Source organism: Euleptes europaea, chromosome 12 (genome assembly GCF_029931775.1).
Source record: "Euleptes europaea isolate rEulEur1 chromosome 12, rEulEur1.hap1, whole genome shotgun sequence".
In the NCBI taxonomy this organism is placed as follows: Eukaryota; Metazoa; Chordata; class Lepidosauria; order Squamata; family Sphaerodactylidae; genus Euleptes; species Euleptes europaea.
The window spans coordinates 61,300,367-61,372,455 of record NC_079323.1 but is presented as its reverse complement, the minus strand read 5'-3'; the positions used below and the strand labels follow the sequence as shown (position 1 = coordinate 61,372,455).

The window sequence follows — 72,089 nt, the reverse complement described above, 5'->3', positions numbered from 1 at the left end:
TGGAAGTGTAAAATTGGGTGATTCCTAATTTTGTTGGCCTTGGTTGTAAACACCTACCGTATATACTCACGTATAAGCCGAGTTTTTCAGCCCAAAAAAAGGGCTGAAAAAGGCGGATTCGGCTTATACATGGGTCAATACGGTAGAGGGGGAGGAGGAAGGAGGGAGGGGGAGGGGAGGAAGGAGAAAGGGGAGGGGAGGGGAGGGAGGAGGGAGGGGGAACTTACCGTCGTCACCGCCGCCATCTCCGCCGGGCCCGTGCGGCTTCCTTTGGCCGGCAGCGGCCTGCAGGGGCCTTCTGCAGGGCCGGCAGCGGCCTGCAGGGGCCTTCTGCAGGGCCGGGAACGCCGCACCGCCGCCGGGCCCACGAGGCTTCCTCTGGCCGGCAGCGGCCTGCAGGGGCCTCCTGCAGGGCCGGGAAGGCCGCACCGCTGCCGATTCGCCTCCTCTCCTGGTGAGTAGGGGGTTCAGGGGCTCTTCCCTCCCCCCCTGGGATGGCACTGGGGTCGGGGTGGGTCGGGAGGACCCGGGAGGCTGGCGGGAGGGCGACCTGGGGCAGGGGTGAGATCATCCCTGCGCTCTAAAATGGCGGCTGCCATTTTAGAGCGCAGCATTACCGGTAAAGGGAATTTCTTATTGACCCTCGGCTTATACGTAGGTCAATAAGAAATTCCCTTTTCTGGCCTCAAATTTGGGGGGGGTCGGCTTATACTCGGGTCGGCTTACATCCGAGTATATATGGTATTCCATATGGTCAGTTTCTGTTTGATCTGTTTGATCTGGCATATTAGCCGCAAATAAAATTTATTATTATGCTGCTCCTTGGAACAAACTCATTGCACACAGACAACTAGCATGTCATGGTGAAGGCTAGACTAAAACCTACTTTCTACAAGCAGATTATTTTGACATTAGTTCATTGTAAAAAATCCCATAATTTATACATTGTCATGCTGCTTCAACCATGACTAAATATGTTTTACTTATGAGGTAGATCCCTACATGCAATAATTACGCACGCGTACACTTTGCTTCAATACACATTTGAAATGGCCTTTAAATATGACTTATTTTCCCCCAAGGAGACAGACAAACAGTATTCCAAATGTTCTCAACGGGAGGAAATCATACTTAAATAGTTTGACATGTTATCTTCTTGGTACAAAATCTGTTTTCTTCACAAAGAAAGCTACCAGTCCTGTTGTCTATATTTGTAGAAATGGGGATCATTACATTTGCCAGTTGAACAGATTCTTGATTTTTTTTAAAAGTCATCAGTTTTTTGACTGAGAGCTGTTTCAGAAGAGTTGACCAAAAGCAACATTATGCAGTAAGAAAAGAGAGCCGAGTGGGGTGGAGGAGACAACTGAAAGACTGGAATTTGACCTTTTTTGTCTGATCAGAACATGAACATACTGGGAGGCCAGTGCTTTATAAATAGGCCCAAGCTACATGGCAATGCACCATTGAGCAAATTACATACAGTCTTTCCATTTCCAGTATCAGCTGTTAGACAATATGCTATACGGTGTCGATCAAGTTTGCAGGTTCAGCCCTTTCAGCTGGAAAAAGGAGACATATTATCAGCATGTTCTCACAGTTTGACTCTGAAGGCAAAAGCCAAACGAAAAATGTTTAACCTCGCAATCTCAATAGGTATGCATTTGTGGTTCATACAAAAGTATTCCTACATTGTCCACAGTGTAAAAATAAATGCCACCCTTTAGCTTTACTCCATCACAGGCTCAGGGAAAGTTATTAGGAAAAGTGACCTTTATTGAACGAATGTCATTTGGAATCAATCTGGAATTGTTGTCTATTTCAGAGCATTATAATTTACAGTCTGTCATGTAAATTGTCCTTTGGTAGTGAAGTATTGATTGGCTAGATAAAGAGAGCAGATAGAAATGTGTTCACTTTCAACTGAAAAAAATCACTGCTTATGTACAGTAGCTTCTTTTCCAAACAACACAGTGGCTTTTGTTGTTCAGTTTATCTTCCTTATAATATCAGGAAGCTAATCTTCAGCAGAACTTATAAAATGCTCAAAACATTACATTGCTCCATAAATATACTTTTAGACAAAGAAAATATTTCATATGGTGGCATATATGGCAAGTTCTGAAGACCTGCTGTAAAGATTTGGTGGAAATGTGACTGTACCTTTAAGGGCTGAAGACAGGGGTCAGTCACAGGGTTGTGGGCATGTTCACAGTTAGCATAGAAACCAGATAGATATGGCAAATCATCTAGCATAGTGGTTCCCAAACTTTTGAGTCATGGAGCACTTTTCAGGAGAGAAATTCGTCACAGAGCACAAATTTTCATCTAGCACCTATATACTAAACCGAATGACAGTAGTATTTTTCTTTCCAATCTCTTCACGGAGCACTAGAAGATGTTTCGCGGAGTATGGAGCACAGTTTCGGAACCACTGATCTAGCATCTTACAAACATTACACATAAGACCACCTTCTGTGTTCTCCCAGTAGAGATTATAAAATTCATGGCCCACAAGTTATCATGAGAAGATGAACAATTTGGAATGCCCACCTCTCCCAGAATATCTAAATTCTCCAATGCTTGAACTTGCTGGTTTCTTCTCCCATCACCTGTTTTTTCCCCTTTAACAATCAGCTGCTTTCAATGTTTTGTCCTTTCTGCAACACCTTCTGTCTTCATTAGGCTGGATTTTTAGAGGCTTTGTTTCCTTTTCATTAATTTACAAAGTCACATTTTTCTGCATACCTGGGGAATTCACCCGTTATGTAGAGAGGTCTGCCTTGTCTGTGGGTGGCCCCATTGCACAACTTTCATTATCCACACAGGAGCCAGCCGGTTATTATTAAGTATAGTGATTATACTAGAAAGTGAACTCACTGCTTAGGAGGTTTGTACTATTGTTTAACACCATTTAAAACTAACAGCATGCTTTCTTCTGTGAGGAGTGATAGAGCCGTTGCTCAGAAGACAATGGGGGACAAGACTCGGTGAGGGGGCAATTAATATGAATGGAAATAAGATGTGCCAGATGGTAGTGGAGTAAAAAGAAAGATGTGATAGACTTACAGCACTCTCCTGAGGTTTCTGGTCGAAACCTCTTAGGAGGAGGCATGACCTCGCCACCAGCATAAGTGCATGTAATCTCGGATTTACACGCACTTACACTGGCAGCGAGGCCAGTCCTGCCGGCGGCCGAGCGCCGCAGAACCACACCTCACCCCTCCGCTGGCGCGGCCTCTCTGTGGCTTTTGAGCAGGCGCAGCCTCGCTGTTTTCAATGGGACAAAAGGCACCGTTAAAACAAACAAAAAACCACGACGCAGTTTTTTTTTGTTTTCCGGCGTATGCGAAATGGCTTAGGAAGAGGCACCGCTGCGCCTCTTCCCCGCCGTCTCCGTACGCTGTCAACTCAGGAATGGGCTGTCAGGAACATACTTCAGGCTGTCCTTGAAGATGGTAGGTAATGGATCCTAATGAATGACAGCCAATCCACTGGTTACCTTGGCAGCAAGTTCATATGGTACCTTCTGAAGAGGAGCTGTCTGCCACTAACAAATGATGTTTGCTAGTATCATCATCATTCCTTTAAAAACATAATACAAAAAGGGTACAAAAGGAACGGAGATCTTTAAAAGTGCCCTTTATGGAACAGTTAAAAGACAGTTACATCAAATAGCACTGTTTGTTGATACTGCCATCTAGTTAACCGTTTGGCGGGCTTTTAAAACAAACTTTAAAAACTGTGCCACCACCTCTAATATATGGGGCGAACAATTGTTCAATAAATAGGAAACGTTAAAAGAATCTGAGACTTTCTGTCTATTAACCAACAGGGGGCTTAAAAGTTCGTTACGAGATTCTGTGTAAAAACTACAATATAATAAGACATGAGCAACCATTACAATACAATTGTTGCCACAGGGGCAAAGCCTGTCAGACAGAGGAATTTTCCGAAATCTGCCTTCAAGTAGCGCAGATGGCGAAACATTAAATCTGGCCAGAGAAATGGCTCTCCATTGAGAAGTCCCTCTCCACCATCTATAATGTCTCCGACTGAAGCTTATCACGACAACGTTAAACTGAAACCGGATGTTCACTTTACCTACAACGATATGATAGAGTCTACAGGAGAAATTAAAAGTTTAATTAAACTTCAAGATAAATTTCAAAAATTAAACTGGTTGACTTATCTTCAATTGAGGTCCAATCTACAAAAAGACTGTTTATATCCTCGGCCATTTCGAGAACTGACAGAATTTGAATTGATAATATCTAAGAATGACTCTCATCTATTAGGAAAAATTTACAAACTCCTCTTGAAATATGACACAGAAGAAGAACAAGTGAAAACCAATATGATTAAGTGGATGCAAAATATCAGCGAAATGATTAATATGGAATCCTGGGGAAAACTTTGTACTTCTGAATTAAAATACACTGTTTGCCAAGAAGTGAAAGAAAATTGGTATAAAACATTTTATAGATGGTACCTGACCCCAAATATGATTTCCCAGATGACTTCTCCTGGGAAAAAAGGTGTTTGCTGGAAATGTCAAGATACTGATGGCTCTTATTTCCATGTTTGGTGGACATGTCCCAAACTACAAGTGTACTGTAAAAAGATCCATCGAGAACTCCAGGAGATAATAAAAATGAAGATAACATTAGACCCCAAATACTACTTACTTAGCATGGTGCCATCAAACCTCCCTTTGAAATTTCATGACGTTTTCAAGTATGCCACTACAGCTGCAAGAACGGTTCTGGCAAGAACTTGGAAACAAAGGCACATACCCGAAATAGAAGACTGGAAAGAAAAACTGTTGGACTATGCCAGTATGGCTAAAAAGACGTTTGTATTAAATCCAAAGTTTAACGAATGTATAGAGCAATTTGATGAAAAGTGGGAGTCATTTTATATTTATATGTCTTCCAGTTAAACAAATGAATGATGTACTGACCAGTTTAAAAATATACTATAGGCAATATTTCATTTAACATTTTTTAACCATCTGTTAAGAAAATTTCAGGCTTTTATATGCTATATTTTTAATGTGTAACAGTTAGATAAAAGATAGACAATTTGAATGACATTTACATTTCTATAATCATTTTTTAATTAGATATAGTGTACTACATTTGATTTATTTTTCTGGCTATATTCGACTGAGTTTATCTATCAATGGAAACTGCTATATTGTTTTTATATACTTAATGTTTTTTACCCTCCCTTTTTTTCCTTTTTGTACCCCTCCAATTATATAAATAAATAAATAAATAAAAAATCTTTGGTACGATGCTGATTGTCATTTGGCCAAGAGATCCATCCAAACTAAACTATGGTGATACAGGCGCCTGGGGAAGCGAGAAGACCTGATGGAATTCTTCCGCCGTAAAAAAGCCTACAAAGACCTAATTAAGAGGAAAAAGGAGATTGAGGTCAAGGTGTTATAAGAGTCTAGGGTAGTCAGCTGAAAGTCAGGACCATGGATATTTTGCCAGAGCAATCTATATATCAATGAACATCTAATGAAATTATCCTAAACTGAGTCAGGTAGGGTCTTTTCCAGTACCTACGGCCTGAAGTTCTTTAATTGGAACTACTAGGGATTGAGCCTAGGACCTTTACAAAGCCTGTGCTATGCCATGAAATTATATACCATATGCTACTGCCAGACTGCATGCAGACCAAATGGAAAGCTGGGAGCTTGGAGAGTTGCTCCAACAGAGGTCTGAAATTAATTAGTAGTCATGCAGGGAAGTATTGTCTCCGTTCCTTTCTTTGCTTTCCTTACCTACCTGAAGACAACTGTGAAGTATTAAGGAGGAGTTGTGTTTGATTCTAGAGGTATGCAATCTGTCAGGGCTAGGGATTCTCTGGCTACCTGAAGGCAATCAACAACAGGACTTTGGGAGTGATGGTACCCCGTCGATGAAATGCTCTCTCCCTAGAGGTTTCCCTGGTTTCTACTTTTCTGTCTATTAAGTAAGAGTCATTTTATTTGCCTGGGTTTGAGCTTTTTGTTCTCTGTGTGTAAAGTGCTGTCAAGCTGCAGCAGACAGTCAGAGATGGCTCCTTCCTTCTTATTCTAAGCTGTTTCTTCAAAGCAGTCCATAACCATGTTAGCCACTTAAATAAGCCTAGATTAAATTTCAAAATGAAATAAAAGCATTTGTAAATCAAGGCCTGTATTCAGCCCTACCTTTTCACTATGCATATTTAAAACAGTGAAATGACTGCTCAGTCAAGTCAGAATCCAGCAGCTCTCTAACTCCTGTTATTATTCTCAAGATTCTCTAGGCAGACAAGTGTCCCCTTCTGTTACAGCTCTTCAGCCTGCTTCCTGGCTCCTTCGCCAAGTTTGATTAATGACAGGTTTGATTGCCCAAAAGCGAGGCTAATTCTAGCAAGAATTTCCTTATACAATTTTGCTGATAGCAGAAGAGCAATACAGAGTTTCTGGGAAAGGGGGTTATGTGGTAATTAACACTTTCAACACTCTTTCTAGTAGTCACCATACCTTCTTTCCATTTTGGGAAGAGCTCTGACTTTTTGTCTGAATGCATAAGAAAAATGATACCAAACAGTTTCCAGATGAGAGAAATCCTCCATTTTTCAGCCAGCTCTTATTTAAGCATTGGTCAAGGATCAGGTGCCAGTTGCTAGAACGTTGCATGATACCTTTGTAAAATTATCACAGTATGTCAAAGAACAGCTTCATGTATGACACAGAAGGGCTTTTTAGTTGCCATGACCATTGTATCAGTCAAAGCCACATGAAGTAAATGTGAAGTAAAATGCAATGCAAATATCAATGTTTTAGCCCATTTTAGTGTAAATTGATTATAAAATGTGTTTTATCAGATTTTTCTCATAATCTCAAGGTAGTTTGCAAAATACGTATAAGCACACAACAGTCCAATATTTAAAAATATTATACAGCACCAGGAAACATAACCCCCCCAAAAAAAAATCCAAGTAGCATCACCCCAGAGTTTGATATGTATGAGACAGCAAATGTGATTATGTAATAAAAAGCTGGAATTGTAAAACAACATTCTTATGAAAGTTCCATGATTTATCAGCTGACAACAACAATCTTAAGTACTTTATTGTTACATATTTGTTACTTGGCCATTGTTGCCCCATAATTAAGTTATTGCCTTAGATCAAGTCAGTAGGAGTTGTTTTTGTTTTTGTAATCTGCACTATTCTTCCCATTGCTAGATATTCTTCTGTTAAACAGAGGAATGACACCTTGGTTCTGCCTAATATCCAGAATAGGATCCTCTTCATCAGAGCCTGTTTTATACAGCACCTTGTGATGCAGAAGACTTGATACTGACAGAGATAATTGCAGTTTCCTGAATTAGCTGAGAACCTAGGATTTCCCCAGGACTGAAAATTGTAACGATTGACAGGGATTCAAGGGATTCCTTCCTTTTACAGGGAAACCAGCAGCAGAAGGCTAACTTCTTGGGGTTAGTTTGTAACACTAGTGTTTGTGGTTGTTGGTTTTTAAGGAAGAATGTATATTTATCCATCATAACATTATGGCAGATTGAGGAGTGGGCTTAAAGTCTCTTCAAAAAGCAATTTTTCTAAATATCATCATTAGGGTTTCCAGGTCCCTCTTCGCCACCAGCGGGAGGTTTTTTGGGCAGAGCCTGAGGAGGGCAGGGTTTAGGGAGGGGAGGGACTTCAATGCCAGAGAGTCCAATTGCCAAAGCAGCCATTTTCTCCAGGTGAACTGATCTCTATCAGCTGGAGATCAGTTGTAATAGCAGGAGATCTCCAGCTAGTACCTGGAGGTTGGTAACCCTAATCATCATCATGACCATCGTACTAATAATACCAAAGTCAGTCAAATACAAAGATACTTCAGTCTGGTGACTGGAGCTATGAATGGGCAAGCTGCAGCAGACAGTCTTTCTACAAACCTGAACAAGTGCCTGTAGCTTTAACAGATGGATTTCCTCAGAGGCCATTACTTGGCAACCACAACATTCCAAGGCTTGATTTTTGTGAGTTAAATGAAGGGGGAGAGCACATTAACACATGAAGCTGCCTTATACTGAACCAGACTCCAAGTCAGTATTGTCTACTCAGACCGGCAGCGGCTCTCCAGGGTCTCAGGCAGAGGTCTTTCACATCACCTACTTGCCTAGTCCCTTTAACTGGAGATGCCGGGGATTGAACCTGGGACCTTCTGCATGCCAAGCAGATGCTCTACCACTGAGCCACGGCCCCTCCCCCAAGGGCAGCATCCTTTCCAGGGCTGTTTGGGCCTTTGAGGGAAGATTAGTTGGGACCAGGCCTGACAGCAATCACTGGGTGACTTGATGCCACCTGACTTGCATGACACCCAGGCCTGGCTGCTTGCTACTCTTCAACAGCAGCTACCCTATGAAAGTCGGTGTGGTCTAGCAGTTAGAGCTTCAGACTAGGGTCTGGGAGATCCATGTTTGAATCCCCATCTTGCTGTGGAAGCGCACTGGGTGATATGGGGCCAGTGACATACTTACTGCCTAATCTACCTCACAAGGTAGTTGTGAGGTCAAAAAAGGAGAGGAGAATAATGTAAGCTGCTTTGGTCCCCAATGTAGAGAAAGGTGGGGTATAAATGAAGTAAATAAATAATAAATATAGATGAAGATGGGAGGCAGATAAAAGGTAGATTGGTGAATGGTTGAGAAGGCTAGGATGAGGCAGGGAAAGGGGAGAGGATTTGACAGGAGGAGGGAAAGAGGAAATAGTGCAGAGAGGGGAATACAAGGGAAAGTGAGATGCCTCCCATAAGTCCTCGTGGGTTCCCTACTATGCAAGTAGACCTGGCCCAGTGGCTGGCACCACACAACTGGGCTATAGTTTTCCTAAGTAGAGATTTCTGGGGGGAGAAAGAAGGAAAGGTGAAGACATGAGGGCAGGTCAAGGTAGGTTGTCTTTTGGGTGAGTAGAGAAGGAAGCAGGCTTTCAGGAAATGGAAAGAAGAAATAGTGGGAATGGGGAAAATATATGCCTCCCACAAGTCCTTGTGAATTCTCACATGTTAATCTATATTTGCCATAAATATCATACAGTGGGTTCATTTTAGTATATACATATATACACCCAAACTGCATGGGTACATGATGACTACAGTGAACCGATTTAACCTTCAATAGTTTGAGGATATAAACTACTTCAAAAGACTGCTGTGCTTTAGCACCACCAGTGAAACGTTCAATTATTGCAATTTTTAATGTTCTCAAACTACAAAAATGTAGTAGAATAGGGGTGACTCTGTGTCCCCTTAGATATGCCCAAGATAAATTTGTATATCCAGAAGGTTATTTTCTATTTGTTAGAGGCTTAATTATTTGCACCAGATACAATTTATTAAACAAAAATCAGTAGGTGAGAAACGTCTTTAAAAAGATGTAATGGCATTCAACATATGCCACCTGAGTCACCATGCCTCCAGGTAAGGCTCTGGTCACAATGCTGCACATAGTTCTTTGATATCTCTGTGTCTTAGATGCATATAGAAACTCTCTGCCGATTATAATTTTAGATTAGGTTAGATTATTTGACCTAGAAACATTAATTGTTAAAGTAATACTTTACAATCTACCTCTCCTCCCCCTTGCAAACTTAATGCTGTTGATATGAAAAGCCATGAACTTTCAAAGCAATAGATGTTTTCAGGGTTTTATGGTCCTAACTCCTTTATGGTCCTTGTAAGCAGAAAATATATGCCTTTTTGAAAAATGTCCCCCATTTAGAATAGTCTCCTAAGAAAATGAGGTCAATTTTTCATGCCTTCCCATCTGTCAGCTCTCTCTCCTGAACAGACTATGTTCAGTGCACAACTTTTGAAGAGCATAGCCGAAATGCAAGAAATTATAGGTTGCTGCTGTTATTCTGTGCTGCCCTTCCATTTAGAAAGCACTGTGTTTTATGAGTTCATCTCTTTGCAGGCAAGATTGCCCTTGCACAAAACACCCAATGTTCATCAATTTCTGCTGCTGGCTACCACAACATTAACTGCATTGCGGGGAATATAAGCCACACATTATTGATTTGGAAGAGCTTGATTTTGAACCTAACCAGTAACCCATTCATTATTGTGGCAAATGATTTTGAATTCTGGACAATAGGTCTCAAGCAGTGGGCTTTTAATCTCACAGAAATAGGGTTGCCAGGTCCCTCTTCACCACCGGCAGGAGGTTTTTGGGGCAGAGCCTGAGGAGGGCGGGGTTTGGGGAGGGGAGGGACTTCAATGCCATAGGCTCCAATTGCCAAAGTGGCCATTTTCTCCAGGTGAACTGATCTCTATTGGCTGGAGATCAGTTGTAATAGCAGGAGATCTCCAATTAGTACCTGGAGGTTGGCAACCCTAACCACAAACTAATAAAGGAAGCATTTCAACAGGACATTAGTCAATCAACAGTTAGAGCGAAGAATGCAAGAACAAATAACAGATTATGTTACCTTTGTTTAACATAACCAGAATGTAAATAATTCCAATTTTAGTTTGTTACTGGTATAGTCTATTGCTACGAAATAAGTACAATTTAAAATACTTTTGCCCCCTTTTAAATTAAACTTTCCAAAACAGCTTGCATCATAATATAGAACCTAATTACAAAGTACAGGTAATGTTAATACCCAGCAGATGTTAGAACAATGAAAATGACTTATAACCAGGTCAACAAATAGGATTACCAGGTCCCCCTGGCCATCGGCAGAAGAGGGAGGGGGTGGGAGGATCTTACCAGGCTTAAAAGGAGGCCGAGGCCTCAATGTTGCCTGTATGATGATGTCATTTCCAGAAGTAACATCATCACATTGCTGATGATGAGGAAGATGCTCTGTTATTTGGGGAAAAAAATAGAAGCTTCTTTAACCATAGAGTTTTCCCCAAATACCAGAGCATTTCCCTTAAGGTTGCCAGCTCTCGGTTGGGAAATACCTCGAGCATAGCTGATGGAAAGGCATTAAATTGGGCTCTTGAAAACTAGAACATGTAATGGTTGTTAAATAAGGAGCACTAGACAAACCTTCCCAGCTCTTTAATGATTTATAATGTCTTGGGAGAAGAGTCAACTCATTTTGTAATTCGATATCTTTGAGTCATTGCTTAACCAGATTTTTTTGCTCTATTTAAGTCCATTTCTTGTAGGTTATCAGGAGCTAAGCCTATAGAGAGAAGTTTATTAATTATCCTTTCACTCCAACAGAGTTATGGGTGAGATGATAGTAAGTAGGGTATCAGTCCAATGGACTGAAGATGAATTTTTAGCCAGTAATTAAATATTATTATTAGGGTTGCCAGGTGCCCACTGGTGGTGGGCAAACTTCGGGCAATTTACCCCTCTGCCCACCGACCACCTGAGGGTTGGTGGACAAACGTGCACACGCGCGTGCATACTGTGCATGTCACTTCCGGTTTAGAACCGGAAGTTCTGCCTCGCGAGGGGCCTTATACCTCTTAGTTTGAGTGGTAAAGGGTCACTTTACCACTCAAACTAAGAGGTAACGGCGCTTTGCAAGGAGGCACTTCCGGTTCTAAACTGGAGGTGATGTGCGTGCGTTGGTGAGTGCGTGCACACACGCGCTATTGGAAAACAGCCTCCCGCCGGAGGAGAGGAGGGACCTGGCAACCCTAATTATTATCCAGGTCTTGATTTCAACTCTTAATAACCCAGCCTCCTGTCGGAGCACCACATGAGATGTACACTTTGGAGCCTTAAATAAGGCTCTAAGAAAACGGTATTGTACTCTCTCTAGGGGAGCATAATTAGTATAAAGGCCTAGTTGGGCACCATATATAAGTTGTGCCAAGGACTTGGCCAAGAATAGCTTAATTGCAGCTGGAATAAAACTACCTCCTTTAGTGCAATAAAATCTTAAAATGGCCTTTGTGCTTTTGGGCAGAATCAACTGCATGTTTTATGTGAGCAGTTTGCTTTCCATTATATTGTAGGACCACACCCAGGTATCTAAAACATTTTACCTGCTCTATACTATGCCCATCAATAACCCACGTATAATTTTAACCCTTTTATTAAAACACATAATTTTAGTTTTTGCATAATTAATATCCAAATGATCTTCCTGGCAATGCATAGTCAAGATTCCCAAGGCTTTTTAAAAACCCAATCCTAGTTTGCGATAGACTCACCGCATCATCAACATACAAGAGTACTGGAAGTCTGTTTTCTGCTAGTTTTGGAGCATGAATATCTGAGCTCAACAACCACTTAATGAGCACATCAATATAGATGTTAAATGAAAAATGTGCCAAAAAACAGCTTTGCCTTACACCTCTCTGTGTAGAAACAAGGTTAGATAAGTGGCCTTCTGGAGTAAATCTAACTCTAGCAGTGCATTCCTGACTTCTGAGGTCGAAAGTCCTCAGGAGGGCAAGAAGGAGCTGAGCCAGCGTTGGGGCCCTCCACACCAGCATCCAGGCTACTTATGCCACCGTAAGTGGCCCCAACGCCAGCGGGGAGGGCCAGACACCGGTCTTCGGGCATTGCCATAGCAGAGCTGCCCCACGATGCTGACGGGGCCTTCCTCCAGCATCCCACCGGCATAAAGGCCCATGCTGGCATTCTGGGGGGCATTCCAGTGTCCCCGTCAGTATTCCCGGGGCGTTCCGGGGGCAGGGCTCCCTGTAGGCATCCTCCTGTCCCCTTTTGCCCCGTAATGCTGGTGTCAAAAACGGCATCCCTTGCTGTTCTCTATGGGGTGAAAAAACCCATTTAAACTTTTAAAAGCCTGCAAAAGGCTTTTTTAAGGTTTTCAGTGGCTGGAAAACCGGTTTGGAGGCAGCACAGTAGCGCCTCCTCCACGCCATCCCTGGCAGCCAGAGGCTCAGGAATGCACTGTAAGACTTGTATTTTAATGCAACTTAATGATTAATAATAGAAGCCTTTTATAAATTGATTATTTAGTCCATAATATAATTTAGTCCATAATATATCTCTCGATATCGAGTCAAAGGCAGCTTTAAATCAACAAAGACTGCAAAAAGAGATCCTTTAGCTGACAGCGCATATTTCTTAATGAGATATTGCAGAGTTAAGCAGTGATCCATGGCAGATCTTCCCTGTCTAATAGCTTGCATGTTTTAAATTGCTAGCTTACTTTACGGCCCTTGTAAGGGAAGAAAGGCAAGATATAAAATTTGTAAATAAATAAATAAATGTTGCTATTGATACATTAGCTGTCCAAGCTACAAAGACTGGTGTTGTGGAAACTGTTTTTCCCTATTTAATGTATACCACAAGGTAGATGTCATGTTCTCCTGTTTTCAAATTAATCATCCTTAAGCAACAGTTCTTAAATTCAGAATGGATTTATTTCTTACATTATTTCTTTATTACTTAATTACACAGTTTGCAGAAATACAAATACCTTGGTGTTGTTGTTTTTTTGTATTCTTACAACAGAAGTAAAATTTGAAATACAGATTCACAACTCTCACCTCAATGATCTCTGTGTAAATAAATTTATAGGTTAGATCTAAGAGCATTACTGCAAGTACAAATTATGGAATCTTATAGAAAAATTTGAACTTTGTGACCGCCTCTCCCGCTATGTCCCCCTGAGAGCACTATGTTCTTCAACAAGCAATCTCCTGGAAATCCCTGGCCTGAAGTCCATCAGACTGTCCTCAACCAAGGCCTTTTCAACTGGCCCCTACCTGGAGGAGACCTGTGCTCTGTGTGGCCTTGTTCAGTTCCACGGGGCCTGTAAGACAGAGATGTTCTGCCAGGCTTATGGCTGAGGACAGCAATGGTTACTATCTGTACACTGGCCCTGAGTGCTGAAGCCTGCCCCTCTCCATGTTCATTTCTATTTTTATTCCACCTTTTCAGCCATCTCTAATATCTGGGGCTTTTATTCTATTTTATACTCCACTGCACTGTAGAAAAGAGGAGACTGTATACCAGCTGCACCATCTTTATGTATATTTCAGGGAATTTTGGAGTTTAAATTCCTAGACTTGAGTATGAATGTTAATTATTGTTGGATGCTGATGATTTTATTGTTATTAACATTCCTGATTGTGAGCTGCTCTGAGCCCCCTTTTGGTGGGGTGAATGGCGGGATAGAAATATAATTAAATGAATAAAATTTAAATACCAAGCTCTTACATAGGTATTTGGAATATGCAAATTATTCACATTATTTTATTGTGTTTGACCAGAAATTTCTAAAATTATGGAAATAGAAGTTAAATATCTGTATGTGTGTGTTAAGTGCCATCAAGTAGCAGCTGACTTATGTTGACCCAGTAGGGTTTTTAAGGCAGGGGTCTAACAGAGGTGGTCCGCCATTGCCTTCCTCTGCATAGCAATCCTGGTATTCCTTGAAGGTCTCCCATCCAAATACTAACCGGGGCTGACCCAGCTTAGCTTCTGAGATTTGACGACATCATGCTAGCTTGGGCCATCCAGGTCAGGGGAAAAGTTGCATATGCTTACATAATTTTAAATGGCATGCTTAACAGGAATGGTTCTGGTTCTAGTCACATCTGTTAAAAACCAAAGGGTTTCAATGCCAAAGATGTTGATACTTCAACAGCTTTGATATTCTGAGAAAATAAAAGTATACAACTTTCATCTAAAGAAATTAATTCAGAATCTAGAATGCATGGGCTGGATACAGTGACCCATCATTTTGCTCTTCCCTACAGCAGCTTCCTAAACCACATGACTATCACTCCATGTTGTTCTTGCAACTCCAGGAATAAACTCTGCTGGGGTTGTAAAGGACTGCTGTGGGGAAGGGGAAAGCCATTAAGATTCACAGTGCTTGCACACTCTTTGCACTAGTTCCAACCCATATGTATTTTTTTTAAATTTCATTCATCCTTTTGGCAATATTGTATAATATCTCATCTTCAAGCATATTACTGAAAAATATCTTTGATGCCTCTTCAGTTCTAGCAACAACTTGGTTTGACATGTGTGTTCAGCATTTTCACTTTATTAGTAATTAGATATCTCTCTCAAGAATTTAAGTTACATAAAGTTAATCTTAGGAGTCACATTAAGTATACAATTCTACATTTCAAGTTCAAAAATTATCTTGATGTATCCACATATTCTGAACTAATAAATAAATAACAAATTTCTCATAATAACTGAAAGCTGGTCAAGTGGCAGAAGAAAATTATCCAGACAGAAATTGAAAAATGAAATGAAAAAAAATAAATCCAGATCCAGCTGGCTGTAGTCACATTTGCATGCTATTACTTAATGAATGTGACATCAATTTATAACTTGTATATATGAAATAGCCATCTCAAACACCACAAACCAAGGTTTCATCTAATACGCAATACGTTAAAAAAAGCTTCAAGCCATTGAACAATCAACAGTGCAATCTTAAGCAAGTATACTTAGAAGTCCCAGTGTTGATTAGTGCTTACTCTCAGGCAAGTGTGCACAGGCTTACTCCCCAATACGCACATACATATGTATTCTGTGCCGTGTCATTGTGGACCATGTGCATGTATATACACATGTATATATAGTATATCATCTATTGAGAATGCACTATTTATATTAATAGAATTTTCACAAAAGCATATCCACTAAGGAAGCTCCTTGTAGATTGTGACAATATGACAAATTTTATGTGATTTTGCTTTAAAGTTAATCCCACAGATTTCAGTGGATCTTTCATGCATGCAAAAGTGACACAGGATATGTCTGCCTCGTTGTCTCACACTGCCTTTTGATTTTCTTTTAATTTACTCCTCATGTGTTTCTCTTTGTCTTTGTACTGCTCTTTCTGTAACATGCAAAAATCAGTCTAGGAGTAATTAAAGAGCAAGAGACATGAGGAAAAATAAGCAATGTGCCCTTCCATAAATTCTGTAATCCAGACACTGACTGAGCCCAGATCTGCTTCATTTCAATAAAACTGGTATCTGATATACCTTCCAACACTGGACTTAGAAAACCCTGAGTTGGACTACTTGTAAATGCCCCAGCCTGCTATTTCAAGTTGCAAACTTGTATGGGCGATATTTGTCCCACCATCACCAAGATTTTTGCTGCAAAGTTAGCATTTCTTTGGAGAAACAGTGAATTATCTGAAGCTAAACATGGATACGCTACTCAACATGTCACTCAGGCTAGGCCAGATGCAGAGTGTACCAACTTGTCATGAACCAGAAAGCTAGGTATACTAAATTAAGTAAATTAAATATGCCTGTAAATATGGCTAATCCATGCATTCCTTAATGGAACATTTTGACTTCTCTAATAAGAAGAAATACAGAGTTGCTCAGACAGGAGCATGCCATTCATAATCGTCCAAGACAGATACTTTTGCCTGTAAGGCCCTGCCATATGCATAACTTTCCATATACTCATGTTAAAGAGCAGCTAAATTATTTTAGGAGTCTCCTAGTGAGCTGCCTCAGTCTATCATTAACTGTTAGGCCTGGCTGCTTACATGCAAAGAAATATTTGTCACAGAATCTTAGTGTCTCTAGCCACTCTAGAGACACGAATGTAATATGGCATTCCTTGCCTAGTATTTATTACACCAGGACATTTATGTCAGACCTCATACAATAGGGAACAGAGTAGCTGAATAAATGCAGGTTATGTAGCAAACCAGAAAGCAGATCACAGTACACTAAGGATGGGATGTATAATTCCCAGAGGCAACCCATCTCAAACAAAGCATCATCCATTGTGACAGGATAGATTTTGCAATTAGGCACATTTGTTTTATACCCCCGTTTCCTTTTACCTGGGTCATTTGGACAACCTAATTACGGTGGAGTATTTGAACAGCTGGATTATTTTGTTGCATGAAGAGGAGAGAGAAGAGTGTTTTGACAAAGCCCAGTAATCCAGATATCAGAAAGTTAAACTCTTTCCCACCTAGGCTGGGTGAAAGCAGAGTTCCTTTTGGCAGTACAAATGCCTGAGAATATTCACAGTACTACATGGTTGTAGCAGACGTCCAAGCGTGCAGGAGTGTTTCTTTAATTAGGCAGGCGAATGAGCAGAGCCAGAGAGATGGAGTGGTTTTCTAAAATGGCTTGCCTGCTGGGTTTTGATATTTAGAATTGATTTCCCCCCTTGAATGAAAAGTTAAGCATTTTGTTGTGGGGAGGAGGGAGTCCAATGCCCCAGTTCCACAGCAGGCTTGCTGTGGGCAGATGGCTAATTCAGTCCATTAGAAGGAGCCCTTGTTTCCTTCAGAAATAGCCTGATTTTAATGCGTCCTACTATAAACACAGAGGTATGCTTTAATACCTAACAACATTTAGTAGCATCATTGAATTAATTGTGATATTGATAATGAATAGAGTGGGGTACCTGATGAAGCAAAATTATTTGAGAGCAAAGCTACGTGGAGAAAGGGCATATCCTGCTCCATTTTGTCATTCTCATTGAAAACTCGCTGCAGCATTGGAGCACTGTGGTTGTTACTTTAAGATATAATACAGCTATGTTTCCATATGTAAATTTAAATATTGGTAGCCAAAATAGCATGAGGAAAAAAATAATACCCCCAGTGCCTTTCCCTGACCTGCAACAGCACCTGGGGTGTGCTTTTGCCTCACTGAGGAAACCCACATGTACACTTACTGATTTTCCAAACAGGTCTAATAGCCCCCTCCCCCAGACAATTTCAGGCTAGGAAAATGATGCAAGGGAAAGGCCAAGGCCCTTCTCCACATGCGCTACAGCCATGATCTTGATTGGACATGGAAACGGAGGAGAACCTGCAACTCACACGTGACTATAACACAGGACACAGAGTGGAGACCATGGACATAATCCATGTACTTCATAATGTATTAAGTGATCATGACTATATTTTCTTCTAGATTAAAAGTCCACCGGCACCTTAAAGACTGCCATTTATCCCAGCGTGAACTTCTGTGTCAGAGCTCAATCTGAAGAAGTGAGCTTGGACTCACAAAGGTTCATGCTTGAATAAATGTTGTTCATTCTTAAGGTGCCACACTTAGTGACTGACAATTTTTTCATTAAACTTCTCTGCATAGCAACCATGGGGGGAGTTTGGATTGGGACCGCAGTGCTGGGCAAGGGGATAGGTTAACCCTTATTCTGACGTTAATCAACTTCCTGATAGCTAGGGTTGCCAACCGCTAGGTACTAGCTGGAGATCTCCTGCTATTACAACTGATCTCCAGCCAATAGAGATCAGTTCACCTGGAGAAAAATGGCCACTTTGGTAATTGGATTCTATGGCATTGAAGTCCCTCCCCTTCCCAAACCCTGCCTTCCTCAGGCTCTGCCCCAAAAATCTCCTGCCGGTAGAGAAGAGGGACCTGGCAACCCTACTAGTAGCACTATTTGCACTGGTAGGGAAAATATGGGAAAATATTTACATTGCGGAAAAGGTTAAAAACCTTCACCTAGAGCCACAGTACAATCCAAATGAAATAAATTTAATGGTAGGTATTGAAGATCTGGTTATAGACCCCTAAACTCTTGTCTGGTTTCAGCTAAGAAAGAAAAAGATTTGGAGGGGGGCAATCTGGAATGCAGAAGTGGCATGAGAAATGGAGTGCTTCGCTTTTTCCCCACCTGCTGCTTTTCTCTTACAACGTTACCCATCTCCTCCTGTTTGTTGCAAATATGATCTCCTGACAGGGCAAGGAGTGACTTGGGAAAATGGAGCTGAAGAGTTAAGAAGTTGGCAAGGGAAGATTTAGGCAACCACTCCTAGCCACCTCCTGTGGCTTCCCTGCTCCAGTTCCACTCCTTCCTGATGCTGATGCTCCTTTGAGGAAGGAGCAATTGAGGTTTTGCTATATTTCAGGTAGGGCTGTCAAAAAAAAAAAATTCGGTACAGTTTGGATTCGGACGAATTTGGCCTTTGTGGGTTCGGTAGGTGCCGAAGTCTGAACTCCCCCACTTCGGATCCGTTCAATTCGGCGGGAATTCAAAGTTCGGAAAAAAAATTCGGCCGAATAAAGCCATTAAAAACACAACCGCGCCTTTCCGTGGCTCTGGGGGGGCATTTTTGGGCTTAGAGGTCCCAAACTTTCAGCAGAGCTTCAAAGGACGTATATTGAAAGACTCCCCGAGTTTTGTAAAGATTGGGTCAGGGGGGGCTGAGATATGGGCCCTGAAAGGGGTCCCCCCACCCTTAATGTGTATCTCTCAGCAGAGCTTGCCGCCCAGGCACAAAGCTCCCAGCCCCGACAAACAGCTGATGAGAGCAAGGGTGGGGCAGGTGCTAAGAACTTTGCAAAGCAACACAACTGAAAAGCAACACCTTTGCAAACATGCAAAGGGCGGGGCAGGTGTGAAGAATTTTGCAAAACAATACAACTGCAAAGCAACACAAGCACGCAATGCAACACCTTTGCAACAGTGCAAAGCAACACCTGACACCTGGGAGTTTGCATACCATGGAAAGGGACAGAGGCAGCTAGCTATGCATAATGAGCAGGAGGGGGTGGAATTTCTCCTTTTGCATTGGACTTAGGACCAGGCAGATGCATTATTTAAGTCACCATTTGAAAACCAGTTTTGAGCAAGCATCAAAATAACCTAACTGATCTTATGAATGAGGAAAAACCTGAAGAATAAAAATGAAGCCCCCCCTCAAACCAGGGAGAGAGAGACTGGAGGGGGAACACACACCCCAGGCAGAACCGGCAAAAGCCCCCTTTGGCTTCCCCCCCCCACCCACAGAAACTGCTCCCTCCACACACACACACACAGACTCTGCTTTCCCCCACACACACACACAGAAAAGAAAAATTATAGATTAAAGCCCCCAAAGGGGTCTTACTGTGGCTGTCTTCTGTTCCAGCAGGAGGGGCTGGGAGGCTGGGTAATCCAATATGATTCCATTTGTATCCAATATAAGATCCATATGTATGCATCTCTCGAGGGTGATCCATTCATCCCAATAGGGAAAAGGGGAAAGCCCATATCTCGGGGGGCCCTGACCCAATGTTTACAAAACTTGGGTGGTCTCTTAAAAAGCCTTGACTGAAGCTCCGCTGAAAGTCTGGGGTCGGCACACCCAAAAATGCGCCCCCTGCAGCCACTGAAAGAGAAAAGGGGGGGAGCCGATATTTCAGCCCCCACTGAACCCATCTTTACAAAACTTGGGTGGTCTCTTAAGAGGGATTCTCTGAAGCGATGATAAAAGTTTGGGGGCTGAACCCCCCAAAAAGCGCCCCCTGCAGCCACGAAAATGGAAAAGGGGGGAGAGGAAAAAGGGGTGGAGCCCATATCTCGGAACCCCCTGACCCAATGTTTACAAAACTTGGGGGGTATCTTAAGAAGCCTTGTCTGATGCTCCACTGAAAGTTTGGGGTCGGCACACCCAAAAATGCGCCCTCTGCAGCCATGGAAAGAAAAAAGGGGGGAGCCCATATCTCGGGACCCCCTGACCCAATGTTTACAAAACTTGGTTGGTCTCTTAAGAAAACCTGTCTGAATATCCCCTGAAAGTTTGGGGTCGGTACCCCCAAAAATGCGCCCCCTGCAGCCACAGAAAGGAGCGAATGTGCACAAGCACCCCCTCACACACACATGAGGATTTCCCTCTCTCTCTCTCTTTCCCCGGCCGGCCGCACATCAGCTGATTCCTCCAGTACTCAATCCTGACTGATTGGCCAGAAGAAGACCCAGCTTGGCCACCGATTGGCCGGGGGAGGAGAATGCTGCTTACTGAAGGTTATGCTGCTTACTGACGGCCCCGAATTGGCCGAATTTATTCGCGAACTCCCGAACTCGCTGAATTCAGCCCCCCCGGTTGCCCGCCAGTTTTGAGTTCGGTTCCTCCCGAACTAAAAACCGCCGAATCAAGGGAAATTCGGCTGATTTTCAGTTCGGGCTGAACCGAATTGACAGCTCTAATTTCAGGTCTAATATTTGTACAGCACAATTACAATTTGCAGTGCAAAGTTAATCCTGAATGTGAAGCTGGGAAGAAAAATGAATCACTGTCCTTTTGTTGGACTCTTGGTTCTGTATTCTTGGAAACTGAACATATATATAATGTTAGCGGCCACCTAAATTAGGGTCCCAGTCTTTACCTCTACTTCTTTATGCGGACGACTCCGTCATTCTTTCTTTCACTAAAGTAGGCCTCCAACGATATCTAGATGCTTTTAATAATTATTGCCATTTTAATTTACTTTCTATTAACTCCTCCAAATCAAAAGTAGTGGTATTTTCCAAAAAATGGTCCTCATACAAATGGCACATTGGGAAGGATTCAATTGAACAAGTTAAAAGCTATAAGTATTTGGGAATTACTTATAACTATAATCTCAATTGGTCTATACATCGACAAAATACTATTAAAGCCACCAGGATTTCCTTAAATCAACTCAAGCAGTTTTTCTACGCGAAGGGGAATCAGTGTGTTCCTGCAGTGATAAAAATCCTGAATTTGAAAATATTCCCCCAACTTCTGTTTGGAGTTCCCTTATGGCTTGGAACTCTTAATCAAGAAGTGGAGAACATCCAAGCCATATTTCTTAGACAAATATTGGGGATACCTAAATGTGTCTCATATTTCACAATTTGTTATGAAACTGGGCAAAACTTGATTGCCACCAAAGCCTGGATTCAAACAATGAGATATTGGCTCAAATTATATTTTCAAACTGAGCCAGGTTCCCTTTTATATTTCTTGAAAAGTGAACTTCATTATTTCTCATGGGACATATTGATTAGATCTAGACTCTGTCAAATTGGAATTGATTTAGATAATCTTGCTCTGGCCAGTGAATCTTACATCTTTAAAAGAATCAAGCAACGTCTCCTTGATGTAGAATTGCAGAATTTTAACCCAGCTCTTCCCCCCATCTGCTCTCCGGCGGCCCTAGGCCTTAATAATGGATCGGGTAAAATGGCTAGGTATCTAGATAACCTAGAGATACCTTCTCAACGCCGCGCTTTTCTATTAGCTAGGGTTAATGCATTCCCATCTAGGATGCTCTTAGGCCGATACCTCCAGATCCCTAGACATGAACGCCTATGCACATGCGGTTTAAACTTGTTAGATACAATTGACCACATCCTTTTAGATTGCCCCTTCTATGTGACTCTGCGGGATAAACTGCTATCTACTTTGCTCCAGTACAAGACATACAGGAGTAATGAAGTGAAATGCAAATTTCTTTTGAGTGACCATGATCCTAAAATTACGGCTACCGTGGCTGAATTTCTTACAGGAGTTCTTAAAGAACAAGAAAAGTTTTATTAACCCGACTGTAACTTATATGTATTGCCCTTTGGAGGTATTTTGTTGTTGTTTTTTCTATCTCTGTCTTTGGTATGCCAATAAAGGTTAATGAAATGAAATGAAATGAAATATAATGTTACCGTTTTTGAAAAGCAACACATTAATAGAATGGCTTTATTTGAACAAATTTCTACCCTCCCTCCCTTCCTCACTCCCTCTCTCCCTTCCTCACTCTCCTCATTATACTCCTTCTTCAGACCAATGCTTTACTAATTTAATTGGCATTGTGCAAAAAATAGGCTTGTGCAAAAAAAAAAAAAAAACCCCAGTAAATTTCGGGTTCAGGTTTATTGGGCCCGAATTTTTTCGAGAAACCAAAAATAAGCCAAATTCCCATACCAGTAAATATGGGAAAGTTATTTTGGGGTTTCCTGAAAAAATTCGGCCATTCACGCCTATGAGGATTTATTTTTGAAGCTCCTGTAGGGGCGGTTTTGGAGGTAGAGTCCCCAAATTTGCAGCATGGCTGCAAGGGACTCTCCATGCATGAACCCCATGTTTGGTGCAGATTGGGTCTGGGGGTCTGGTTTTATGGGTTCTGGAAGGGGTCACCCCCATCCTCCTCCACAGAGAAGAAATAGTGAAGTTCGCAATAGATCATCTGACTGTGGTGAAAAAGTTGGCCGGGCTCCTCCATAGAGAAACATAGCAAAGTTTGCAATAGAGAATCTGACTGGCCACCTCACTATTTCTTCTCTATGGAGGAGGTTGGGGCGACCCCTTCTAGACCCCATAAAACCAGACCCTCAAACCCAATCTTCACCAAACTTGGGGGTTCATGCAAGAAGAGTCCCTTGCAGCCACGCTGCAAATTTTGGAGCTCTACCTCCAAAAACACGCCCACAGGAGCTTCAAAAAAAATCCCCATAGACTTCCTATGATAGCTTTGCATGGGCCCAGGCTAAAAAACAAAATGGCCCATTGAAAGCTATGGGAGGACAGGTCTAAGTTCCAGTGGAAAAGCGAAGATGAGCACAGGCCAATGCCTCCCTCCCCAATAACTCACACAAGCCCTACCTATACCACCAGACACCAACCCAATCCAACAGCACAACAATCCACATAGATAAGTCTAACGGAGTCAAGACTCTCAACAAAAATCCTAAAACACAACTCTCCAACACTTTTATCATCCCTTTTGCCATCCCATACAAAACCTACACTATGCTCAGGGTGGAGGACCGATACCAGCACCCAGGCATGCTCTGCTGGCACACACTCGCCCCACAAAACCCATGTCCAGCCACATGATGCCAGGTAGCTGTAGGGAGGGAGGGAGGGAGGGAGGGAGAGAGAGAGAGAGAGAGAGAGAAAATTTCTAACAATTACATACACATACTCATACATACAGTCTTGTCACTCTTCCAGGGAAATCAGTAAATAATTGCCTTTGCAAAAACACTCATTTAAGCCATACAATAGATTTAACTAGATGATGAACTACTCTAAATTACATATATAAACATCTTGCTTACCAACTATACCAATCTTCTAATTAGCCAGGTCTCTAGGTTATAAAGTTATAGACAATATCTAGTATTGCTGCACTTAATTATGCTTATCATCCCTACTTTGGCTTTACTATAATTAATTTCTCCACTTTTTACTACCTGCTTCCCCCATTTGTTTCCTGTTCCTCTGACATCATCTATCCTCTACTGTGGTAGCTTTGTATCCCAATATTTACACGGGTTAAAGTTCCATTCCACTGTCTAGCATTTTTATTTAATTTAAGAGTTCGCTTCCCATAACTCTCTTTTGCTACACTATTTCTTTGCTGTATCTCATATCTCTGGATTCATTTATTTACTGACCAAGATTTACATGACATTTTGAACCACGCATCAAAGTGACACTCAGATTAAAACAACAATAAAAATGAAAAAAATTAATACAGTGACAGTCATACAGCAATCAGTAGAGGTTCAACAAATAAAATACTATACCAAAGCCAGGGGACAAATTTACTGAAAGCTAGTTAGAAGTAACATTTTTATTTTCCTCTGACATGCCTGCAGTAAAAGAGCCCTGGCATAAATCCCAACGGAATGATTTCCAGAGCTCAGGAGCAACTATGGAAAACACTCGACTCGGCAGTAACCCCAGCCTCGCCTCTCTATGGGATGGAATTTATAGCAGGGCTTCATCAGTTGACGTCAAGTCCCAAGGAAGGACAGGTGCTCTCTCAGGTACACAGGACCCAGACTTTTGGGGGGCTTTATAGATTAAATCTAGCACCTTAAATTTGCCCAGGGAACACACTGATACTCAGTGCAGCTGTTTCAAAACATGTGTTATGAGTTCTTATTGACTGATACTAAACAGAAGCCTGCCCGTTGCATTTTGCACCAGGTGAAATTTCTGACTATGTCCTTAGCCTACTTATACGATCACGTAAAGCTACCCTATACCTAGTCTGGACATTGGTTCATTTAATCCAGTACTGTGTAGTTTGAGTGCAGGTGGATGTTCAGTGGCTGTTTCTTGCACCTGCTGCCTGTGAATTTTTTATCTGCCATTATCAGGGATTGAACCTAGAACTTCGTGCAGGCAAAGCGTAAGCTCTATTTTTGACCTGCAGTCCCCTTGCACAGTTGTGTAATTTGCAGGTCTTTTAAAAAAAATAGCAATAATGAGCTAGTAGGAACAGGGAACTACATTTTCTCAGTATTGTGGCTTAAGTGCTGAGAAAATGGGATAACCTGGACACAAAACAGAAGACTATCACTGGGAAAGATAACTGGTTCCCATGCAACAACTAAGTGACAACACATTTAATTACAGTTGTCACTTTGCCATGAATTTGAATGTATCCTCCACCAGTAATCTGTTAGTCAAAATGCTTGGTTATGAATAGTTATATGGGGAAATTAGCAAATCAATAACCGGCAAGGGGCATAACCTCGGGATCTAACCTTTGTTTACGGGAGTCCGTTCCAAGATTCAAAACAAGAAGCAGAAGCAATGGTTTCTTTTAAGAAGTTTACTTTAAAATATGTCCACAAGCAGTCCAATAACATGTACACAACACACAGTCAGAGTCTAAAAATAAAAGTAGGAGTACAGAGACGTTCGCCAATGTGGCAGTTTTCCCTTTGAAGAGGGGTAATACTACACCTGGTCCAGTAGCGGAGATGTCTGGGGTTCCGTGCGGCTAGTAAGGAAGAGGGGGAGCGGGGATTCCCGGGGCATGACCAGCAAGTCAGGGGAGTATATTGGCTGGGCTGCGCAAAACCCACACCAACAGAGTGACAGCAAGTATGAGCGGGGGAAAGGAAGGGATAGCTTATGGCTGAAAACTACCCCAGTTATACTCTTTTGGGGTGGGGGATGATGGGCTTACCCCCTCGTGGTTCCCTTGGTAAACAAAGGCTGACAATAGTGTTAATTATCGGCTACTATAGTGGGGTGATGGGTGATTTAGACTGGCTAACTTGAGCCTGTGGACTTTGCACAATTCCGGGAGACCCGGGAGACGATCGTTGAAGGGATTATTAAGTTGACACAAAGACGCGAGCCTCTGCGTCCGGGGTGAGTCACTTCCTAGTTGCCTGAGGTGTGATTTCTTTGGTGCTGATACCTCAGGGGCTTCCGCTGGATCGTTAGTGATGTAGATGGAGAAAGGGGGGGACTGGCTACGTGTCTAGTTGTTCCTTGCGAAATAGCATCTGCTGGATACTTGAATGGGATAGCAGGAAAATGGATTCCCTCTGGTTCACTCGGAGGGGCCGTCCTGCCCGTGGATCCTTAGCACCTGTCTCGCGGAATGATGCATGAGTCTTTCCCTTAGCGTCTAGGGCTTGCTGCATGTCTGGAACGGTGGCGACACGTGTTGTTGAGGTAGTCCGGTAGCATAGGGCCACTGCCAGGTTACAAATACAACTGCTTACTGTAGTCAAACCTTACCATTTTGTTAGTTGCCAGGACCAGATTTCCTTGAACCTGGGTCTTTCTAGAAGCTCAGTATGGTCCCCACTCACCTTTGGCACTCATAATAGCTGTGGATTTGGACTGGGCTGTAGTGACTTTCAACCTTACTGCCACTGGAAAAGATAACTGTAGTACTACATATGCTGAATTCAGCCTGGATCAGAGTTTGGTGTACAATTGCTCTTCTAAAATCTATTCTGTACTGTCAGCACTTGTGGATGTAGCCACATGACTGGTTCAGCCCATTGGAGCAAAGCAAAAAGTCAGTATGGTTGGAGAAGGTACTGCAAATGTGGAAGATTCAGAAATTTGTGCCAAGAGGCCCTCGGCCAACCACTCACCATTAATGTCTGTTTTTACTGCTTCCTAATGTACCATCTCTTCACCTGGATAACCCAGGATAGCCTGATCTCATCAGATCTCAGAAGCTAAGCAGGGTCAGCCTTGATCAGTATTTGGATGGGAGACCACCAAGGAAGACCAGGGTCGCTACACAGAGGCAAGCAATGGCAAAGCACCTCTGAACTTCTCTTGCCTTGAAAACCCCAGCAGTGACCTGACAGGAAAAACAATCTACCATCCTCTGAGTGTTCATTGTTCACCACTACTTTTGTAGTGGATTTCTCAGGCATTCAAGCCCCTGGAGACCCAGGGCCAAATTATTTGATGCTTTTTAAACTAGTCAGGTTCCCAACCCACTGTCACCTCAGTCACATAGCAGCTACAGGGAACGTTGCTTTTAAAGCCTGCAGGAACCAATTGACTCTGGACAGCAGTATTGGGGGAGAAGACGGAACCCACCTTCCCCACCTTTTTCCTGAGCCAAAACGGCCTCAGTGGAGAGATATTTGCATACCGTTAGAGCTGCGCATGGAGTATTCTGAGAACATGCAGCTCTGAAGTTATGCAAAAAATTCCTCATGGGGGGTGCATTTCAGCTCAGAGAAAAGGTGTAGGAGGAAACAGGAGTTCTCTCCTCCCTCCCCGTTACTGTTCTCAGTCAAATTGGCTCCTCCAAGCTTTAAAAGTGACATTCTCTGCAACTGCTGTCTGATTGAGGTGACTGAGGAACCCAGACCCAACTCATTAAAAAAAAATGTATCATGTAGTTTGCCCCCAGTGATGGGTGATTACATTGTCCTGTTATCATCATTCACCTGGATTTTCTGGGCTGGACAAAAGAAAATCCAGTTCTAGAAAGATTACAATGGTGTGGATCCAGTCTAGCTGTATGATCCTTCGAAACACCTTTTGTTGTTCTCACCTTACTCATCCATTCTTGGAAGCTGTGACAGCCATTCAGACCAACATGAGGTATCTGTCAAAATTCTACAAAGTATAACCTCGTAGACATTGCAAAGAAATACTATTTTGGCACCTGTTTCAACAGAGAGCAAAGATATTAGAGCTGGTCTAGAAATTGTTTTCATTATGAGGATTAGTATCTAAATCCTGTAATGTCATTTTGTACAAGTTACCATGACATAGGTCATTTATGCATGGGTACTTTCACTCACATTCACCCCCGGTCTGTCTTGGTTGTTCCTTGGTGTTATGCATGAGTTTTCCCTCCGTTAGAGATGACCTCGCTGCCAGCGCTCACAAATCCCAAACCTTCCCGTTCCTCTGTTAACCTGATTCTTCCCTCTCCCTTGAGCTCAGCCTGCTTGAAATCCCAATGCATAAGGCAAAGCACAGGACACCCAAGCTTGGTTTCTATCACAGAAAGCATGAACCCAATTACAAAGCAGTAAAGAGGCGGGGATTCAAATGCTTCCTGCTTCCTCTGAGCTCTTTCTGAGCAGAAGGAAGGCTTTTAAAAACCGAAGCTTGGATTTCTCTCCCCACCCTTTCAGATTGCTCCATTTTTTGTTTTTTCTTCTTAAAATGCTTTTTTATGCAGCAATTAGGTTTGGAGGGAATTTTCTCTCACAGTAAACTCTACAAAATAACCAATTACAAAGCAGTATTTAAAGGGAGGAGGTTGATTTGAGCTTGGAGACTGCTGGTGCATAGATTCCCAACAGGAAAGTGTGGGTCCAGCGAGCAACGAACCTCAGGTAAAACTCCCATGCATAAATGACCATAGTCAGATTCCACACTGCAATCAAATGAATGGCAGCCACTGGCAGGGAAATTCACTACATGCTGAGGGTAGAAAATTCATCACAGAGATGCTAGACCCCCATGTAATAGCCTAACCAGCTATTGCTCTTATTTACAATTCAGAACATCCTAAACAGCATACATCTCTATGGCACATTAAGCTACAGCACTAGACAGAATGCCTACATTTGTTTGTTATTACAGTCATAAAAAATGTAAGCAGCAAAACAAATAGGAAACAATAAATTAAGTTACATTTTGATTATCATGCTGATGAACAGCCATGAAAAATAATTACAGGAAAGGAAACACCAAAAGCAGAAAATACAATAGTGATTACATTATTTCATTCCCTCCTTCATCTCTCAGTTAACAACATTTTCATTGACCAACCAGACTACAAATTCTGCTGCAATCTTTATCATATTTTTATCAGATTTGCAACCTTCCTTACTTCCTTGCAAATCCTTATTAGATTGGCTTTTTCTTTTTCTAAATATATGATTCTACAAATAGAACCTTGAACACATGCTAAACGTCAGAAAGTGACTATATAGGATTCTCTCAGTAGGGCCACTCCCACAGATTGTGGAGAGACAGAAACAAACTCAAGTAGAGATCTAGTGCCTACACCACAATATAAACATCTATACAGATTAGGATATTGTATTAAAACTTTTGAAAGATGTTTAAATTCTAATGTAAATTAAAGCACCGTGTGGTTCAGAGGATAAACAGTTCAGATTACATCTGGGTTGAAGTCTTACTCAACCAAGAACTGACTCTTAAGTGCAATTTTGCTTATACTGACTGGGAGTTAAGTTCCACTGCACATAGCAGGATTTAGCAGACATGCATAGGATTGGCCTTAGTTCCCTTTTAGAATTATAATTATAATTATAATATATACTGTTTTCTTACAATAACTACACAAGTCGATATTTTTACACCATATTGCAGATGGGTAGCTGAGAGAGATTAGCTTGCATAAGGCTATCTACTGATTTGGTGGCAGACATGAAATCTGAACAAGTCTCTCTCTCACACACACACACACACACACACACGCATCATTCTCTTGGCCACTCTGATATTCGACCTCCCTTGTGAGGTAGGTTAGACTGAGAGAGTGGGACTTCCCCAAGGTCACCCAGCAAGCTTCCATGGTGCTGCTTTTTCCCCCAAAATGGGAACCCAAAGTGGTTCCCATAGTTCTCTTGTCTTATTTTTAAAAATGTTTGTCTTTCCCACAATAACAACCCTGTGAAGTAGGTTAGTCTGAGAGGGTATGACTGGCCCAGAAATTGACGCGGGTGCCAGCGGATTATGCAGTTGGTCCAGGAAACCACCACCAGAACACCTTGCTACTAGAAAAGCAGTGCTCGTTTATTTTACAGTGCACGGATATAATACAAATCCTTACACACTCCTCCTCCGCTTATAGCATCCCAACACATGGGCTCTAGTTTCATTCAGTTATATACACAATGCTGTCTCAGGCACCAATCACAGTAGTTTGCCTAGTCATACAGACGTTTCAATACACTGCATCAGTCTTCTGGCCATAACCAGTTCTGGCCAGCTCCCTCAGGCTCTCCAGGGAGTTTCCAAACCTGTTGCATCATTACAGATCCACTTGATCTAAATGCTGTCTGTCAAACTAATCTGACAGCCTTGCAACTCCGACAGAAATACCCAGTAAGCTTCCATGACAAAGCAGGGACTTGAATCTGGGTGTCCCACATCCTAGTCTGAAACTCTAACCACTACATCACCCTGGCTTTCATGGGGCTGCTGCTTTTGAGCAGTAGCAAGGAGCCAGTCCTGAGTGAGTACTTCAAGTGACATTATATCAAGTCACTGGTGGTTGCTGCAAGGCCTGGTCCTGATGGGTCATCCTTGAAAGGGCAAAACAATACTGGAAACAGCTCTGCCCTCTCCCCTTGTCTTTTACTGGCAAAAACAAGGCTTGAAAACTGCCAACCTCTGGGTACTCCAACAAAAAAGAAGTCTCTGTGCTGTGTTTTTTTGAGATCTACAAAGAAGGAACTCTGGTCCATTACGAGACGGCACCTATTATGGTTTACATCTTTATTATTTCCTGTTGAACTTGTAGCTGATTAAGCCCATAGCGAAACGTGGTCAAACGATCTAGACGACACATCCTTGAACATCTTCTATGGCTATGGAGTTATTGCCAGTTGTTTTCCAGCTTTATTATTGATTCCTGTTTGGAAAGATATTTTTATTAGGACATTTCAACTTACTTAGAAAACTTACCTGTTGGATTGAAATCTGTTACATTGTGATTACTTATTTGCTGGAACAACTTGTCTGTCTACATTGTGCATATCCTATTGTATATATTGTACATATTTATTTGCTTTTTGTCACTTTATGAGCCCTTTTTTGACACTTTATATAAAATTTGCATTTATATTTGTGTGTTGTTCTTGTTTACCTATACCTAACCTCCGGGTACTAGCTGGAAATCTCCTGCTATTACAACTGATCTCCAGCCGATAGAGATCAGTTCACCTGGAGAAAATGGCTGCTTTGCCATCTGGACTCTATGGCACTGAAGTCCCTCCCCTCCCCAAACTCCGCCCTCCTCAGGCTTATCCCCAAAAATCTCCATGTGTTTCCCAACCCGGAGCTGGCGACCCTACAACCCCAACATTGTTCACTGCAGAAGGCATTCCTTGCTTAAAGGTATAAATGCTCCTTCTATGGGGGAAGGTTAATTCCCAATATATTTTTTCTTAGATTTCAGATTTTTCTGCACACCTGGGCTTTTTTCAGGTTTGAAGAAATATCTGTCTTATCTGTTCATGGTTCCAGTATCTGGATTTAAGTAGCCACAGATATGGCCACATTGAGAACTAGATATATTGACAAATGGGGAACCCACAAGGACTTGTGGAAGATATCTCATTTCTCCCTCCTCCATCTTTCCTTTTTCCCTTTCCTGAAAGCCCCTATAGTCTTTCCCATTTTTGTGCTTCTTTCTTTCCTTCCCACCCAAATTACCTTTATCTGCCCCCATCCTCAGCTTTCTTTCCTCCCCCTCCAGCTAACTCTGCCTGGGAAAATGTGGGCGATGTCGTGGGCATTGTATACTCGAGCATAGTAGGGAACCTGCAAGGATTTGTAGGAGCACCTCACTTCCTTCTGTGTACCACTCCCCACACTTTTCATCTTTCCCTCCTCCGGTCAACCCTCACATCCTCTCCCCTTTCCTGTCCTTCTTCTCTCTTTCCCAACCATCCACCAACCTACCTTTTATCTGCCTCCCATCTTCAGTTATATTTATTATTTTATTTAGTTACTGCCCTTATACCTCACCTTTCTCCACAATGGGCACCCAAGGTAGCTTACATCATTCTTCTCTCCCCCATTTTATCCTTTCAACAACCTTGTGAAATAGGTTAGGCTGAGATTATATGACTGGCCCAAGGTCACCTAGTGACTTCCACAGCAGACCTTTTCCACCAGGGTTGCCTAACCTCTTGCTATAGAAGGAGGCCTCCTGCCAGCCCCTGACCCTCACCACCACTCAGTGGTCATGTCAGTGGCATAACATCATTTCTGGGGCAAACTTAGAAGTGACATCACACTGCTCTAGTAAAGCCATATAGTTCCTGCTGAATCCTAGAGCAGCATAATGTGACTTTGTGTTCAGCCCAGGAATTATATCCGGCTGCCAGTGTGACAGCACTCCTCCATGTTCCCACCCACCCTGTCTCCCACCAGGTGCCAACGGCCAACTGGCAACCCTATCCACCATTTAGCAATCCTTCCCACTACAGCAGAGTAAGGAACATGTGGGTGAAAAAACTGGTCACGAAAAGCTACATAATTGTATGTTTTAAGGGGACAGGATAAACCTCTAGTTTGATCCGGGTATGGAGAGTCCAAAACAGATCACACAGGATTTTTGTCTCTCCTTCTGTAACACACCCACATGTACTCCTCTAGCAGAGTGATCTCCATCTTCACAAGATGAACCAATAAACTGAAGGAATAGTATATAAAAAGACTGTACAGGCACCCCACTCAAATTAATGAGATTGCCTGGTGGTCTTATCAATTTTTTTGGGAAAACATCTCCAGGTTTTGCTTAAAGATGAAAGAGCCAGGTTGATTTTTTTAAGTGACAAATGAGCCAGACTGATTTTTTAAAAAATATGATAGTCTTGCTGGATCAACTCAAAGACAGAGTCTGCCAATTTCACAAGCAAGCAGGGCGATATTTTTGCTCCCTAAAATTTGATAACCAGAGTTCTTCCTCCTCTGAACATTAAGGCTCCAGTTGCAACTCATGCCAGTATGAGACCTCTCATCCACACGTTTATTTAATCTGTTGTAAAACCAACTACAGTGGTGGCTGTCACAATGCTGTTTGGCAAAGAATTCCATGTTAATTTTGAAGAATTCAGGGGCAGAATATTTCAAATGACCACAATCAGAGCTGGGGCCAGACTGGAGCAAGGGGGTGCAGATACAGTGAGAGCGACAATGACAGGAAAACCTTTACCTGCTGAGTTTCCTGCCATTTTGGCCATGGGAGACCTGCCAGAAAAATATTGGCAACCCTATATGTATGAACAAACAATAAAGGCAATTAAAAAGAAGGGAAATCAAAAGGAAAGTAATCAAGCATGGCCATAATGTTACAATTAATCACACTGATTAAATGCAAAAGCTTGCTCATTTAACTATAGTACTACTACGTCAGAAACGTCTTAAATTTCCATGTGAATAAGATTAAGAGTCTGATTGCCCAATATCAGGTCAACCATGTAATGCTGAAGTCAGTTGCAGCTAATAGAAATTTATCACAGTCAGCTGTTATATTAATGGCTTGCCAGCTGTTGTTTGCATAACTTGAAGAGGGATATATATGTATGAGCAGTGGACAACAAGGGTAAATATATTGAAGTAACCAAGGTGTGCCAAATGTCACTTAGCTGAGAGCACCATCTGCTCCCGTCTTCATGGCTTTTTTGTATGTTTGTGTCTTTGGGAGGGCACAGCCTAGTGACAGATTGCATTGGCTTGGTGTTGTAGTGCCAGATATTCCCTTTAGAAGCCATTCTTCTGACATCAACTTTTAAATGAAAGGTGGACAAAGTAGCCTACCATAGTACATAAAGAACTATTTTCCCTCTTATTTTTATTTTTATTTCTATTTCTATTTTTGTTTATGGTTTTGCTTCTTACTCCAGTTCTACTTTGATACTTATTGCAGCATTTTAATATACATTACTATTTTACACAAAATTATTTCTTTGTGTGTTATCAGTTTGCAAGACCTGAGCAAAGCTTTTAAATAGGGCTTTGGGGAGATCATTAATTTATGGGGCTGCCATAAGTCAGAAGAGACTTGATGGAACATAAATTTTACATACAATTCTAGTTACGTGCAAATAATGGTTTCTGTTCTCAGTTAGTGTCTTCTACAGGACATTCCTTGTCAGAGACAGACTTTACTAGGAAAGTTCCAGATGAGCTGCTGCCCTGGAGGGCTGCCAGTGTCCAGGAGCAAGCCAAACCAAGTCCCAGAGGCATTGGCAGCACCACAGAGGCACTAGAGCTGGTGGCACTAGAGAACATAAACCCATAAATAGGGCAGACTCATCCACAGAATCCTTGTGGTTGATTATTCTGGGCCCCAAAGGTAATTTAGTATTGGGGATGTTCCATCAGTCCCCTGACCAAAAGGCTCAGGGTGATCTAGAGATGGAAAATGAAATCAGGGAGGCATCCAAAGGTGATGAAGTAGTAATAATGGAAGACGTTAACTACCCTCATATTGACTATTGACATATTAAAATATGCTCCAGTCAAGCCAAAGAGATAATTTTTTTAGACATCCTGAATGACTGTGCCCTCGAACAGTTGGTCGTGGACCTAACCAGAGGGGAGGTGATCCTGGATTTAATACTCTGTGGTGCTGCCAGCGACTCAGTGTGGGATGTGGATGTAGTTGAGCCAACTGGCAATAGTGACCACAATTGCATCGAATTCTTTAAGTGCATTAGGAGTAGGAAACCAGCTAGGAAAGCGGTTGGACCACTGAATGACAATTGGAATAAAGGAACACTAAGGGAGGATAAAGCAATTGCTGAGAAATTAAATGAATTATTCTCATACATCTTCACTGTTGAAGATATAGGGCAGATACCTTCTCCTGAACAGATGTTTTGGGGAGAGGAGAATGAGGAACAGGGGCAAATAGTGATGACAAGGCAGGAAGTCCTAGAACGTCTAGACTAACTGCAAACTAATAAATCACCAGGACCAGACGGTATTCATCCTAGAGTTTTTCAAGAACTCAAATGGGAAATTGCTGAATTTCTAACAAAGATATGTAACATGTTCCTTAGATCAGCCCCTGTACCAGAGCACTGGAGAATGGCCAATTTAACACCCATTTATAAAAAAAAGGTTCCAGGAGGGACACAGGAAATTACAGGCCATTTAGCTTAACATCTGTACCAGGTAAATTGCTGGAAATCATTTTAAAGGTAGGATTGTCAAGCATATAGAAGGGCATTCCCTGCTGAGCAAAGATAGGTCCTGTCTCACTAACCTTTTAGAGTTTTTTGAAAGTGTCAATAAGCATGTGGGTGGGAATGAGCCTGTGGACATTGTGCATTTGGATTTCCAAAAGACTTTTGACAAAATCCCCCATCAAAGACTGCTAAGTATACTTCATAATCATGGGATAAGAGGACAACTCCTCTTATGGATTGAGAGCTGGCTGAAATATAGGAAGCAGAGAGTAGGAATTAATGGTTAGCTCTCACAATGGAGGGATGTAAGCAGCAGGGTCCCTCGGGGATCTGTGTTGGGCTAGTGCTTTTCAACCTGTTCATCAATTACATGGAGTTGGGGGTGAACAGCGAGGTGACCGAGTTTGCAGATGTCACCAAATTATTCAGGGTGGTTAAAACACAATCGGACTGTGAAGAGCTCCAAAAGGATCTCTTCAAACTGGAGGAATGGGCTTAAAAATGGCAAATGAGATTCAATGTGAGCAAGTGTAAAGAGATGCATATTGGGGCAAAAAATCTCAACTTGGAAGGTGATGGCTGCCAACTTGGAAGGATTTAAGAGGGGAGTAAGCATATTCATGGAGGAGAGGGCTATTCATGGCTGCTAGTAAAAATGGATATTCTCTCCAGGATCAGATGAGCATGCCTATTATATTAGGTGCTTTGGAACACAGGCAGGATAATGCTGCCACAGTTGTCTTATTTGTGGGCTTCCTAGAAGCACCTTGTTGATCACTGCGTGAACAGACTGCTGGACTGGATGGACCTTGGTCTGATCCAGCAGGGCCTTTCTTACGTTCTTATGCTGCCTCCCAGGTCTAAGCTATGTGGCTCCCGTGGCACTGCTCAGCTCTATAATATCCCAATCTTCTTCTGCTCCCTAAAGTCACTCTGTAAATGGATGCACTCATTTGAGGATACATCCAGGGTGGTTATTTTTCTTGATGATTAACTGCTACTACTGTCATCAGAACAGGTGGCACCATCTGCACAGCGTGATCTGTCTCCCATTGTTTCTGCTTGGCTCTAAATGTGGGTAGGGGTATGGTTGAACGCTCTCCAACGTAACACAGAAAAAAATCTTTTCACATAAAAAATAGCACATCAGAGAGGAGGCTAGACCAGACGTCTTCTCTCTGATAGCCCAGATTTTATAGTTCAGGGATATGTGGGATGTTTGTAACCTTCAGGATCCTGCAACAGCATCCCCCCCCCAAAAAAACACCATTCCAAGAGCACTTTCACACAGCCCAAATAATGCACTTTCAATCCACTTTCAATGCACTTTGAAGGTGGATTTTACTGTGTGAACTGGCAAAATCCACTTGCAAACACTCATTAAGGTGCAGTGAAAGTGGATTGAAAGTGCTGTGTGAAAGTGCCCCAAGAGAGTAATGGCATGTCTTTTTTCTTGATGGTAGATGGACTTTCCTTTTATCCCTTAGAAGCTCCTTGATCAATTGATCTTGAGCAGCATATATCTAGTGTTGGAGGGATATAAGGACTGAAACAAATCTTGCCACTGCCAATGTAGCCTTGGGGTCCCTGTCGCTTAGTAAAAAAGGCATTATGTCAGTCACAGAGGCATTGGATTTGTATATTAAAAGGGGGGAAATATAGTGCGATCGAAGTTCCTCATACAAGCGGCATTCCAAAAGGGCATGGGCTAATGTGTCAATAGAGCCAGAAGAGCAAGGGCAGATCCTATCTGAGTATGGTATATTCAGAATTCTGCCCTGCATTACCATCGAAGGGTTAGCATTCAATCTAGCCAAGCAAAAAGCTCTACAGAGACGAGGAGTTGTCAGATAGATGGACTCTTAGTACTCAGCTTGTAGATTGATCCTGTAGATGTAGATTTTTTCCTCAGTACTCAGACAAGCAAGGAACAATGACTGGAATGAAAACATTTTAGTCTGAATATATGACGTGGGTTCTATTGTCTGTAATTGCCTGCAAAAGATACAAGATTCCTCATTTACATCCCCTCAGCTGGGAACAGGGAACCTATCATACAGTACATAAAATTTTTTCCTGGTCTTTGCTTTGTGGTCCTAGGGGTGAAGAGGGTCGCGCTGTTCAGATGACAGGCTCTTAGAATGTATCACTTACTGAGAAGTGAAGTTATCTTATTCACCCAGTCATTGAGTAAGCAGGACTCAACAACTTTATCTGCTTTTAAAAAGCAAGTCTTTTTATTGATATACTTCTAATAAAATATGTGTAAATGCAGATTATCAAGTCTTTAACACTTCTATAAAAACTCTTGTCAAAGTACAATGTATGCATTTACAATGTATGAAGTAAAAGCAAGCAAGTCTTACATACTATTCAGTTTCAAAATCCAACTTCTAAAATATAACAGTCAAATTATTCTGATTAAGTTCAAAGTATCTAATTCATAAAGTCTAAAGTCTAGAGTAATGTATTTAAGCCATACATACCAGTCAGCCTTTTCTTGAGAGCCTTTGGAAGGTTCTGATTCTCTGGGCTTATGGTGGCTGTATTTATACTGTTTCAGACTCATTAAGAGTGTTGATTTTACCATCAGGAGGGATATCTTCCTCCCCACTTTCAGATAACATGAGCAGTGCAATAATGTACAGTTGTAGCTGTTCAGGTTATTAGCTTCTCCCCAGGACCAAATATGGGCTTCCTTTCCTTTCAGTCTATTTTGTTTAAAGTATAAACAATCATTTCTGAGCTCCATGATCACTCCATATACTCAATTTTCATACCATTCTCATCTTCAGTACAATACACATTAAATGAGACTATTTAGAAATCTACAATACAATATATAACTATATAAATCATAAAACACAATTATTGCTCACATTGTAACATGTAACCATCTGGTCAGTAGGAAACATAGCCTTCAGCAAGGTTATAGAAAGCAAGAAGCTTACTGCACTTATAGCCTTGAGGTCTTTGAGTAGACCTTCTCAAGGTTTGAGGATAGCAGGACTTTTCTGCTCTTGAGATATGAGCAGCTGAATCAGGAAGGGTAATTTCAGATACACCTTTCTGGCAGATAGTGAAGAATGACTCTGTTCTTCTCCCTTCAAGGACAAGACCAGGGTAAGTTAGTTAGCTCTTGAAAGAATTCAGACCTTGAGAGAATTCAGTCAGCCTGTTCTAAGGACATTTGCATTTTGCAAGCTGTTGCCAGGCTTTTCATTACACAAACCTCTGCTGTTTGTGGTTCAGTTTGTATGTTGTGTTCAAATTCTACATGGAATTAATTCTGCACAGGTACACAAAATACCATGATTATGTCAGAGACCGTGACAGGGGCATAAGAGGTTTCACCCCAGAAATGACTCCAGAAATAAAATACAATAACACAGAAATAAAATACAATAACACAGATATGGGAAACAAAACAGGCCACAGCTTTATTGATTATAGCAGCTGGAGCATTGGCGAGGCATAGGGCATGGATCCTTGTTGTCTGATGAAAGTTCCCCAACCTAAATGTTGGGGGGCAAACTGGAGTGACAAAACCGATGGTTCCACTAGTACTGGAGTGGTTCTGAGTGGTTCCTTCGCCACCTGGGAGTGGAGCTACACGACAGCCCCTGAGCAGGGCATTTGCGTTAGGACCCCACCCCAAGACCCCTTATGGGGATCCCCAAAAAGGGGAAGGCAGGCAAGCTGGCACATCTTCCCCAAATTGTATCTGGCCCAATGCCCAAAATTGCCAAGCTGTGATGAATGAACTTAAACAATACCTAAAACTACAGGGAGAGAGGGCGGGTCTGCTGCTGAAGAAGAAAGGCCAAATGGCCATACAAGGGGGCCTTTTATAGCAGAGCTGGGGGGTATTATTATTATTAACCCATTGATCCTCACAAAAACTCTGTGAGGGAGCCTAGACTGAGAGCAAGTGATTGGCCTAAAGTCACCCAGGATGTTTCATAGCTAAGAAGGGATTTGACCTCTTGTGGTCCATGATTAAAATCCTGCACTGTAATGATTATATCAGATTATATCAGAATATATATTTTGTTTACATAGGGACAAACTAACCCATGTAAAAGAAAACCTTGGGTATTTACATGTCTACCTGTTCATACCTAAATCAAGTGTGGGATATTATATTTTTGAATGGCAATGAGGAAGGGGAGATTCTCGGCCACATTCTGAAATGGTCGAATCCAAGGAAGTGCATGCTCTGCGGCTTTTCTGATCATATAATTTATCTGTTGCATTACTGCGTTCTTTCTTTGTTTCTCCCCCCTGTTCTTAGACCAAGGTCTTGAACAATAAAACTTAAATAAGACCCATCTCTAAAAACACCTCCCTTCGTCTCTTCTCTGCATCCTCCAGAAAACGAACAACAAAATTAGTATGCTGAGGGTCAGAGTCCTCTAAGAGGAACTGATGGAGGGTTGCTCAAGAAGATGTGGACCATTTGTTAAAACATCGTATAATATTTTTAGCCTAAGTTGGAATACGTAAGGACAGTGCAAAAGGATATGAAGAGGGCAGGGACACAGCCGGTCTGAAAAAGGGATCTTTAGCATACTGCCCAGCAAAACCATTGAAAAAGGGCAATTTAATCTTGAACGCATAAAGATTCTACATAACTTTGGACTAACCAGAGAATCCATATAGGAAGGAAGATTGGCACCTGGCAGGCCACTGTGTGAACAGACTGCTGGACTTGATGGGCCTTGGTCTGATCCAGCAGGGCCTTTCTTATGTTCTTAAGATTACCCTTAGATAACAGGCCCAGGGCAAGTGGAGAACATGTCCTCTGAGCATCAAAATGAGTGTAACTCTTATCCCTAGCATAGATCAATTTGGCCACATGCTTTTTACATTGATCTACAGAAGAAGAGTAAAGGTCTTCCACCTTCAAATTTACAAGTGATAACTTATGTTCAAAATGCTGGAGCCAGGGAGCCTTACTATGTATGTATCCACAACAGAACATAATGCAGGAAGTTATTTTTTTTCCACTCTGAACTCCTGTATCTTGTTAACCAAATACTAAAGTAAAAGCAAAATAACAGTATCTCATGCGTGATAAATGTACTTTGGACCTTGTAAAAAAAAGAGAGAGAGAGAGAATGCTTATTTTCATGGCATCTTTGGACTGCTTGGCAAATAATACATTTATAACATATTCTCATTTCAATGTACATAGAAATCAAGCAAGCTCCTATACATATGTAGTATGTGTTAGCAATCTCTGCGCATAACAGGTACTGTTCACTTTAAGCAAGTACAGTAGGAGGGTATGGAATTGGACTCCCTACAGACGGCTTCCTGCACTGGATACAAAAAAGTGCAATGCATAGCCAGCTGAGACCAATGAGGGTTTCCTCATGCTCTTGAGAATGAAATTTTGTAAAAGCTGCTGACTTTTCCTCTACTGGACACAAATGCTGATGCTGAATCACAAGCCGATTGTTGCTAGAACAAGCTTATGGATAAACATTCCAAGACTAGATTATGAGAGATTTTTTGTTCTTGTGGGGGGTTTTTCAATTCTGCTTAGTCTTGCCATTTTTCTCCTGCCAGAGCTCCGTACCTTCTGCAGCTGCGTGATGGGCAGAAATTTATCAGGTATAGATTTTCTTGGCATGGGGCTACATTAAAGCCATGGTTCTCAAACTGTGAGTTGCTATTCTCTCTCAGGTCAGTTGTGAGGGTAGGGGAACTGGGAATGAGGGGAACTGGGAAAGACAATTCTGGGGTGCTTGATGGCAATTTGAATTTACCTCTGCAGAATGGGCAAAATGGCCACCAAATATAGTCTATTACTCAGTGATGATATATATACCAAACATGAAAAATGAAATATAAATTTACTTAGTGTTAACTGATTTAATATTCTGTTTTGTTGGAAAGGGGACTGTACCATGATATTACCATGAAAATGGTCCTGAAAAATACAGTAACTTCAGAAGTGGGTCCTACTTTTTAAAAGTTTCAGAATTCCTAAGGTAATTGTTAAATGCAAGCAAAGATAATGATACCGTGATAGCCCTGGAAAGCTCACTTAAGGAAGGAAGGGAAGGAAATCTTTGAAGGTTCGCCACCATAGGGATGCAGATTTGGTGGGAGAAACTGATACTGGCTTAGTGGTTGTGTTGTTTGCTCACAGTGCTATGGTTTATTCATAAATAAATATCACAACATTTTACACCATAAATCTCTAATACTCTCTCACCAAAGGAAAATAAATGCTGTACTGCTGTCTCCTTGACTTTTCAACAGTCAGGGAACTAAGGAGGTCTTTACTATGTAAAAAATCAATGTTTGTCTGGAGATAAATCAGATGGAGGGAAATTAGATGAAGTGGTACAAATGATGCTGAGACTTTGAGATTATTTTGAGACTTCAAAACCATCAAAAAGACTGTGCAGAAAAATAATCACTGATCAAAGACTGGGAAAAATAATACCCCTGGTTTAGCTAATACAACCAACACAACTGCAACAGTTTCTGATATTTGATAACAACTGCAAACTTTCCAATTTAACCAGCATTCTTGTGCCTCACTATCAGGCTTCAGATCACCAGATACGATGCACCCCCTTTACTCCTGGTACCCACTCTCTAGGCCTGACTATGTATGCTAAGGGAAAGCATTAGAGTGTATTGTGAGATTATTTTTTCTCCTCCTCCAGTTCCCATCAGATTTTATCTCAGAGAGAAATTTGACACATGAGGCTTCTTAACATTAACAAACAAAACAGGGAAATTTAATGAACAGTATTCACAAGATGGATTTTTGAAGAAAAGGCTGAATTGGAGGGAAAGCACAAAACCATATATCTATATCTATATCTATCTATCTATCTGTCTATATATGTGTCTATATCTATAGATATATATACGAAAGATTCCTTCAGAGAGAGAGCTTAGTTTAGATTTAGCTTAGATGTTACTCAAGTTGTCTTTAACTTAGATGGTTTGTCAAATTCCTTCAGTTCTTAGTTTACAAGCTTAGTTCTGGTCCTCAGAACTCTCCCGGATTCAGTTTCACAGACTCTGTCCCAGCCTAGCTATCAGGGATGAAGAGACTTTCAATCTCTTATTCCCTAGAAAACTATAGAAGTATGGGGATTTACCAAAATCCCTCTTCCAGTTCTCACTGAACTACCCCAGACCAGTGGCAGTAATCCTCCACACCACCCTGCAACCAGAATAGCTCTGTCCCAGAGTCTAATTCCCCTTTGTGACCCTTTGTCACTCCACAGGTTGTGCGTCCACTAGCTTTGGCTACACTTAACCCTTAGGTTCACAGAGTTGCTCACAGCTTCCTGCCACACAGGTTCACAAGCTCAGAGTCCTTCACAGCTTCTTCTCCATCTAGTTGCCAAGCTCAGAATGCTTTTCTGTCGCTCAGAGTGTCAGCTCTTCGGCTCCGCGCACTCTTGGTCTCTACGCTTCTGCTGCAAATTAACCCCTTGTCTGACACACCAGGCAACAGAAGTGGCAGAAAGGAGAGAGAGCATCTCAGCAGATATGTGCCTGTCAGGGGCTTCATCCAACTAGAACAGTTAGCTGATACTGTGCAAAACAGGATTGTCCTAGTTGGCATTTCTACCAGTCACAATGGCCTGTTATGCAGGGATGTTTCCCCATGGTCACCCCCCGATGACTGCTTTGCTTCCTTTTGATTATGCATGCCTTTTCCACCCATCGGAGGTTACCTCACTCTCCCTACGCGGTTTGCCCGCATTTTCCAGATTCTGGCTAAAACAGCATCTGGAAAATGTGGGCAAAATGCGCAGGGAGAGCACAGTGACCTCTGATGAGCAGAAAAGGCATGCATAATCAAAAGGAAGCCCTGAAGCAATCGGTAGTGGTGACCACAGGGAAACGTCCCTGCATAAAAGACCAATGGCTTTAGGATAACGTTCTTAATTCTGTATAAGCACAAGTCATGTTCGTTGCCTACTATGCAATCTCTTTCATTGTATCCACTGGCAGGAAGGCGTCTGGAGGTAGACAGCAGCAAAGGCATTTCTGAGCTTGGTAACTAGACCCTCCCCCCTAACTCCCCCCTACCCCGTGATAGGCAGCACTCCTGATCTGAAATAATTAGAACCAAATGCTTTGCTTGCACTTGCTGGAAGTTTGGCCTACAAGACTGGAGAAAGGATGGGAAAATAGGTTTTGCCCCCATACGCACACATACACAACAGGAAACCTTGTGAACATAGGCAGAGAAAGATGCCCAGAGTTTGCATCCACCCAGTGTTAGTCAACAGCACATGCAGACACAGGGGCCAAACGAGATGTGAGAGTTCAATAATGAAAAAGAATCTGGGAAATAATGTTACAGATTCACAGATTCATCTCAATCATGTTGATAAACAGTAAAGCTGATTCTAAAACCTAAGGCATTGTGTGCATTACATTCATTAATTATCAGGTCTCAATCTAAACATTAGTTTACATAGAAAATGGATTAATTACTGCTAGTGTACAGTTTCAGTATATGTATTTATTCTACTTACAAGGCTCAGGGAGAATGTTAATTTAAAATTATGAGCTGATATTTTAATTAGAAATTCTAATAAGTAGAGTCAAAAACTGCTTTAATATGCTCTCTGGCCTTCTTCGAGCCACCAGCCCCTTTTTGCTCATTTATGCAGCTGCTATATTAAAAAGACTCATAAGTAACAGCATTCATTTATAAAAGGAAAATGAGAAGATATAGAGATGTTTGAAAATATTTTATATAATGCAACTAGTAATGTAGCCAAGATGAGTTTATTCCATTGATAAGCAAATTTGCTTTCATGAAAAGGAGGTAAAAGGCTTTGGGTTGGATCCAATCAGCTTTTTCATGCAATCTCATTCAATTCTTTTTTACTGCAGCCACCATCCCACGTGGCTTTTGTCTTTGTAGGTCCCATGATCCATTATAGCCTTTTTGGAAGTCACAGGGAACTTCTTCACTAGTAAAAAGGCTGGTTGGATCCAAACCTTTGTTACTGATGCACGAATATGACTGAGAATAACATTTGTTGTTGCATGCAGCCAATACAGCGGGTGTTAAAGGTGCTGGTTTAGCCAATCTTCTGCAAGTATATCTATATTTATGTTATTCTTTTCTTTAATGTCAGCTCATGTGCTGGAGGGAGACTCAATGGAGCAGGACGTGGAGAGCCCTGTTACAATTCATCCACCTAAGTTGCCCAAACAAGCCAGAGAGGATCTGCCAAAGCATTTAAACAAAGAATATACCAAGAGAAAAATCCAGAGGTATGTGAGGAAAGATGGAAAATGCAATGTCCATCATGGAAACGTAAGAGAGACTTATCGTTATCTGACTGATATCTTCACTACTTTGGTGGACCTCAAGTGGAGATTCAACCTTTTCATTTTTGTCTTGGTTTACACTGTGACTTGGCTGTTCTTTGGATTCATCTGGTGGCTAATTGCTTACATCCGAGGAGACATGGAACATATAGGGGATATGGAATGGACCCCATGTGTCAATAACCTCAATGGGTTTGTTTCAGCCTTTTTATTCTCCATAGAGACAGAAACCACCATTGGATATGGTTACCGGGTCATCACAGACAAGTGTCCTGAAGGAATTATTCTGCTTCTAGTTCAGTCTGTCTTAGGATCTATTGTTAATGCCTTCATGGTTGGCTGCATGTTTGTGAAAATATCCCAGCCCAAGAAGAGGGCAGAAACTCTGGTGTTTTCTACCAATGCTGTCATTTCCATGCGAGATGGAAAGCTATGTCTGATGTTCCGAGTTGGGGACCTCAGGAATTCTCACATTGTGGAGGCATCAATACGAGCCAAATTGATCAAGTCTAAACAGACAAAGGAGGGGGAATTTATACCACTCAACCAGACAGATATCAATGTAGGTTATTACACAGGGGATGATCGTCTTTTTTTGGTTTCACCACTGATTATCAGCCATGAAATAAACCAACAGAGTCCTTTCTGGGAGATTTCTAAAGCCCAGCTGCCCAAAGAGGAATTAGAAATAGTTGTAATCCTAGAAGGAATGGTGGAGGCAACAGGTAATTTTTCTCATTTTCACCTTTTCTGTAATGTAAACATTTTAGTTTTAAAAAGAGATTGCTATGATTAAAGTAGATAATATAACAAGGGAAAATAAAGTTCAAGTGTGAGGGACTAAACCGGGCGGGGGGAGGGGAGGTCTTAAATTTGTCACAGTGGATCTCACCAAATACAAACCTTCCAAACATAAGAGGCAGGAGTTAACTCTCAGAACCATTTGATTAGGAATGCACACAGATTAAAGGAAATGAGAGGGAGTCGGTTTTAAATGGCACTATGCAACTTGCTTTGAAGTATTGAAGCAAGAGATAGTGTAAAATAGGGTTCTCGGTTCTTCCTAAGGTGCACACATCACAACTGGATGCTCTGGTTCATTGCCTGATAAGGACACATTATAGGAGAGAGTAGGGAACTGATCGAGCATCGACCGGTGACTGCACTTTCCTGGGAAGTCTGTCTCATACTTCTGAGAACTGCTGTGGTATGCTAAATTATTAATAATTATTAATAATTAATAATAATAAATTATTTCACCAGTGGGAAACAATGCCTTTAATTTATCTTTTTTATCACAAAAGTTAGAAAATATTTGCAACAGGAATACACTGTGTTATTAATTGTGGAATTTAAAGCATGCTATGTTTAATCATCTGCTTGTGTCAATTCAATAATTACTTTTTGTTTTAATCTGTTTTCAAATAGAATGCCATGTTTACTGATATTTTCACACTTGTGTATTTATTTCATAGCTAAAGAAATCCCTAAATTCTGTAATCTTCAGCATCTGCAAGTCAAAGGATCTGAGGTAGCCAGGCTAGGAAAGAGTCTGACTAAACAATTTGGATAGCCGCTGCTAGTTTGAAAAGACAGTACAGAACTAGGCGAACCAATAAAACTGTACATCGGCTAACATGACTATTGAACTTTCAGTATACATGCTGCCCCTTTGCTTGTAGCACACTGTCTTCTATATTGTGTTGGCTGATGCTTGAGAAAGAAATCAACAAGTAGACAGTCCTGTTTTTAAACAGGAGGGATGGATTAGATGGACACAACTAACCTTAAGATAATAGAAAGCACTAAAGTGAGGAGGAGGTTGTCTGCAAGCCTACAAAAGATGATATAACTTGACCTCTTTCAACTGTGAGACAGACAGCACGTTTTTGACTGCCACATCAAATATATATCCTTCTTGTCCATCACATGGCATCAAAAGAACACTGGCCAAGCACAGTGAATGAGAAAGAGATTTTTTTTCAGATTGACATCTTCCAACCTCAGGAAAAGTGATATAACTCTCCACCCCCATCCCAAACATGCTAGGTTGAATTAGCAATGCAACCTGCAGATTGTATCAGAGAAATACATACATTGATAAGCATGAACAAAAAAACAATATGACCAAAGTCATGGAGAAAGACACCAGTCTAGAATATGCTGATGGCCAGAAATGCAAAAATAGGGCCACTGCAAACGGTTGGTTTTTTTCTGAATAAAAACATCAACATTGCATTGGGTACAAAAGAAGTGCATTTCATTAAAAATGCATAAAGGCAGAGCACAGGATAACAATGGCGAAGCCCAGGTGTGTTCATAATAAAAGGAGAGGTATTCAAGAAATACCTTAAACCTATCAAGGCAGAGCATGCATGGCCCATCAAGACTGCTATATTGTGACTGCATGTTGTTTTCCAAATGTTGGAAGGAATTAAAAAACATTAAAGAGTTTGTAAATGCAGAGTTCAGAAATGGTTCTGATGATTTCAATCAATTAGAATGATAACATGGAAAGAGTTCCTTGCTGGGTCTCATACAGACTTGAGTCCTCAATAAACTGGTGTTAACTCTCAGAACAATTTGAATAGGAATGCACACAGATTAAAGGAAATGAGAGGGAGTAGGTTTTAAATGGCACTCTGCAACTTGTTTTGAAGTATCGAAGCAAAAAGACAAGGAGGATAGTGTAAAATAGGGTTGTTAAAAAGAACTGGCTGAAGTGATTTCAGAACTCCTGGCAATAATGTTTGAGAATTCATGGAGAACAGGAGAAGTTCCAGCAGACTGGAGGAGGGCAAATGTGGTCCCCATATTTAAAAGGGGGGGGAGAAATCCCAAACAATTATCACCCAGTCAGCCTGACATCAATACCAGGTAAAATACTAGAACAGATAGTTAAACAGACGGTCTGTAAGCACTTAGAAAGAAATGCCGTGATCACTGACAGTCAACATGGGTTTCTCAAAAACAGGTCATGCCAAACTAATCTCATATCTTTTTTTGAAAGAGTGACAAGTATGGTAGATGAAGGGAATGCTGTAGATGTAGTGTACCTTGATTTCAGTAAAGCCTTTGATAAAGTCTCCCATTATCTTCTTGAAACAAAGCTAGTAAAATGTGGGCTGGACACTGCTACTGTTAGGTGGATTGGGAATTGGTTGACAAACCAAACCCAAAGGGTGCTCATTAATGGCACAACTTCATCCTGGAGAGGAGTGACCAGTGGGGTGCCACAGGGGTCTGTCCTGGGACCGGTACTATTTAATATTTTTATAAATGACTTGAATGGTGGGATGGAGAGCATGCTAATCAAATTTGCAGATGACACCAAGTTAGGAGGGCTAGTTAATACCCCGGAGGATAGGGTCAGAGTTCAAAATGACCTCGATAGATTGGAGAGCTGGGCCATAAATAATAAAATGGATTTCAATAGGGAGAAGTGTAAGGTACTTCACCTAGGCAGAAACAACATAAGGCACAGGTACAGGATGGGAGAGAGTTGGCTTGACAACAGTACATGTGAAAGAGATCTGGGAGTCTTAGTGGACCACAAACTGAACATGAGTCAAGTGTGATATGGCAGCTAAGAAGGCCAATGCAATTCTGGGCTGCATCAATAGCAGTATTGCGTCTAGATCAAGGGAAGTAATGCTACCACTGTATTCTGCATTGGTCAGACCTCACTTGGAATACTGTGTCCAGTTTTGGGCTCCACAGTTTAAGAAGGATGTTGACAAGTTGGAGCGTGCCCAGAGGAGGGCGACCAGAATGGTCAAAGGTCTGGAATCCATGCCCTATGAGGAGAGACTTAGGGAGTTGGGTTTGTTTAGTTTGGAGAAGAGAAGGTTGAGGGGAGACATGATAGCCATGTTTAAATATTTGAAGGGATGTCATGTTGATGAGGGAACTAGCTTGTTCTCTGTTGCTTCAGAGACTAGGACACGGAGAAATGGGTTTAAACTAAGAGAAAAGTGATTCCACCTAAACATTAGGAAGAACTTCCTGACAGTGAGGGCTGTTCGATGGTGGAATGCACTGCCCCAGAGGGTGGTGGAGTCCCCGTCTTTGGAGGTCTTTAAACAGAAGCTGGATGGCTATCTGCCGGGAGTGCTTTGATTGTGGGATCCTGCATGGTGGGGGGAGGGTTGGGGTCACTGGGGATGTGGGGGGGAGGTAGTTGTTAATTTCCTGCATTGGGCAGGGGGTTGGACTAGATGACCCTGGTGGTCCCTTCCAACTCTATGATTCTATGGTTCACAGCACTGAAAAGACATGTATAAAAATGAGTTTACAGTTTCAATAGCCTGTGTTCCAGTTATATAACACACTTGCAAAGCAGTGTAAAGAGACTAGCAGCTCATCCCTGTGCATCTGGAACACTGAACAGGATCTGTTTGTTGTACAGGATGGAGTCCATGCAAGGAAATGCCCCACCCAGTTATCCCCAAACAGTTATCCCCAGTTATCTATCCTTGCTGCCTGGTTCTGAGTTCAGTGAGGTTTACTTGCCTCCTTACTAAGAATGCAGCTTTACATAATGTATTCCACTGCATAAAGGCCCACAGCCAGAAAGTGTGTCAGAGAGGGTGACTGGTCCAAGAAATTGGCATATTGGGCATTCCACCAAGTTTTTACTCAGTCAGAGATGCAACCAAGCAGTGCTCCTGTTCGAAAGCTCATTTGTTAAATTCACATGAGTATTTTAAAGAATACACCTAGCAAAGTGACCAGGCCTCATGCTCCGCATGAACACATGAAGCTGCCTTACACTGAATCAGACCCTTGATCCATCAAAGTCAGTATTGCCTACTCATACCGGCAGCGGATCTCCAGGGTCTCAGGCAGAGGTCTTTCACATCACCTACTTACCTAGTCCCTTTAACTGGAGATGCCGGGGATTGAACCTGGGACCTTCTGTATGCTAAGCAGATGCTCTGCCACTGAGCCACAGCTGCTCATGTAGGTTTTATTGATATAATTATTTATCCTTGGACCAAAGCAAATAAACGAGACTTTTGTAAATAGGATCTAAATACTTCCTTCTTTAATCCTTGTCTAGCAATAACTCAAAATTAGTATTTCTTAGGCGTTAGGAAATCACATGCTCACACTTTATTAGAACTTGAGAGCCTCCCCAAACAATCAACTCCACTATATACCTGCCAATTTCATATATCACATTATGGCACATTTTCTTAGTGGTGTCTACTCATCCCTTCTTCCATGCAATTTCATCTCCATTCTAAAGTTACTGGACCCACATGACTCATGAGCTCACGACACTCACATCTCACTTTCAGCAAATCCACAGTTTGAACCTCATACTTTGACCATTTACAGACCTATTACTGATACAAAGTATAAGGAAGGTGTTTGCATGAACATGAGCCTGCAGGAAATTTTTCTAATAAAAAAGCTGTATTGATATTTTGACTTCTTTATAGCTAATCATCTAAATCTGTTTGTAATTTCATTTATGTTTCTGATTAGGGTTGCTAGGTCCCTCTTCGTCACCGACAGGAGGTTTTAGGAGTAGAGCCTGAGGAGGGCAGGGTTTGGGAAGGGGAGAGACTTCAATGCCAATTGCCAAAGTGGCCATTTTCTCCAGGTGAACTAGTCTCTATCGGCTGGAGATCAGTTGTAATAGCAGGAGATCTCCAGCTAATACCTGGAGGTTATCGTCTAAACAACAAACCTATGCTGTACAATAGATACAGCTGGAATACAATAAACAGCACACAAGCTCAAATTAAAAGATCAAATTGAAAGATCAATTTCCAGTAGCCAATTACCAAGACAAATTGCCATTTGTAAAGAGTTTACTACTTATACTAATACAATCAATATTTGTTGATACAAAAGGATTCTGAAAAGGGGGAATGCCATCTCCAAAGAAACTGATCAGTATATCCAATTCTCAATATGGCCCCCATCTGTGGATACTTAAATCCAGAAATTGGGGCAAGGACAGACAAGACAGATCTTTCTGCAAACTTGAGAAAAGCCCCAGGTCTGAAATCTAAATATATATACATTGGGGGATTAAAACTCTCCAAAATGACAGAAGTAATACCTGCAGCTTTAAGAAATGATTGCCCTCAGTGGCCTTGGTTTCTGTCAGGAAAGAGCAGGGGCCTTTCCAGAGCTGTTATAGCCTTGGGGCCAGGACCAGCAGTAGTCACAGGGCAATTTGCTACAACGTGACTTGCATGAATCACCCAGGCTCAGCTGCTTGCTCAACCTCAGCCACTCAACCAATGTGATGAAGTATTTAGATTTTCAGGCAAGGAACTGGGAGACCCAGGTTTAAATCCCTACCCTGCCATGAAAACTCACTGGGTGACCTTGTTCCAGTCAAATATTCTCAGCCTAACTTACCTCGCAGGGTCCTTGAGAGGATAAAATGGAGAGGATAATCATGTAACCTGTTTTGGGTTCCCATTGTGGAAAAGGGTAAGGTATAAACAAAGTAAATAAATAATAAATATAGCTGATCATGGGGAGCAGATAAAATGCAAGTTGGTTAATTGGTGGGAAGAAGAGAAGGAAGAAGGGAAAGATGAGTGTTATGCATGCAGCGGAAAGCAACATCTATACTGAGCTTGGAGTTTCTCCAGGCTCCTGAGCTGCACGTTTGTATTGGTTGAAGACTGTAGCTGTCCAATCACAGACTCGAGTGCTTGTGTGTTCTCATTGGCTGCAACAGCTATAGCTGCCCAATAGGGTACTGGGGTGTGTGTGGCCTGCGGGGCTAAGTGAGCACATAAGCACGATGCACACTGAGTTAGTTAGCTGTTATCACAATAAAGCAATGTTGTACCAATTCTGCCTCCTGCCTCGTGTATCGCCCATGCTACATAATAGTGGTGACGAGGATGGGATGTAGGCGCTGGTAGGCAACCCAGCCCATCCCAGCTGGAATCACTTGGGACCGGTAAGCAGCCCGGTTCATCAGCTGAATCCCTACTGATACACGGGGGGAATCACAGAGCTAGATGCGATGGCTGCCCCAGGCAAGTTCAAGGCGTTCAACCCCTCCGCTCCAGAGAATTGGGAGTCTTACGCCATGAGCCTGAAATTCTTCATGGCGGCCAACGACATCACGGATGCCGACAAGAAGCGGGCGACCCTCCTCAGCAGCTGCGGCCTGCCCACGTTTGAGGTTACCCAGGGCCTCCTGGCCCCCGTGCAGTTGGACGTGGCCACGTTCGACAACATTATGACCGCGCTGACGGCCCACTTCACCCCGCAACCATCCCTACTCGCCAAGAGCAACGTGTTCCAGATGTGCCAGCAAGGGCCCACGTGTCGACGCTCCGCCAGGCCACCCGAGGGTGCGGGTTCCCAGACCTCGAGGATAGAATCCGAGACCAGCTGGTTATTGGACTCCGGGACGAGAAGACCAGGCGGCAGTTGATTGCTAAGAAGGCCCTCACTTTCGCAGTGGCTTTGGAGGACGCCATGGCAGCCGAGGCCGCCAAGAAGGTCCCCCGTCATGCAGCCCCGGTGGTCATTACGCCCCCCCGTGCAGCTGTCCCTGTCCACCATAAGGACGATGGCGAGGAGGAGATGGAGAATGCTCACAAGATGTCCACCAGGGGGCCCCGACCGAGGTCCTCGACTGGGAAGCCGTGTGCAAGCTGCGGCAACCCACATGGTAGACATTCGTGCCGTTTCCGTGACACGACCTTCAGAGGATGTGGGAAAGTCGGCCACATTGCCAAGGTTTGCCGCTCAACACGGAGAGGGGGGAATTTGAATTTTCCTGCGAAGCACGATGGCACCGCTCGTCCAACCAACTCGCTGTCCACCATCCACACCAATGGTTGCCGGTGGAAGCCCCGGCGCCGTGCCCGGGGGGAGAAGCCAACCGAACTCCATGCCGTCGAGAAAGTTTGGGTGACCGTCCGCATCCAGGGCTCACCTTGTGAGATGGAGATCGACTCCAGGTCGGCATTCTCCATCATGTCAGCAGACACCATCACACACCTGTGCTCGAAGGGTGAGACGCCGCTGCTTCAGAAGTGCAACCTCTTCCTGACCGACTTCCAGAGGCGTTGGGTTCCAGTGCGGGGCGTCGCAACTGTCTGCGTCCAGTACAAGCAATTTACCAGGGACCTCCGCCTGCTCATCGTGGAGGGTCAACGTGCTAGCCTGCTGGGGATGGAGTGGTTCCCCACCTTGGGGGTTTTTCATGGGCAGCGTCCACAGCACGGACCTCTCACAACTTGAGGTGGTCCGGAAGGACTTTGAGGATGTGTGGAACGCCTCGCTGGGCCGCTACAAGGGCCCACCTATCTCGCTCCCCCTCAACCCCACCGCTACCCCAGTTTGCCTGAAGCCCCGGCAGGTCCCCTTTGCCCTCAAGGATAAGATTGATGCGGAGCTGGATCACCTAATTGCTCAGGGGGTCCTGGAGCCCATCCCAAACGTGAAGTGGGAGACTCCGATCGTCACCCCACTTAAACCGATTGGGATGTGCGGATTTGCGCGGACTATAAGTTCACCATCAACAAGGCTCTGCAGCACCACTCGTACCCTGTGCCCGTTGTGAGCCATCTCCTGGCTTCCTTCGCTGGGGGCAAGGTCTTTGATAAGCTCTCCCTCACCCAGGCGTACCAGCAACTCCCAGTCGATGCGACTGCAGCAGACGCCCAGATGATTGTGACACACTGGGGCGCGTTCTGGGTGAAGTGGCTGCAGTTCGGGGTCAGCATGGCCCCAGGGATTTTCCAGAATCTCATGGAGGACCTGCTCAAGGGACTGCCGGGGGTTATTCCCTATTTTGATGACATCCTGGTGGCCGGGGCATTGGAGGGTGAACGGCTGGAGCATGTCCGCCACGTCCTGGGCCGTTTCCAGGATGCGGGACTCACCGTGAAGCGGGAGAAGTGCCAGCTGGGCCTGCCACAAGTGGAGTTCCTGGGCTACCTCATTGATGCCGCAGGAATCCACCCAACCCCGTCCAAGATCTAAACGATCCAGGACGCTCTGCCTCCTCAGTCCAAGCAGGAGCTCCAGGCGTTCTTGGGACTTTTGAATTTCTACCACACCTTCTTGCCGAACAAGGCATCCGTGGTGGAGCCGCTACACCATCTCCTGGACAAGCCTGCCCTCTGGTGCTGGGGCTGCAACAACAGAGCGTGTTCAACGCTGCCAAGGGCCTGCTCTCCTCTTCCAGCTTGCTCGTCCATTTCAATGAGCAGAGGTCTGTGGTCCTGACCTGCGATGCATTGCCTTACAGCATCGGTGCTGTCTTCAGTCACGAGTGGCCGAGAAGCCCCGATAGCTTTCTACTCCTGGACCCTGTCTCCGGCCAAGTGGAACTACGCTCAGATCGACAAGGAGGCCTTGGCTGTTGTCGCAGGCATGAAGAAGTTCCATGACTACGTTTACGGTCGGCCCTTTGCCATCGTGACCGACCACAAGCCTCTGCTGGGCCTGTTTGTGCCGGATCGCCAGATGCCTCAGATCCTGTCCCCCCGCATGCTTCGGTGGTCTATCTTCCTGAATGCCTACTCCTTCGAGCTCATCCACCGGCCAGGTCGCAGCATAGGGCACGCTGATGCCCTCAGCTGCCTCCCGGTTCCTGTTCAGGACTCCGATCCTGCGCCCACCCACGGCATCCTACTCATCAAGTCCCTCCCGGAGCCGCCGCTGTATGCGTCTGACATCGCTTCCCACTCGGCCAGGGACCGGGTCATCAGCCATGATCTCAACTGGGTGGGGAGGGGGTGGCCGGCTGAGCAACCAGCCACCGAATTTGCGCCCTTCACAGCCCGCCAGCACGAACTGTCGGTGCACAAGGGCTGCCTGCTATGGGGAAGCCGAGTTGTAAGCTATGTGTCCGGGTCCTAGAGAACCTCCACATATGCCACCCCAGGATTGTCCGGAGTAAGGCGCTCGCGCGGAGCTACGTGTGGTGGCCAGGCATCGATGCGGAAATCGAGGAATGGGTCAAGCACTGCCAGGTATGCCAGGAATCCCGGCCCGAGATGCCTCACGCCCTGGTCCAGCGCTGGGAGACCCCACATGCCCCGTGGTTCCGCATCCACATCGACTTCATGGGGCCCTTCCAGGGGAGGACATTCCTGGTGGTGGTGGATGCTTACTCCAAATGGCTGGAGGTCGTCCCCGTCATGTCCATGACTGCACGGGTCGTAGTAAGGGCATTGCGGGAAATCTTTGCAACACACGGCTTGCCGGACATCGTCATCTCGGATAACGGCGTACAGTTCACGACTGCCGAATTCCAGGACTTCATGACACAGAACCTGGTAAGGCACGTTACTTCGGTCCCTTTCCACCCCTCCACGAACGGGCAAGCAGAGAGAATGGTTCACACCACAAAGGATGCGCTGGGACGGCTTATCCATGGGTAGTGGGAAGTGAGGTTAGCCAACTTCCTCCTGACCCAGCACATTACCCCATGCGCCGCCACCGGCCGCAGCCCAGCAGAGGTCCTCATGGGCCGCCGCCTGAGTTCGCTCCTAGACCGGCTGCACCTGGACTTAACCTCTAGTGGGGCCCCCAGCCATGAGGCAGCCACAGCCCCCAGAGTCCTGGAACTGGAGGAGCCGGTCTACGCATGTAACTACGGCGCTGGCCCGGCATGGGTGTCCGCCACGGTTAGGGAAGTCACTGGCCCGGTCTCGTACAGGGTGTCCACCCCAGATGGGCGAATCCTGTGGTGCCACATTGATCAGCTGCAGTGCTGATCACAGATGCACCCCCACCACACATGGCCACGGAAGCCGAACCAGCCACCCCTCCGGCGCTGTCGGGCAGCAAACCCGAGGGGCCAACCGAGGCAGCAGGAGGTGGGTGCACCGTGGAAGTTGTATAAGATCAACAGGGCATTCCAGAGCAACCAGACCTATGGGAAACCCCAGAGGTTCCGGGAGACACCGTGCTGGATGCTTCTCCCCTGATATCGGTCCCGCGCCACTCACAGCGGGCACGGTCCAGATGCCATACTTGCAAGACTACATGTGCTGAGGCAGGCAACCGCAGGACATTGCTTATGGAGCAGTTGCTCCAGCTTAGGGGGGAGGGGTGTTATGTATGCAGCGGAAAGCAACATCTATACTGAGCTTGGAGTTTCTCCAGGCTCCTGAGCTGCGTGTTCGTATTGGTTGAAGACTGTAGCTGTCCAATCACAGACTCGAGTGCTTGTGTGTTCTCATTGGCTGCAATGGCTATAGCAGCCCAATAGGGTACTGGGGTGTGCGTGGCCTGCGGGGCTAAGCGAGCATATAAGCACGATGCGCACTGAGTTAGTTAGCTGTTATCACAATAAAGCAATGTTGTATCAGCTCTGCCTCTTGCCTCGTGTATCGCCCATGCTACATAATAGTGAGGATATGGAGACATATGCCAGGAGGAGGAAAAGAGGAAATAATGTAAGGGAGGGGATGCATGGGGAAATGAGGTCCCCTATTGCAAGTCCTTGTGGGTTCTCCATTGCACAACTGGACCCGGCCCAGCATCTGGCATTACACAACTGGGCCATGGGTTTCCCAGGTAGAGGTTGCCAGGGGGAAGAAAAGGAAAGGAAGATGAAGATTGGGTGGCAGATAAAGGTAGGTTGGCTGGTTGATAGGAAGGCGAGAAGGACGCAGGAAAGGAGAAGAGGCTGTGGGGGCTTTCGAGGAAGGGGAAAAGAAAATAGTGGGGAAGGGGAAATGAGATGCCCCCTGCAAGTCCTTGCTGGTCCCCCACTTGTATAATTCTAATATTTGGCATATAAACGTGTTAATTAAAATGCATTTCTGTAACAACAACTAATTCCAAAGTATTTCACCAAACATATTAAGGTAACAAGGCCAACTCACACATTTACAAAGTCATCATGTCCCCTACATATCCATCCCAGTCCTATTGAGTAGACATGCTCTGTGCTCATAATTCCCAGGTGCATGTACACCTAATTCATATTGGGGCCATGGCATACAGGCATAAGGGGCTTAAGCCTCCTCCCTTTTTCTGACTTAAAATAGCCTCAGGAAGTTGCTATTTTCCCAGTTCAGGAAGCTTATATTTACCAATGGGCTTGTCTTATACTGTGTCAGGTCAGTGGTCTTTCAAGGTCAGTGTTGACTATTCGGACTGGCAGTGGCTCTCCAGGATCTTGAGTCTTTCATATCACCTACTACCTGGTCCTTCTAATTAGAGATGCTGCAGCTGGGCCTTGTACATGCAAAGCAGCTACTCCACCACTGAGCTACAACCTTTGACTATTGTTTTCTTCACAAAGTTATTAGGTTGTGCTATTTACTTCAAGCACATTTCAAAGGTGAGCAGAACCTATTTGGTTTGACAACTCCTTTCAAGTAGCTTTTATTGTAGATGGTGAAAAAAAGTGCTGTAAAAGACATAGCAAGAAAGTAAATTCTGTGTGATTGTGACAGGAACTTGGTTCAAAGCTTTTCCTGACACATAACAACATACGCTAAAGTTCCATTAAATTTGCCCAAAACAAAAGAAAAATTGTTTAAAAGTATTTCCAATTAACATAATTTAATACACACAATCTCTTGAGTTCTAGCACATCTAATAACCATTTATACCACTCAGATGTCTGTGAATATGAAATGCATATAACTCAAAGTTGGATCAGAAAAGAAATCTCATTTCAGTTGAGAAAAAGGTTTTAGGTAATATGACATGAAAGTCATCTGGTTCACAGTTTTATAATCTATTTGTAGCTATATTAATCTTATATTTTTATTTTTTATTTTTGGAAAAATTATTTTATATTTGGGACAGTTTTTGAAGAATGCCCCTGATTTTTTTGGAAAATCAAAAGCCATCTTTCATCCACTGCAAGTTCTGGCAAAATATTTTTTTAAACAACAATTTCCTCAAACACAAGAAAGGGCAGCTCCAGTTCTTAGAAAATATACACCTCCCAGGTTTGCATTCATCAACACTGAAAATCCTCTAAAGTAAAGCTTAACGAAAAAATATATATTGAAGAAAATAGCATTTTAAAATGTAAAAGAATAATTTGCCTAACACCATTCAGGATTCCAAATTCTAGGATTTCAAATGTTCCCCATTAGTGCTTGCAAAACTAATATAAATCGGGCAGGTTCCATCTTCCTAGCTTGGGTGGAAGATAGCTAGAATTTGTGCACAATCATCTATAATCAAGAAAAAGTCATTATTTCTATGTGGCTCTCATCTACACATTATGAGAAATCTTCACAGCTATATAGTCTCTCCACAGATATGCAGTTTTGCAAAACAAGTACAAATGTCTATACTTCTTTCATCCTGGTGTGGTAATTGTTGGCTACCATTTTTATTTTCCCTAATGTAAATAGGTTCCCAGACTGTAATGTGAAAATGAATTAAGCTTTAGATTTATTGTTGGTAATACTTTTCTAATAAGAACACCCCACCTTTCTGGAAGAGATTAAATGTGTTAGGAATACAATCCTTTTTTAAAAAAAGTATAGTATTCCTTTTCCTCCTACAGCACATCCACATTAATCATCTTACACCTACATAACTGGCTCAACTTCAATGACACTGTCTCCTCTCTTAGTTTAAGAAACTGTTATATATTTCCAGATTACTGAAAATGAACAATTTTCAAGTTGTTAAATTCCACATACTTGGAACAAAGTGTGGGTGTTGCAAAGATTAACACACAGGCATGAAGAAGCCACCCCGACATGTGCTTGTAAGTGCATGCACACACGCACTTCTGAGGACAAGCTTCTTGTTTACTTATGGACTTGCATAAACATTTCTACCACATGACAATCTTTAGGTACAAGATGCTATATATAAATATGTAGAGTCTGTGTCCCCATTATCAAAACCTTCTTGGATGTTCATTAAATTGGTATACTGGGATACTATTTAACCAATTTTTATTAAGGAGGACAAACATTTTGTTTTACAAGGGGGAAAAAATCAATTTTATAAGAAAGTGTTGACCAAGGATGTGTGTGAGAGAGAGAATGAGAATGTACGCGAATGCATTTACAGAATGCCAAGCTCTAACAATCTAGCTGACAAATGCCAAGATTATTATATCTTCATATAGTTCATCATTTGAAACCATTCCTTGCATATCCATTTCCTTTACATTTCCATCAACTCATGCAGCAATGTTCCTGGTGCACTGCGTATGCTGTGTTAATACTTGATTTATTTAGATCTCTGTTCTGCAGCAACCGGGGGTTCATTTATTTGACACTCCAAATAAAAGCAATTATTTTTTGTAAATAATAAATAGCTATATACAAAAAAAATTACGTTTTCCCAAGCATGTATAACTCCAGCCTAGGAAAGCCAACCCAAATGAAAATATCTTAATGTGCTTCTAAAATCCTCAGACCTTTCTTTTTATGATTTCCAGGAGAAAAGAGCTCCACAGTGACCCACCCCCATCATGATGCAGAGGCCGCCACACTGGGCAGCAGCCAAAGCTTATTACCAGTTCCACAGGCAACACATTACAGTAGCCTAGGCCTTGAAGTTCATGAATAGGGTTGCCAGGTCCCTCTTCGCCACTGGTGGGAGGTTTTTGGGGTGGAGCCTGAGGAGGGCAGGGTTTGGGGAGGTGAGGGACCTCAATGCCATAGAGTCCAATAGCCAAAGCGACCATTTTCTCCAGGTGATCTGATCTCTATCGGCGGGAGATCAATTGTAATAGCAGGAGATCTCCAGTTAGTACCTCAAGGTTGGCAACCCTATTCATGAAAGGACAAATTATGGAAATATTTTTAAAATGACCACATCTTCTCACCAAGCAGAGTTGGTGAATAGTGCTCCTTACCACCTTCACAGTACAATAGTGGATCCAAAAGCACTCCATTTGTACAAATCTGAATCACAAGCCCCTTCAATGTTAGTGCTCTTATCCATCACCCCAGCACAGTTTAACATCATTACTTCAGTCTTACCTTCAGTCATGGCCCAACAATGAACATGCACCAAGATTACAGGATCAAAATTGTTCTGTGTCCTTAGGTACTTAATATTACATGCCACTATAACCTTGTGGTCATATATGGAAGAAGGACAGAAGGGGCTCCTATTAGATCTCCCAGAGAAGCTCAGGGGAATATGAGAAATTATCCATCATTGTCCTTTATGAGTTTTCTAGAAATGTGCTGAACTTGCAAGATTACTTCTTCCTTTCCAGAATTGTTAACCAACTTACACAAATTGTATGCGGTATGAAATTAATCAACAAGAAACTATCACTTATTTTGGTGTCTGGTTTCCCACTAATGTGCTCAACATAATTTTTCTAAGCTCGTGAACCTAAGATGCTGTTATAAAAACAAAAAATTCACAAGAGTTGCTAATCATTTTTAGGCAAACAAAACTGAAATTAACAATCTTTTTGTAACTAGAGTATGTTAGATTTTTATTCTTTGCAAGCAAAAGTATAGAAAACTGTATCCATCAGCCTAAGAAGAGCTATGAAAATGGCTCTGTTGACTTAATCTCAGCACATTGCACATTAGCATCTTGTGGTAATTTGTTGTTCAGTTTCACCATATGCTTATTATAGTTTGATCTATCCATCATTTCCACTTATTCTCTTGCAACAATGTCTTAACTGTCCTACTGCCTCTCTGAAGTCTGCTAATTGTCTATTCACTGCTGACAGTTAAATTCTCTTCTCCTCCCTTCATATGACAAAGGTAATTTTCATTTTATGATAATCAGCCCATTTCAGTAAGCAGTGGAAAAAACTAAAGTGATCTCTGTAGTAAAGTTCAGAGAATACTAAGTAACTATTTTGGCCAAACATAAAATGGAGATCCAAAACCTCATAATATTTCTGTGTCTTATTAACAAATGAGGGTCTCCCAAAGTGCTACAAGCATAATATCCATGAGCTTCAAACAAACACTAACATTGAGGACCCAGGTGCAAGACCTGTTTTCTCCCAAAATGATGAACAGATGCAAAGCACACAAAGTGTTGGGTAAAACAAGGCTTTTATTGGTTACAACAGACAAGGAGTATTTTGGCAAAGAATGAGGGGCGGATCTGAGTATCGAGTGACCACCCTATCACCTGATGTAAACATCCCCAACCCAAATGTTGGGGCAGCAACTGGAGTGGCATAATTATGGTACCACTAGGACATAAATCTCTGAGTGGTTCCTATGCCACCAGGGAATGGAGCCCCACGACAGTCCCCGAGCTGGGCATTCCCTATAAGCTCCACCCAAAACCCCTTATGGGGGTTCCCATCAAAGAGGAAGGCAGGTACACAGACACATCTTCCCCGTATTGGATCCGACCCGATGCCCAAAAGCGCCAAGCTGTGAAAAAAGGAAAAACATAAACCTTTGAACACAGGGAGGGAAGGGCGGGTCCTGCTGCTGCCAGGAACAACAAGGTCCGGCAGCTGTGCTGCGTGGCCTTAAATAGGCACAGAAGGCGAGGGTGTGCCGGTGCACCAATGTCATCAGGAATCGCCACCGAGTGCGGCACAAGGCCTGTCCCCATCCAGCCACAGACTGTTTACATGGCAGGGGCGGGCAGAGCACAACTGCCCGGCCATGCAGTCAGCAGGGTGGAGCAGCCCAGCAGGTCATGGAGCAACCGGCTCCATTTTGGGTGAGGGCACCAGGTCACAATAGATAGCGCCAGGTGAGTCCTTCTGCTGTTTCTTTAAGCAAAATCAGATGCATAAGCACACAAATATGTCACATGCCTACTTATGAGTACCCACTAGCTATTAACTGCGTGGCCATGAAGGGAAGTTGTCAACCACAGAATGTTCGCTGACAATCCAAAAATGAAGAGATTGGGATCCTTCTATAAAAATGATTGGCCATCTCCCTTCATACTGTATGAAGTTCCCTTTTTTAATCACAGTGAGGAATTTTTAATCAAATAATGTTTTAATCAATGAACTACACCAGTGAATTGATTAAAGCTTGTAACCCTGTTATTTTCAGATAGCAGTGACAGGATAATGTCAGAATAATGAAAAATTGACAACAAGTTCAGCCCTGGGTTGAGAATTCCAACTTTATATCAACACATGCCAAATTAATTGTGCTTTGGCAACTGTAATAAAAACACCCCCCAAAAGGGACAATGTAATTTCTTGCTTGGATTGTTATTAAGAACAATACTATTTGGAGCTGGGTTGCGGGGTGGTCCATTTTGGCAGAGAATCAACAAACATTAAGAAAACTGCAGTAAGCATCTCCTCAAACAAGAGGTCAGCTTTTTAAACACACACACAATAGCCCCATTTAAACTGGCCTCAGGAAAATGATTTATTCCAAACCAAAAAAATCAGATTCTGGTGCCATTTATAAGTTCACACACCCTAAGTAATATCACAAGCACAACATGACATAGGGTTCTTCCCATCCACCACCCACTGCCACACTCCCCTTTCCTCAAAACTAATCAACAATTCATTTATTTCTTTACTATATTTATAGTCTGCCTTTCTCACTGAGATTACACAAAGTAAATCAATGCAATCAATAGAATGAGACAGGTAGTAAGCAAGAAGAAGAAGAGTTAGTTTTTATATGCCGACTTTCTCTACCACTTAAGGGAGACTCAAACCGGCTTACAATCACCTTCCCTTCCCCTCCCCACAACAGACACCCTGTGAGGTAGGTGAGGCTGAGAGAGAGTGACTTGCCCAAGGTCACCCAGCTGGCTTCGTGTGTAGGAGCGGGGAAACAAATCCAGTTCACCAGATTAGCCTCCGCCACTCATGTGGAGGAGTGAGGAATCAAACCTGGTTCTCCAGATCAGAGTCCACCGCTCCAAACCACCGCTCTTAACCACTACACCTACTGGAACTAGGATTATAGAAATCTGCAACCAGCATAGAATATTGGACATAATTCATAATGCAGATACACAATTCATAATGCAGATACAAAATTCATAATGCAGATACAATACAGAAAATGGTTTTACATCGGTAGAAAATAATGCAGTGGCAGCGGAATAATACATTCAACAAACACATAATGTCCTATACATGGTGGTATAGTCTTACAGTCCTTTTCTCTTTTTTAAAACATTCCATTTATGGGTTTTTATTGAATTATTTTATAACAAGTGGGAACCTGCAAGGAGACAGCTTGAGGGAGGCATCTCATTTCCCTTCCCTCACTATTTCCTCTTTCCTTTTCATAAAAAGCCCCCATAGCCTCTCCCTTCTTCCTGCTTCCTTCTCTTCTTCTAGGATTACCAGCCTCTAGGTGGGGCCTGGAGATCTCCTGGAATCACAACTAGGGGTGTGCGCTCGGCAAGGCCGAACCAGAAAATACCCCCAAAAAATACCTTATTGGTATTTTCGGGCTTTTTCCTCCTGAAAAAATAGGAGCAGTTTAAAGGAGGCCGAAAAGCAGATCTTGGATCATGCTTGGCTTCAGGTGGAGCTCAGAGGTGCTGCTGGCCACCTCCACCCCCTCCGGGTTACGCACGGGGCTCGGAGTTGGCCACTGCTGCCACTGGACTCAAGGTAAGTGAAGGAAGGGGGAGATGGGGGGATAAAATTTGGATTCGGGTTTAATGGACCTGAATTTTGGGGGGAATCTGGATATTCTTGATATGGGGCTCAGGAATATCCTGGTTTCCCCCCAAAAAAAAATTAAAGTCCATTGGACTCATATCCAATGTTTACCATTTCTTGTTTTGTTTTTGCACATCCTTAACCCCAACAGATCTCCCAAATACAGAGATATGTTCCCACTTAGGGTTGCTAGCTCCAGGTTGGGAAATTCCTGGAGATTTGGGGGTGGAGCCTTGGGAGGGCAAAGTTTGGGGAGGGAAGTGACCTCAACAAAGTATACCGTATATACCTGTGTATAAGCCGACCTGCGTATAAGCCGAGGTGCCTAATTTCACCCCAAAAATGGGGAAAAATTAGGCACCCGCATATAAACCGGTCGGCTTATAACCCCTCCCCCCCAGCAGGCTTACCTGGTGCGCAGGCAGGCGGCGGCGGCAGGGGGCCCCCCACAGCCCAGGAGGCCCCGCAGGCTGCTCCTAGGCCGCTCCCCAGGGCACTCCTGGCCAGGGGGAGCTGCGTGCGCCCAGGGGGGGCAGCGGCGCGGCCCTCCAGCAGCCGCAGGAGGCCCTCCCAGGCTGGGGGGAACCGTGCGCGCCCAGCGGGGGTGGCGGTGCGGCCCTGAAGCGGCCACAGGAGGCCCTCCCAGGCCGGGAGGAGCCGGGCGTGCCCGGCGGCGATGGCGGCGTGGCCCTGCAGCGGCCGCAGGAGGCCCCAACCAGGGCGCTCCTGGCCAGGGGGAACCGCGTGGGCCCGGCAGCAATGGCGGGAGCGGTAAGTTCTCCCCTCCCTCCTCCTCCCTCCCTCCCCCCTACCCTACCCTACCGTATTGACCCGCGTATAAGCCGAGGCCGGCTTTTTCAGCCCTTTTTTTGGGCTGAAAAACTCGGCTTATACGCGAGTATATACTGTAAATCCATAGAGTCCATTCGCCAAAGCAGCCATTTTTGCCAGGGAATTGATCTCTGTCAGCAGTAATTCTGGGGGATCTCCAGCCCCCACCTGGAGCCTGGCAACCCTAGTTCCCATGGAGGAAATGGTGGCTTTGGATAATGGAGTCCATGATATACCATTCTGAGGTTCCTCCCCTCTTCAAAACCCACCCTCCCCAGGCTCCACCACCCAAATCTCCATGTATTTCCTAACCTGGAGTTGGCAACCCTATCTCCTTCCCACCCAACAGCCAGCTTACCTTTATCTGCCCCTCTGTTTTCAGCTTTCCCTCCCCCAGCAGCCTCTACCTAAGAAAACTGTGGCCCACTTGTGTGGTGCCGGCCACTGGGCCAGGCCCACTTGCATAGTAGGGAACCCTCAAGGACTTGGAGAGGCACCTCAATTTCCCCTGAATCCCCCTCCCCACAATATTTCCTCTTTCCCTCCTCCTGCCAACCCCAATATCCTCCCTACCTCATTCTCTCCTTCTCAGCCATTCACCAACCTACTTTTTATCTACCTCCCATCTTCAGCTATATTTATTATTTATTTACTTCATTTATAACCCACCTTTCTCTACAGTGGAGACCAAAGCAGCTTACATAATTCTCCTCTCTTTCTTTTTATCCGCAGTAGTCAAAAAGGGCAAGAGTCCAGTAGCACCTTAAAGACCAACAAAAATATTTTCTGGTAGTCTTTAAGGTGCTCCTGGACTCTTGCCCTTTTTGACTACTGCAAACAGACTAACACGGCTACCCACTGTGAATTATTTTTATCCGCACTACAACTTTGTGAGGTAAGTTAGGCTGAAAGAATGTGACTAACCTAAAGTCACCCAGTGAGCTTCCAAAGCAAAATGGGAATTTGAACCTGGGTCTCCCAGACTCTACTCTGAAGCTCTAACTGCTACACTACACTGGCTTTCATTGGGTGGCTGCTGTTGAAGAATAGCAAGCAGCCAGGCCTAGTTAAGTCATGCAAGTTGAGTGGTATGATGTCACCCAGAGGTTGCTTCCAGGCCTAGGGTTACCAACCTCCAGGTGGGACCCAGAGATCTCCCAGAATTACAACTGAACTCCAAATGAGAGAGATCTGTCCCATTGGAGAAAATGACTGCTTTGAAGGGTGGACGTTATGGCATTATATCTGGTTGACACGTCTTGCCTCCCCAAATCCTGCCCTCCTCAGATTTTACACACACAGATAAGATGTTGAGATCTCTGTGATGGGCTCTTTCAAGCATTTTCAAGGGACGCAATTCAGGGCAGAACTGAAAGACAGGATATAACCCTTACACCCTCTCATTTATTTCACTGCTCAAACTGATATGCCAGCTTTCAGGTGAGTGAACAATTAACAACAGAAAAGCAAAACTACAACTAGTATGCAAAAAAGTGAGCGTTGTTATCAATATATCATAAAGTGTATCAACTATGAAGTGCAGAAATATAAGAAACAATATACAGCATGTATACAAAGTACAAAGGTGTCCAAGAAAAAAAGTCCTTTTTAGGTCATAACATGAGTCTCATGAGGGTGCCTCCAGGGCAATCTATCAGCTTGCTATGTAGCATGCGTTCTTGGACATATAGTGCTGTTTCTGGGTTCCCTTGATCTGTATCAAGAGTATAAACAACAGGGATCCGGTAATCTTCCTGTTTCAATTATTAATCTTCCTCAGACCAGGCTATATAAGGGAACATAACATATAGACTACTACTAGATATATAATCTTAATAATTTTACAGCAATGTTTTTTTAAACAGCAAATCATTTTCATCATTTTTAAAAATATTTTAATGCACATTTTTATAAATATAATTTATTTTAAATAACATAAAGTATTAATATATATATAATACTCACACATGGACAGCTCAGTGGCTTGTTCACACACCAGAATGAGAGAAATTCTCTACTGAAGCATTGTGGAGGAGTTAGAAATAACGTCTAAGAAATAATACCGTAACAGCTGAAGGTGTTTATTGCATAGTCAATTGCTAGTGGAGGTAATTTAAAGGAACAGTGTCTAAATAAAGCAAGATAGATCCCAAGATGTATTCAATCCTTTGGGGTACTGAGTTTGAAAAATATGGACAAATTTTGCCTCCTGTTGGAGAAGTAATCTGTCAATGTCAACCTGATTCAGAAGAGAATTTCTCTCATTCTGGCATGTGAACAAGCCACTGAGCTGTCCACATTAACACTTTCAGTCTCCAGGCATACAAAAAATGTTAAAATATTATTTAAAAAACAAAATTTTGGGTTAAAGAAGCTACTTAAAATTAACATGTTTTTAAATACTAATACCTTTCCTTTCCTTTTATCCCTTAGAAGCTCCTTGATCAATTGATCTTGAGCAGCATATATCTAGTGTTGGAGGGATATAAGGACTGAAACAAATCTTGCCACTGACAATGTAGCCTTGGGGTCCCTATTGCTTAGTAAAAAAAGGCATTATATCAGTCACAGAGGCATTGGATTTGTATGTTAAAAGGGGGGAAATATAGTGCAATCGAAGTTCCTCGTAAAAGCGGCATTCCAAAAGGGCATGGGCTAATGAGTCAATAGAGCCAGAAGAGCAAGGGCAGATCCTGTCTGAGTATGGTATATTCAGAATTCTGCCCTGCATAAATACTAATAGCAGCTAATTCCAGAAATATAAATAGATCTCACTTCTATCTGATTAAACATTTACTTAAATGCTCAGGTTGTTTGTAATACTATTCCAAGGCTACATAAACTTAAACGCTAAGTGTCAACTCCCTTTCCCACTATATATTTTCCAATAAATTTATAATTTTAAATTTTCATTAGGCATAAAGAGAAACTTTCCAGGTTACCCTGAACAAGGTCTGCAAAGAGCATGAGATGCTTGAGATCCTGGAGAACTGCAACCAATGGTCTGACTCAGTATAAAGCAGCTTCATGTGTGTGTGTGTTCATTTTCTCCACTGTAATGTAATGTAAAATTGGAATGGCAGCATTTCTCATTTCAGCAGTATCGTGTTATTTTTTGACTTAATGTACATACATTATTTTAATAGTAAAAATAACATTGTGATGAATCAAAAATATTCACAAATTGTTCTCAGATGTTTCACCTGAAATGAACTGAGCTGAGGAAAAATGCAGTTAATAGGATTTTGAAATAATGTCCCTAAATAATAACAAAGGGAAGGATAAAACCAAGTTGGCTTGAGTGCTAATCCTTGCATAGGTGTTTGGTATAGCAATATTTTAACCTGTTTAGCACAGTGTGCCTGACAACCATAGCTATATACGGTTAGTAATGATATGCAACATCATTGGGAGCCCTCAGTGCTTCTAATTTTTTTTTCTTTCCTCTTCACAGGAATGACATGCCAAGCCCGAAGTTCTTACGTTACAAGTGAGATCCTGTGGGGTTATCGTTTTACTCCTGTTCTCACACTAGAGGATGGATTTTATGAAGTTGATTACAATAACTTTCATGAAACATATGAAACCAACACACCATCTTATAGTGCCAAAGAACTGGCAGAGATGGCCAGTCGAGCAGAATTACCCCTTACTTGGTCTGTGTCCAGCAAATTAGACCAGCATGCAGAAACAGATACCGAAGAGGAGGCCAAGACTCCTGAAGAACAAACAGAAAGGAATGGCGATGTGGCCAACTTAGAAAATGAATCCAAAGTTTAAAACTTATGATCAGGCAGAGATCCATAAATCTCTCCTTAAAAGCATAGAAAAGGAGAAACATTGTGGTGTGAAATGATTAGCTGCCCATAAGATAAGCAAAGATTTGGATTAAAGCTGCAATATCCCTTACTTTTCAATGTAATCTCTTATCACTGTTCTATTTTTAAACTGGAGACATTAGTGTTCTCATATGTAGGTTATAGGTTTCTTTGGCTTTTTGATTTTTAAGGTAAAGGGCAAACATTTATTAACCTGGGCCAAAAACAAATGGAATGACTGTAAGTGTTGTTAATTCACATCCTGAGCTTTAACTCCAGCATTTATATATTCCAAAACAGGTTCAAACTAAACAAGATGCCTGCAGAAAATGGGTATTGCAGCTTTAAGACCCAAGGCAAGCACAAAGGTCTGCAATTCAGTGCGATAGTGTACATATGCCTTATGTAATTTCTTTCAGTTTAGTAATAAACCCAGCATGTACAAAAGTACTGAAGTAAATAACTTCTAAATAATGTACATATGTGTGTAACTAATATAGGGTTAGACATAATTCTAGGAAATAATAGGATGCAAAAATGAAACCCACCTTTAAGAAGTCATTTCTATTCTAATGCCAGAAATTTATTAGAATCTGTTTGGCACCCTGCCCAATTAATGCATGCCATTTTTTCTCAATGTACCAGGCTGGCAGCTATTTAGAGTACCTCACTGTTTTCTTAAGCAATTATTTAGCTGACTCTAAAAAGCCATAGGTCTGGGGGCAAAGGGCAGTACAACTGGAACATGATTCCTGATATACTGTGAAACTGTTTACAAAATGATCCTAACCTTTGTATTACTGTATGGTAAAACCATGTATGATTATTTGGACAGTACAGCTAGAACTTGTGGGAGATTCTTGTCAAAGGCAAAGCCCTCTTTGTGTGGCATTGTCCATAAGAGATGGTTGTGATGGGCTATTACCCTTTAAGTGCAATACCTTGGGAAACTCTTTGGTTTTCAAAACCAGTCAGTTTGTTTTAGAAAACTGTGTAGTTTGATACCTATAACCAATATAAGCCATGAGATTTTTCGAATGTTATACATAGGTCAGCTGATGTTCTATCTGAGAGGAAAAAATAGACTTTCAGCTGAAGTTATGTCAATGAAATTCATTATAATAGGTACTTCATGTGTCTTGAATATTCCCCAAAGATCTGCACCCTTGAACAATCCACAGCAAGGCATCTCTCAGGAGATACCAGCATGCCATCCTTGAACACATGTAGTTTCTATGATGTCAGTGAGCACAGCTTGTAGGCCTCATTCTACCATCTTTACTTAAAATGAGTAGTGCCTTAAGTGCTTTCCAGTGTCACATTTACCCAATGGTAGACAACTGCCATTGGGCAATATCTGTACAGCTCCCATGCCCATTCTGCCACCCGTGTATATATTTAAGGCTGAACCAATTACTGGGGAAATGTGTCATTTGCCCAAGGAAGTTTGCTCTGTAAGGAATATTAAGTAGTATAAATGCTGTGAATTGCACCTTCATAGCTTGGAGCAGGGGAGGGGCTGTGGCTCAGTGGTAGAACATCTGCTTGGCATGTGGAAGGTCCCAGGTTCTGTAATTCTGTGATAGGTTCAATCCCCAGCATCTCCAGTTAAAGGGACTGGGCAGTTAGGTGATATGAAAGACCCCTGCCTGAGACCCTGGAGAGCCACTGCTGGTCTGAGTAAACAATACTGACTTTGATGGACCAAGGGTCTGATTCAGTATAAAGCAGCTTCATGTGTTCATGTGTTCACAAACAACACAGCCTTTTAGGCACCTCAAAAATATTCACACGTTAATCATGTTTCTTTTAATCCCATGGTATCTTCGTTGGGTCATATATACTTGCTCTATGTTACCACTACAGATCTCCAGTTCATCAATCAAGTTACCAAAGAGCAGTGAATAGCCCTAAACAAAACGATAGATTCCTTATGACAGATTAAAAGACTATCTCAGTTTATACATTAATAAAATTAATGGACACACACAAAATGCATTCTTTACTGTTGTTTTTCCATTAAGAAAAACTTTAAAGAAGCAATCCAGCATTCAAATCCTAAACAAATATGTAACAATTATAATGCACTGATGGCACACTCTGATATCAGAGTGGCACCCATTGGACTTCAGTCTAATTTTCACGGCCTTTTGAAATTATCCCATGAGGAAATATGAAAAACTATGTTGAAATTAATAATTACCATCTTTTCCCAGTGTCATGTGTCTAATCGGGGCCAGACATCGCCAGATCATACATAAAAGACATATATCATATATACCGGTCATTACATTTCCATTTTATGTGTTTGGAGGGCTACTTCAAATGCCATTTTTAAGTGCATTAAATGAGAATTACCCTTTATATGTATTAGGTGAAGAGGGTCTCTTCCATGATATGCCATATATTAATACTCATGTTTTAAAAAATCATTCACATCTTGCCATTGTCACATATTTATGTTGAGCCATCTACCATCATTTTGTGTTGCTTAATTGCTTTTGCTATAATGCTATAATTATAATGCTATAATGAAACATCTGCTATTGACCATGTCTACTGATGCTGTAATATGCATTGCCCTAACTTGCCATATTAACACAGAAACTGGGATCGTTGAAATACACTGGAACTGAAAATTAGTACTCACCAATGTTCCAATTTATTTGTTGGAGCAATGAAAATTAGGCGCAAGCTAGGGGACTTTTTTTTAAGGGTACACAACAGCTCTCAAGAGAGACCAACATTTGGTTATTTGTGCCTGTGAAAATCTCTCTTTCAGTACAATTAAGATAGCCTTATTCAAATTGAAACCATTAATCCTGAAATAGTCCTAATGAATCTGTTAACAATCTACATCCAGAATAAATTACTATTCAGCCATAGTAAGGTTGGCAGAACAAAGTCAAATGTATAAATAAAAATCTATTGTCATAACACCTAGTGCAAATGCCCAGTCAAGCAATGTAAGATGTTTCCCTCAAATACAAAAATCGAATGACAGCCTTAATTGTATGTTGTTGCCTGCCCAATATGGAAATAAACAATCCATTCAAAGATATTAAATTATTTTTGTACACAAATATATAAAACCATGCTCTAAATTAACTAACTCAGGAGAAATCTAGTAGGCAGGTAAATTTTGTGCACTGTGATAGATCCTTCACATGAATTTCACATCAGAGTGCTGATTTTTTGCTGAATTCAATTTCTAATGAAATTAGAATGATGAATCTTTGGTTTGCAGCTCCTAGAAGCTATGCTCACTTCTAGACTGAGATGTTGCTCAACTGATCTGGACAGATGAACTACACCTTGCTTTTCCTAGATTTGGGGAAATATTTCCTAATTACTTTTATAGAGCAAGAACTTCCATATGGCTTTTGCTACCTTGGCACTTCCCCAAAATACGTATTTCTGTCTTTGTATACCAGGTTGACAAATTTCATCAAGACGCTATTGAATTGCTACTTAATTTCATTTCTTCTTCTGAAACAAATTAGTATCACTGTAGATAATGTCAATATGTAATTGGATGCCCTCTATATGATGTAACAGCATTAGAGTATGTTACTTATGTTAATATGGCACATCTGTGATGATGGCAGCAATAGTAGCACTTTGTTATGTTGGTGTACATCTAACACTTCCATGTTGGACTCAGGAGGGATTGTATGATGATTCCAGCTGCACTGGTATCAACTGTGTTTGCAGATTTCCTTTGCTGGACTGAGTCACATGTCCATAGCTGTGCTGATAGGGGAGGAGGAAGGACTTACTGGCTGCTTAATAATGTATTTTAAAAGAAAAAATGTAGCCTCAGCCCACATTGTGGTGAGGAGTAGAGAGCATACCGAGAATGTTAAATGTTGTTTGTCTTAAATATTTCTTCATGAGCTGCTGAGGAGAAAGTCCTTTTGGGTAGAAGCTAATTTTCCCCTTCACTCCAGTCACAGCATTGTTGGTTGGGGAGATATCTCCCTAAAATATCATAGTAGTTCACTAGCATATATCAGAGGCAGCCTTATAACAGAGAACCTCAGAGTAAGAAGGACAGGTTAGAAAAGGAAAATAAGAATGGTGGGAAATTCCAACATGGCTGTGCCAGCCTGCTCTACTAAACAAAAATGCATGAGAAGGCAAACAACAAAAGGAAAAAAAGTAATTGTCTTCTTTGAAGCAATCAGCTCTTTGCTTGTATGATGGGGGTGTTCAATAATCCATCATTTCTAGATTTTAAAACTGTTCACATGTTTAAAAGCTTGACAGATGAAAACAGAATCTGAAGACCCTGTTAACTTTTTTGTGCCCTTTGGCACAGAAAAATGAAGTGTGTCACCCTGGCACAGGCATGTATAAGCTGCAACTTTGTGAGTAGAGCACAAAGCTTAAGATTCCTCTTGAATTGTCTTTGTTATTATCAACGAAGCATCCAATGTAAAGTTTATGGGATCTCATTTTTGTAATATAAGCTTAAAAACCCGAAGTTTCTGATGCTTTCTGTAGGGGAAGCTTCACCAAAATTTTGTACTAAAATTGTCCCCCATACTTCTATTTTTCTACAATGACTGATGAAGGAGTTTAACAATGTATTTTGTGTCAATTATTTCCATTGCAATGCTGAAACCAGATAAGAATGGAATGCTGTTAATTAACAATGGATTTTCAAAGTTGATCAACATTGAGTAGTGTTTTTCATTATTATTGTATGTATACTGACCAGAGAGTTGCAAAATTAAC

General features: G+C 42.5%; 1 protein-coding gene across 1 annotated transcript; it reads left to right on the top strand.

The window, feature by feature from the left end:
- Window positions 1-43,959: 43,959 nt before the first annotated feature.
- KCNJ6 (potassium inwardly rectifying channel subfamily J member 6) lies at window positions 43,960-67,311 on the top strand. Its single transcript, XM_056858223.1, has 2 exons — window positions 43,960-44,887; window positions 66,986-67,311. The coding sequence occupies exons 1-2, from the start codon at window positions 43,960-43,962 to the stop codon at window positions 67,309-67,311; spliced, it is 1,254 nt and encodes a 417-aa protein (XP_056714201.1).
- The last annotated feature ends 4,778 nt before the right edge of the window (window positions 67,312-72,089 follow it).

Excerpts from the sequence above, each read along its gene's own strand:
- KCNJ6 (XM_056858223.1), top strand. The coding sequence starts at position 43,960 with ATGTCAGCTCATGTGCTGGAGGGAGACTCAATGGAGCAGGACGTGGAG. Across the intron at positions 44,888-66,985 it reads AGGAATGGTGGAGGCAACAG|GAATGACATGCCAAGCCCGA; the intron begins GTAATTTTTCTC and ends TCCTCTTCACAG.